The sequence below is a fragment of the Zeus faber genome (assembly GCF_960531495.2).
Source record: "Zeus faber genome assembly, chromosome: 20".
Taxonomy (NCBI): domain Eukaryota; kingdom Metazoa; phylum Chordata; class Actinopteri; order Zeiformes; family Zeidae; genus Zeus; species Zeus faber.
The window spans coordinates 25,730,576-25,801,220 of NC_137207.1; the positions used below are offsets into that span (position 1 = coordinate 25,730,576).

General features: G+C 46.2%; 4 protein-coding genes across 7 annotated transcripts; all 4 read left to right on the forward strand.

Moving 5' to 3' along the window:
- Positions 1-5,724: 5,724 nt before the first annotated feature.
- Positions 5,725-13,276, forward strand: fam171a2b (family with sequence similarity 171 member A2b; the record flags this gene model as incomplete). Its single annotated transcript, XM_080021320.1, has 8 exons — positions 5,725-5,827; positions 6,734-6,961; positions 7,688-7,780; positions 8,558-8,716; positions 9,970-10,152; positions 10,985-11,098; positions 11,221-11,350; positions 11,523-13,276. 8 exons carry the CDS (start codon positions 5,725-5,727, stop codon positions 13,042-13,044), a joined length of 2,532 nt encoding a protein of 843 aa, XP_079877446.1. The 3' UTR covers positions 13,045-13,276.
- Positions 13,277-16,853: 3,577 nt separating this feature from the next.
- On the forward strand, positions 16,854-37,599 carry grnb (granulin b). Its single transcript, XM_080021046.1, has 16 exons — positions 16,854-16,960; positions 17,524-17,625; positions 21,411-21,551; positions 23,196-23,306; positions 24,903-25,047; positions 26,125-26,228; positions 27,580-27,712; positions 28,346-28,437; positions 28,586-28,736; positions 28,921-29,045; positions 29,783-30,016; positions 30,182-30,418; positions 32,020-32,280; positions 32,756-32,989; positions 33,445-33,699; positions 35,360-37,599. Exons 2-16 carry the CDS (start codon positions 17,623-17,625, stop codon positions 35,504-35,506), a joined length of 2,373 nt encoding a protein of 790 aa, XP_079877172.1. The 5' UTR covers positions 16,854-16,960; positions 17,524-17,622; the 3' UTR covers positions 35,507-37,599.
- Positions 37,600-39,498: 1,899 nt separating this feature from the next.
- Positions 39,499-52,729, forward strand: map3k14b (mitogen-activated protein kinase kinase kinase 14b). Of its 4 annotated transcripts, none has more exons than XM_080021713.1 (15): positions 39,499-39,775; positions 41,746-42,011; positions 42,198-42,273; positions 43,634-44,393; positions 44,909-45,043; positions 46,491-46,620; positions 46,748-46,876; positions 48,438-48,542; positions 48,649-48,812; positions 49,083-49,233; positions 49,324-49,908; positions 50,431-50,537; positions 51,071-51,194; positions 51,272-51,372; positions 52,153-52,729. In XM_080021713.1, the coding sequence occupies exons 1-15, from the start codon at positions 39,576-39,578 to the stop codon at positions 52,315-52,317; spliced, it is 3,198 nt and encodes a 1,065-aa protein (XP_079877839.1). In that variant the 5' UTR covers positions 39,499-39,575; the 3' UTR covers positions 52,318-52,729. The 4 variants fall into 4 exon arrangements, with proteins under 4 accessions (XP_079877839.1, XP_079877840.1, XP_079877842.1 ...); XM_080021714.1 differs by having other exon boundaries at positions 51,272-51,339; XM_080021716.1 differs by having other exon boundaries at positions 43,634-44,294.
- A 2,928-nt stretch (positions 52,730-55,657) lies between these two features.
- arf2b (ARF GTPase 2b) lies at positions 55,658-66,630 on the forward strand. Its single transcript, XM_080021472.1, has 5 exons — positions 55,658-55,739; positions 56,796-56,949; positions 59,944-60,054; positions 63,625-63,749; positions 64,808-66,630. Exons 2-5 carry the CDS (start codon positions 56,802-56,804, stop codon positions 64,967-64,969), a joined length of 546 nt encoding a protein of 181 aa, XP_079877598.1. The 5' UTR covers positions 55,658-55,739; positions 56,796-56,801; the 3' UTR covers positions 64,970-66,630.
- Positions 66,631-70,645: the final 4,015 nt, after the last annotated feature.

A 70,645-nucleotide genomic window follows, 5' to 3' on the forward strand; every position in this document is an offset into this window, starting at 1 on the left:
CGTGTGCGTGCGTGTGCGTGTGTGTGTGTGCTCTTGCGTGCGTGTGTCGGTTTTAAATCTCACGTCACAATGAAAACACATTTTTTATTCCCCGCATCGTCGCTCTGAAACGCGCGTTGTCCTGCAAGCGGGACCGTCCGGCTGAGCGCACCACCGCGTCCCGGTTCGGTTTGCGTCCGAGCTGCTCATCACCACCATCACCACCATCACTACCATCACAATCACCACCATCACCACCATCACCACCATCACTACCATCACAATCACCACCATCACCACCATCACCACCATCACTACCATCACAATCACCACCATCACCACCATCACTACCATCGCAATCATCACCATCACCATCCCCATCACAACCATCCTCACCCTCATCACCACCATCACCCTCATCACCCACACCACCACCATCACCTTCATCCTCATGGGATGAAAGGATGCGGAGAAGAGAGGCTGCATGCGGGCCGGGGGGTTCGGGGGCCAGTCCCCGGACACCCACGTCTCCGGGTGTCTGGGTGCTTGTATATACGCTGTGTGCGGAGCGGAGCGGACCCGGGCCTGGTCCCCCCCCCACCCTTGACCGGCTGGTCTCCCTCCAGACCGCCCGGTTTCCTCCCTCCAGACCGCCCGGTTTCCTCCCTCCAGACCGCCTGGTCTCCCCCAGACTGCCCGGTCCCCTCCGACCGCCCGGTCCAGCAGCAGCACAAGGCCTCAGCGGCTCCACAGGCCTTGTAGATAGCAGGGAGAGGGTCCTACATGTATTTATTATTATTATTATTATTATTATTATTATTATTATTATACTAATAATGTTACTAATAATAATCATGGATAATAATAATAATAATAATAATAATAATAATAATAATAATAATGGATAGAAATAATAAATAACAATAATTATAATAATAATAATAACAAAGAATAATCAGAATGTGTTCATTTGACCACGTCCATCCTCAGATACAAAGACTTGGTCTTGGTTGTAGTTGCTGTATTGTTGTACAGTACAGACATCTTGACAGTCAAAAATCCAGAAAACTAAAAATACAAAAATTACCAAAATATGATAAGAAAATATAAATATAATATATAAAATAAATAAAAATATAAAAAGTTACACAATACAGTGATTCTATGCAGTGTGGTTGCTAATTTTGACTGTGGTATAAATATAGTGCATATACTACCATAATAATAATAATAATAATAATAATAAACGGAATGTGTTTATTGGGCAAGTTCCATCTTCATACACAAGGACCTTCTACTTGCTGCATTGACCAAAATATAGAGAATATACAACTCTATTCAACTCTTTATTCTGTGCTCTATTCAAAGGATCCATCAGAAGGCTATTGCAATGTTTTGTTTAGGGAAACAGGAAGTGTTTTGCTATTGTATGGTACAGACATCTTAACGTAGCTTAAGAGAAAAAAATATATATATACAAAAATATAGAGAGTATACAGAATGCGTTCTATTCAGAGGATCCATATAAGCGTATGGCTAGATAAGAGACAGTGTTGCCTGTGGGTAGAAATATAAATATAGTTTGGATATTTCTATGCAATAAATGTACTGCATATTCTATAATAATAATAATAATAATAATAATAATAATAATAATAATAATAATAATAATAATAATAATAATAATAATAATAATAATAAAGTAAAAATACTTATAATTGGATGATAATAATAATAATAATAATAAGAAGAAGAAGAAGAAGAAGAAGAAGAAGAAGAAGAAGAAGAAGAAGAAGAAGAAGAAGAAGAAGAAGAAGAAGAATCATAATATCAATCATAATATCAATCATAATATCAATAATAAGAATTATCATAGCAACAGTGCTTTAAGAACAGCACTGCACCCTATTTTTCCAGCAGGTTCCTTATCTCCATTGTCTCTTTCTGACTGCACATTTCAGGGAAGCACCTTCTATGGAACTAATGTCACTAATGTGATACATGAAAATGGACCTTTTGATGCTAAACATCCCAGAATTCGTTAGTGATCATCAGCCATATTAGAGCCATGAGGGATATTTAGCACAATTAACTATAAATGTCTATAAATGTAAATACATTTAAAATGACTATAAATGTCTAAAATAGTCTTAAATCTGAATTTAGGGGGTCTTCATTTCAAGACGACCTCCACGTGTTTATTTTTGTTAAAATTACTCCTTCTGCATCAGAGTCCACATTTCTGATGTTATAAACCCCAAGTCTACCACTGAACCTAACACGTAACAGTAATACTTTATTGAATAATAGTCTAAATAATTGGTCTTAAATGTGCTTAAAATGTGCCTTCAAAAGTATTGAATTAAACTTTGTGATACCTGCAGACTTCCTGTATTACTGGTCATTACTGGTAACTGAATGTTGAGTGGACTTTTAAGAATGAAATTTATGATTTATTTTAAGCACTTAAACGTCAACATTATTAGTATTATTATTGTAATTATTGTTATTATCAGGGGTCCAGCCTGAAGGGCGGGAACCTTATTGTTTTTGTAAATCTTCCTGGACATTATCACATGTCAAAGTGTCTGGCGCTCAGAAACGGTGGAACCCACGCACAAGAGTGATAGATACTTGTATTCGGGGCAGTCTGCACACACTGTGGTCCAAGTTTGATCCACATCGGTCTATTTTGTTTTTTTTTTTGAGGAGAAGTTGGTAAAAAACTGTGTTTTTGTCACCCATGTTGTGAGATTCCAAAAGCTCACACGAAAACTCTGCAGTCTACCGCTCGGTCACGGATAATCGTCACTGCGTCATCATTGCGGGAGGAGGGACATCATGGGTTCGCATCCTTCATTGTTGAAGGGGATGCGCAGCGGCTGCTCGTCCATTAGATACTGTATATGTAGAACCGAGACTCCGCCCTCATTGTCTTCGGGGACTTTAACAAAGGGAATTTAAGACACAAAATCCCAAAATACAAGCAATGCAGTTTATGAACTGTCCGAGTAGAGAGAACACCACTGTGCACACGTCCCGCCGGCTAACCTAGACGCCATGCATTGCTGCCTGCAGCTATATTATTATTATTGTTATTATTATTATGAAGCATTTAAACATCTAAATGACTGTAGACATCATTTATGTATTCATAACTATTTACAATTTATTTTTGTCAGAATTGACAGTTGTTTTTATTTCATTTTCATTAACATTTTTTATTTAATATTTTCATAATTTCAGGTTAATTTTTAGGTTTGAATGAATTTTTGTTCTCATAATTTTCTTCTTATTACGTGATCTATATCCATATATCTATGTTTAATATGACACAAGGGCACGTAGCCATCCAGCTGCAGACACTGTTGTTATGGGTGAACGTCTTTTTTTAGAACAACTTCACACGTTCACTCAGTCGCAGCATGAATTCGGTCTGAGTGGAGACAGAATGCAGCCCTGTGATTGGACGTCTCCTCGTCCATTCACAGGAGGCCTTTCAAGGAGCGGAGTGGAAGAAAATCCACTAAGAACAAGAGACACAAGGGACAAGGGAGCCGTTTATTGGGGCCATGAGGGGAAATGGCTTCTTCACGCTTCCACTTGAAACCCATTGCAGTCGAGTGTGAGGATGAATGGATGGATGGATGGATGGATGATGAATGGATGGAGGGATGGATGGATGATGAATGGATGGAGGGATGGATGAATGAATAACCGAATGAAGCGGGTCATTGAGGGCGAAAGGTGTGGCTCGAGGGCCCCGGGGAGGCCGCTCCCAGTACACAGTAACGCTAAGTAGGTTACTGTATTTTCCAGCAACCACTGATTGAAGTGTGAATCCGTAACATTATATTGTTGAAAAAATATCAGATATTTGACATTTATTTCATGTTAATTCAGCTGTCACTTTAAAACAAATAGTCATTCAATGTGTTCACGTTCTGTATGTGCTCCGCTATGTGCTGTTCTCCATTGTTGGTTGGCGTGGTCCGCCACTCCCGGGAAGAATGCACTGGTCGAGCAAGAGCCAGAGGTGATATTTATATTTAAGTGCACAATTTCTCGTTCAGTTTAAATGACTGATGTTCTAAATTGAGCGGTATAGATCACACTTTATGAATATTTAAATCGCAGTTTTACCCTCAAAAAGTAAAAAATATAAAAACGGGCGGCCATTAACGGGATTCGAGCCCATGGGGGCTCTCTGGCGGAAGCTGTACAGAGACGTTCAGCGGGTTAAGTCCTGACCTGCTGAGATATGAGACGAGGGGTCAGGAGACCAGAGTCACCAATACAACACCGCCCCCTACTGGATAAACATGAAGTGTCCACAGCGTCGCAATATTTACACCACCACCAGGTCCTGCCGATCCGCAACCTTTCGATGGATTCACACCAAACCTGGTGCGAATGTTCCCGTCGGTGGTCTGAACATGTTCCCTCAGTGTCATGAGGATTGGCTCAACCCAGCCCGAGTTGTAAGCCATTATGTGATTGGCTACGTATAATCACGTACACATAAAAACGGCATCGGCCACGGTAGCAAGTACCGACAACAGCCAAACTGCATATTTAGACTAATAATTATCTCTCAAGCAAGTTCACCAAGTTTCATGAAACTCCACCGATCACAGAGGGAGGTACACGTTTTTGGCATTTGTAGCGCCCCCTGCAATTCACTTCTCACGTCCTTTGGTACAAACCTCCCTCGACCTCATTTCCTCCTCCACTCTTGTGAGGATTGGATTGTTTATCCAATCTTAAATCTCTTGTCGTACTTTTGTGAAGCTAAGTCCCTTCGTGCCCTGCACCAGATTTGGTGCCAATATGTCAAAAAATGACAAAGCCCAAGCGAAAAATCTGTTTTTCAAACAATTCAAAAATGGCGGAAAATCTAATGAGGCGGAGCTTAGTTCTGTGATTGACTTTTTGCAGCTTTGTAGAGGCTCACTCCCCTGTCACCTCATCCCTCCTCCACCTCATCCCTCCATCACCTCATCCCTCCATCACCTTATTCTTCTGTCACCTCATCCCTCCATGTTATCCCTCCGTCACTCACCTCATCCCCCCTTTACCTCATCCCTCCATCACCTCATCCCTCCGTCACCTCATCCCTCCGTCACCTCATCCCTCCATCACCTCATCCCTCCGTCAGCTCATCCTTCCTTCACATCATCCTTCCGTCACTCACCTCATCGCTCCTTTACCTCTTCCCCCCGTCATCTCATCCCTCCGTCACTCACCTTATCCCTCTGTCACGTCATATATCCCTCCGTCACCTCATCCCTCTGTCACCTCATCCCTCCGTCATCTCATTCCTCCGTCACCTCATCTCATCATCACCTCATCCCTCCGTCATCTCATTCCTCCGTCACCTCATCTCATCATCACCTCATCCCTCCTTCATCTCATCCCTCCGTCACCTCATCCCTCCTTCACTCACCTCATCCCTCCATCCTCCACCCCCTGAGCTGCTTTGGTGGAGTCCCACCGTTGCCATGGAAACACCCCCAGCGTGACCCACATCCTGTTCCAAACAGAGAGAGCAGAGACAAAATGTTCTGCAGCTGAAAATAAACAAAACAGAAATAAAAAGAAAGATTTGGGGAGTTACCGGGATGACGGTCGGCATCAATCGTAGCATTTACTGATTTATTTCTTTACAGATTTACTTCTCCACTGATTTATTTACTTGCTGACGGTTTTAAGGCGCTGATTGTGAATGTGGCTGTTTCTCCTACCATGTGCCACCCAAATGGCGTGTTCACGGCCTCCGGCACAGAAGACGGGGGTTGTAGACGCCAGTTCATTGTAGCGTGGAGGCTGCAGAATCAGCCGGGGGCAGGTGGAACATGTCGTGACGGGGCTCCCATCCTGAGTGTCTGAGGCCGGGGTTTTAACCTGCTGCTCCTGAGCCCAACCCAGTCACCTAGATCCTGGTCAGGTGTGGCTGCTCAAACCCCACCTTCCCCACCACCGCAGTGAAGATTTAGGGTTTTGTTTTTTTTAATCGTCATAAACACAACCAAACGGCATGGAAGCAGATGTTACAGGTTATGGAACTGTGATTCATGCATACAAATACACGTATGTATAGACACAAAATACTTAAAAAATATATTATTTCTTGAAAAAAAATGTCAAAATAGTAATACAAATGTTGATACAAATTGTAAAATATAGATAGAAATATAGTAATAAAATTATATTAATGTAGTATAAAAATAGTAATGAAAAATAATCATAAAATAGTCATAACATAGCAATAAAAAGAGTATAAAAATAGTCATAAAAAAAGTATTAAAATTGTAAAACAAAATACTGGAAAAAATAATAAATTACAAAGAATATATAATACTTGTATTACTAGTATAAACAGTGTGAGTCCAATGCAATCACTGTGCTAATACCTTAAGAGGGCGAGAGGAGTTAAAAAATCATAAATCTGATGCTTGAGTGAAAATAAATCTGAATATATTTGAAAAAGATACTGATGTGAGGGTCAATACAGTTACCATATCTTTCCTCTCCTCCTCTCTTCTCTCCATTCCCCTCCCTCCTCCCCTTCTCACCTCCTCTCCATTGTTCTCCTCTCCTTATAATCTTTCCTCTCATTTCCTATCCTTTCCCTTCCTCTCTTCCATCTCCCCCTCCTCCGCTTTCCTCCTCTCATCTCCCTCCTCTTCCCTCCTTTGGTCTCTCGTCTTCTCCTCCTCCCCACCTTACCCCACCATCCTTTCCTCCCTTCCAGACGTCCAAATTCGCGTGCAGGTTTTCGACAACAGCGACCTCTCCCCGCTGGCGGGAGCCCAGGTGGTCGTCCACGGCAACCAGAGTGTTTTGGCCTCCAGCACAGCAGGGGGCGACGGCGTGCTGAGGCTAAGCTTCCTGTACCGCCTGGGCTCGTGGGTCGTGGTCACAGCGTCCAAACCGGGCTACGTCACCAACTCCGTGCCCTGGCACTCCAGCCGCATCCCACGTGAGTTCAAAAAAGAGAGGAATTTTATTTTGAAGGTGTGGCTTTTACTTTGGAGGAGTGGCTTTTATTTTGAAGGGTTGACTTTTATTTATTTTGAAGGACTGACTTTTACTTTTAAGGAAGGGCTTTTATTTAGAATGGTTGCATTTTGTTTACTTGGAAGTCGTGACTATTGTTTTGAAGGCGCGGCTTTGTTTTGAAAGAGTGGCTTTTACTTTGAAGGAGTGGCTTTTATTTTGAAGGACTGGCTTTTATTTATTTTGAAGGAGTGACTTTAACATTTAAGGATTGGCCTTCATTTTGTAGGAGTGGATTTATTTTGAAGGATTGGCTTCAATTTATTTTAAAGGAGTGACTTTTACTTTGTAGGTTTGGGTTTAATTTTGTAGGAGTGGCCTTATTTTGAGGGAGTGGCTTTTACTTTGAATGGTTGGCTTTTATTTTGAAGGATAGGCTTTTGTTTTGAAGGAGGCGCTTTTACTTTGAAGGATTGGCTTTTACTTTGATGGATTAACAAATATAACTTATTCCTTTTGTTCCTTCTGTGAAGCTGAACTTCTCAACTACAATGTCATGATGCTGTAACTGTGTTGTTGTGATGTAAGAACACACACCTGGTTGGAGAAAAATAGATTTAATAATTATAATTCTAAAAATTATAATTCTAATAATCAGTTGATTCTATTTATTTGCGTATAATGTTTAAATATAATTCTCCTGTTGCAGTGTACGCCTCGGTCAGCCTGTACCTGCTGGTCCAGCGTCCAGGAACACTGATCCTGTACGATGACGTCCTGCAGCTTCTCTCTGGCTCTCCAGGTACCACTGTGTGTGTGTGTGTGTGTGTGTGTGTGTGTGTGTGTGTGTTCCTGTAAACACTGCACTATTTCTTGCATCGAATTACATGACATTTCACTGCATATATGTATGAAAGTATGTATATGTATGTGACAAATAAAAAATCTTGAATCTTGAATCTTGAATGTGGGAACTGAGAAGTAATGAACGTTTTAGGTCAATAGAGAATGAGCATTATTATTTTTTATCATATTTCTTTTTTCATTATGAATGAAAATGATATTTGAAAGAGTATTTAAAAATAAATATATATATAAAAATCAAAATATAAATAAAATTATATATATATGTGTGTTTGTGTGTGTGTGTGTGTGTGTTTGTGTGAGATGGGATGGTTTGAGCAGCCACATCTGACCCAATCACCTAGATCCACGTCAGGTGCGGCTGCTCAAACCATCCCATCTCACAGCACAATATGAAATATAGATATATCACATATGAACATTAAATATCTACTGTATATATCCAGTATATATTTCCATAAATATACTGTATATATATTCACAAGTCTTGTCTTTTTACCCCAAAAATAAGTATATACTCTATACATCTGTCGCTTTTTTTCGAGCCGCATTTGAAACCAAGATGTTGTTTTTAGGTTTTAATTTGAACCTGAAATCATAATAATATAATATATAATATAATTATTATTTGAACGTATCCCTGAAACCTTTCAACGCAGATTGTGAAGAGTTATCCACCTGCCTCCACTTCCTTCCACTGCTTGTTGTTCTCCAGGTGGGCGGAGCCAGCCGCTGGTGCAGCTCCAGAGGAAGTCCCTCCACCTGCCCAGCTCCTCCAACTACACCACCCTGTCCGCCATGCTGACGGTGGCACGCAGCCAGTACGAGGTCGGAGGATTCCCCTTCCTGCTGGGACACGAGACCAACAGCTCAGGTGGCGGGAAAAAGACTGAAAAATACTTACTTTTTCTAGTAGAAATACCATTACTTACATAACACTGTATATTTTACACCATATCCACACGTAAAGGTGTTGACACGATCAAGTACTGTCTTCAAAAACTACCCAGAATGTTCCTTTATGAAGTACATTTTTTCCTCCGGTTATAGCAACATTTGAAAAAGGCGCTTTTACTTATGTGAGAGCTAGCGGTCACCCTGGTGCTGGACAGCTTCAGCCGCTTCATTCAAATGCAAAACAAACACAATACGGCAACAGACCTCAATCCCGCTTCAGGCCCGACCCCCTTCGCGTCAGACGGTCGGACCCCCCGCCCAGTGGCCGCCGGGGGGGGACTGCGTCCGCCAAAAACCATGTGGGGCGGGGGGCGGGGGGGATGGGAGAGCTCGTTTTTCCCAGATCAGCCGCACGTTGAGCTCCATTCGTGTCGTGTTTGAAAAGTGTGAGGGAAGCATTTCGCACGACTCGCTGCTATAAAAGTCCATTTAGGGCTGTGGAATATGGTGACGTCCAACGCAAACGCTGAAACTTGTCTTGTTTGGACGTTCTAGAAGCAGCATCGTGATTACGTCACACTACTGTATGAGTAATTCATGATGAGGAAAAGTGACGTAGACGGGGAAGTACAGATTAAAAAAAAAACGAAAACATCTGCAGCGACAAAAAAACATGAAGAAAATTAATTGATTCAATTTTAGTCCGAATTTTATTGAAAAATTCATGTCAGTAAAAAAAAGATCAAAGGCCTTGATTACATTGGCAAGTTCATCATACATATATATTTTTGATTGCACTTTTTTTCCTATATAATTTTCCTATATTTTTATTTTCTGATGCTTCTTGTGTGTATGTATGTAATTTTAAATGAAAATGAACCTTCTACCCAAATAGTTCTGTTCTGCTTTGTAATGCCAATAAATAGGTACAAATAATAATAAAGTAATATGAATTAAAATGGAAAAAAGAAAATGTCAATATGCAATAAAGCCAAGAATCCAATATAAGATAGAAGAATTGTAAACATAGAATAAACATTAAAAAAAAACAATGAACAATACAAATTTGGCAATTTATAGATGAGATCTTATTGCACAATTATATATTTTATTTTAATCCACTGTTATAGTTCAATTAAATAAACAATGAAAGACTATTTAAATGGTCAATCGCATTGATTTTTTTATGCCAATTAAGTCTTGAAATAAGGTAAAACCTTGTGTGCCCAGGGGTGGAGACGGGAGGCTGGATGGAGCTGACGCCGCTCGCCGTGCTCAGCATCCAGCTCTTCGATAAGGATGGCGGCTCCATCCAGGTGTCCGACCCCATCCACATGTCGGTGCCGCTGCCTGCCGACACCCGCAACCGCATGGCAACAAGCATCCCCACCTGGATGTACCAGCCCAAGACAGGTAGGAGAGAGAGACAGATCAAACAGCAGGAAGATGGATGGATGGATGGATGGATGGGTGGATAGATAGACAGACAGATAGGTAGATAGATTGATAGACAGATGGACGGACGGACGGACAGATAGACAGACAGACAGACAGACAGACAGATAGATAGATAGATAGATGCAACAGGGTCACAGCAGCTCAAATCATAAAATAGGCAAAAAATAGTAATAAATAAAAGTAAATGAGATAAATAAATAAAGTAATGAGAATAAAAACAGAAAAACGAAAATGTCAATATGCGATAAAGCTGAGGATTACCAGAAGAATTGGAAATATTTGGTAAAGAACAAACATTAAAAGTAAACCAAGCTATAAACCTCAGTTGAACATTGAAAAATGTAATTGTCCTTTACAACAACCCGCCGATGGACAATAAGTGTAAACGTAGAATAAAGAAAAGCAATAAAATAAGCCAGAAATCAACAATAAGAAAGAAAAGCATGGCCAGATACACAAACGCAGAATTCACCTTGTCAACATCCGGCCACCTCACCGTGAACAACAAAACCAACCGAACAATAAACCAGAAGAAATAAACAAAGGGGGTCCTGGGTTCCAAGCCCCGCGGGGAGGGTCTGAGCAGGTTCCTCGGATGAAATAGGATGTGGTGTCTCTGCTGGAGGCAGCCAGAGTCTTCACCGGACGTTCTCCGGTGAAGACTCTCTGTGAATCGTTTGGCCGTGGACCCCCGGGAACCTCCCGGCGGACCCCGCATTGAGAATGTTTGGTTCGATTTCTGTGAGCTCTGTTGGATTTCATTTTTTTTTTTTTTTTTTTTTTCCAGGGTTGTGGGTGCGGAACGGGACGGGCTACATCAAAAAGGAAGGCGGCCAGTTCATCTGGAACGCGGTGGTTCCTCAGATGGGATACTGGCTCGCCGCGTTCCCTTCTTCTTCAGGTCGTTATGGAGACTCCGATAAACCCTGGATGAACCCCACATGCAGTATTCAAAAAATTCCCCTTCGAATGTGTTCCCCGGAGCATCCTATAATACTCTGGTCTCCGTGGTGTGTGTTGCAGGCCTGGGTCTTCTGGGTCACCCTGGTCTGAGGGACATCACCACCTACCACACTCTGTTCCTGCTCTCCATCCTGGGCTCGCTGGCCCTGCTGGTGCTCATCCTGCTCTGTGTGCTGCTCTACTACTGCAGGTGTGGCCGGCGGAGGCGCAGGTCTCACCTTTGAGCTTCTACCAGAATGCAGTAATTCAAAGATGATGTTTGATTTTTACTGATTGATTTAATTCAGTGGAACAGTGCTGTGGGGCCTTTGGCAGGTAAAAGGGTTTCAGTTTTAACCTTTTTGTCTTTCTTTGCCTTTCAGGCGCAAGTGCCTGAAACCGCGGCGGCAGCAAGGCAAGCCCCACGCCTCCAACCTGAGCAGCTCCAAGAGAGACCAGGGCACGTCCACCTCGCGCTTAAACCTGATCTGCGGCGGCCATGTTGAGTCCGGCCCCTCCAACGACATCAGCAAGTCGGAAATGTCCCCGTCGCAGGACTACCAGAGCTCCAGGGAGGACTTCGCCAAGCACGTTCCGGCTAACAAGCTGCGGCACTCCAAGGGGAAGAACGCCTCGGGCCCCCAGCGGGGCGAGAGCTTCCCCATGAAGGTGACCCGCGCCACGGAGACCAACAACCTGGACAACCCCCTCCTGCACGAGGACTACAGCCGCAGCTACAGCCCCATGGAGGACAAGGACTCGGAGTACCACCGACGTCACAACGCCAACGACAACCGGGGCTACGCTTCCGACCCCCCCTCCCCGCCGCGGTTCCAGGGCTACATGCCGAGCCAGGCCGACAAACCCCCGGAATATTCTGCCGCTGCGGCGGACAACCTGGCGCGTCCCACCTCCCTCAACACCCAGCCGGGCCAGATCATCTTCTGCAGCTCCATCGACCAGATGAAGGAGAACATGTACCGCAGCATGGTGCCCACGCTGGTCATCCCAGCCCACTACATGCGCCTATCTTCAGAGTTTGCCGGTAAAGACGGCAAGGACCAGAAGGAATCCGACAAAGACGGCTCCCAGAATGGAGGCAGCCAGCAGCACCACCTGCACCACCTGCACCACCACCACTCCCAGAAGCAGGGCTCCCAGCAGCAGATGCAGGGCGGCTCCAACGGCGACGACTCAGAGGAGCCCAGTTGGGCGTCCGACTCCTCGGGCGGCCCCGTGACCATCCCCGTGCTCTTCAACGACTCCACCATGGCCCAAATGAACGGAGAGCTCCAAGCGCTGACTGAGAAGAAGCTCCTGGAGCTGGGCGTGAAGCAGCACCCGCGGGCGTGGTTCATCTCCCTGGATGGGCGCAACAACGCTCACGTGCGCCACTCCTACATTGACGCCGGCAACGACCTGAGTGGCGGAGGCGGCGGGGGCCTGGGGTTCGTCGGCGGCGCCTGTAGCTCCATCCGAGACAACCTGGAGCCGCCGATGGAGGCGCAGGAACGCAAGGCGGCGGCGAACAGGAAGGGGAAGGACGAGCGCTGGGGGACGGGAGGGAGAAAGGGCCACGGCCTCGGCGGGGGCAGCGGGAAGACCTACTCCAAGCTGGCCTACCCCGACCACAGCGAGCCCAGCAGCAGCAGCGAGGGACGCCCGGTGTCGCCGGAGGAGAACTCCCTCACCCCCCTGCTGGACGAAGGGCCCTCGTCCCGCGGCTCCACCATCCCCAGGCGGGGGCGCAGTCGGGTCAACAGCAGCCGAAGCAGCAACAGCGAGAACCGCCGCGACTCCATGACCAGCCCCGAGGACGACCCCGACGACAAGGACGAGAACAAGAAGAGCCCCTGGCAGAAGATCGAGGACCGGCCGCTGATGGTCTTCCACCCTAAGAAGTGAGCCGCTCCGAGGCTGGTCCCGCCCTCACGCCGGAGCCCTCGCACCCCTCGCCCGCCGCCACGCCTCACCACGTCCTTCCCACGTCTTAGCGTTCCCAACTAGCACAATCACGTTTGACTGGATGACGTCGGAGTGTTTTTTCCGCTCCCAGTTCCCGGTGCGGCGGCCGTCCCGCTGTCTCACCGGTGATCTGGACAACAATCAACGTCGTCGTGGATCCTGTCCCTTCAAAGTCAACGTCAACAGAAAAAAAACGTAACGTCTGAGCCACTGCGCAATACCGACTTTGGAAAGAGCCATTTTGAGCAGCAGAGATAAAAGCACTTACCCGTACTAACGATTTAGCGACTGGACTGGACTGGAATTGATCTGGCGCTTGGAGCTGAAAGTCCATTTCGAGAGGGGAGCCACGGACGCTTCAGAAGAGGATTGAATTCCAAAAATGTCCGCCCCCTGCACTTTTTGGAGTTTGCAAAGTTCAATATTTATAAAAAAAAAAAAAAAAGAGAGAGAGAGGATCGCTCAAAAAAGCCCCACTCGCCACGTAGACAGATCATTGTTTCCTCCTTAACAAACTCAGTGTTTTGTATCGTGGGGTGTTTTTGTGCCGACTTTTAAGTTTCCAGGTAAAATCGTGCGTTTTTCCTCCTTCAGGGAGCTGCTGGATTCCCCTTCCTCCCTCCCATACTGTGTTTACTGTGTAAGGAAATGAATTACTGAGATAATAATAATAATAATAATAATTAAAAAAAAAAAAATAATAATAATAATAATTTTCGTTGATGGACACCCATCGTCAAACTCTTTCTGTCCAACTTTTCTCTCATAGTTTTCTATCGGTCCTCTACACGAATGCCAAGACGATGCATTTCTGCCTTCCTCCGGTCGTTGACCCCTGGTCCAGTGGACGTAGGCTCCCTGCGGTGTTGGAAGGTTGCATGCACTCGAATGTATGGGATACAGTAAGTAGAAGCCAAGCCCCCCTCCCCGGGACCCCGTGCAGGTCTGGGAGGTGCGACGGGGCGAACGAGGCGGCGCTAGAGGGAGGCCGGGACCCGGGGAGGTCGCCCGCGCACGGGGCCCGAACCGCTCCCTCTCCCGCAAGTGCCTTCTCCCCCACAGGGCCGAGTGCTCGGCATGAATATTCTTGTCAAACATTCAAAAAGTCCTGAGGTGGCGTGACCCAGTGTTTCTCAACCTTCTTCCTGCCACGACGCACACGCCCGCCGCCCTGTTTGCCGCTGGGAGCGTCACAAAACCTCTCAAACCCGCGGACGAGACTCGCAAAAGAAACGATCCGATCGTCGTGAACGACTTTGTCAAACGACTCGGGCGTCTGGAGTCGCTCCGGATCTTTGACTTCCAAACTGGAGGTTTTTACTGAAGTAAATTAGGATCCAAGGCAAAAAGGAGGCGCGGCCGCGTCTGGCACGGCTCATATCGAACGTGACGTGACTTACAAATATCAATCATTTTGACAGAACCGACCGATCCTGTTCACCGTTCACAGGAAGTCCCCCCCCCCCCCCCCCCTCGCCGCGCGTAACGCCGACCGAAACCCAAGGAAATGGGAGAGCCGACTCCTTTTTTTTTTTTTTTTAAACCGGGTGACTCGTCGTGAGGAGGATCCCCGGACGAGTTGAACCTTTCATCACCGCCAACACTTCTGAAGCGAGGGCGGGGCTGCGGTTCTGCCGGAACGGGTCAACGAGGCGCGGGTGGCGCGGGATTTGAAACATCTTGGCGGTTGAAAAACACTGGTGGGGCCCAAACGAAAGGTCGACACTGAGAAGCACACGCGCTCTGCGCCTGATACGACCTTGTATTGATCATTTCCTGTATCTATCCTCTTTTTAACTCGTACGCGGTTTGAACTCTGAACTTTATGAGATTTTATGTGTATATAGGCCTCCTGCTGTACCTGCATGTACTATGTAATATGTAGAATAGTGCGTTTTTAGCCGAAACTTTTGTTTTTCCCTGACACGAACCAGGATACTCGGCACAGAGCGACAGTGCGACCGGTCCGTGCACCGAGTTTTGTGTTTGCCAAACTGACGTTTGTTTCGGTCTGGAAACCCGGAATCTCCTGGAGCCGCCAAACCACGAAATTCACTTCCGGTCACAAATGTTTACACATGACGACGTAGTGACCAAGGCGCCAGGAAAACACAGGGCGGGATGCTTGACGCCACCTGGCCGCCGCGGGGCCGAGGCACCCGGCGTTTTTTGGACACCCCCCCCCCCGCTGCCGTACCCGATTCCTTGGCGACGGGGAAGAGGGCCGCGCCGGCCGTCCCCGCCCCCTTGCTGTTCACACGCCCGCGTGGGAGTGCTTGGTTCTCCGCCCCGCGGATCCCGCCCCCATGGGTTATGAACGCGCGACTTTAATTTGAGGTTTTTTTGGGGGGGATTTTTTTTCTCTTCTTTTTAGAAACAGCTCATCAACTCGACTCCGTTCGCATAGTTTTGCTTGTTGTCATTCATCGGTGTTGTCAACCTGCGCTGGAGCCATGACTCAACTCGTCCCACCGTTCAGTACAAAGTGGCTTTGCGTTCGGCGTCGTTTCTGCCCGGTTCCTGGTGGTTTTGGGAGGTTTTTAACTGTGGGCCCTGTTAAGCTGTTTGTAACCTGTAAATGGATTCTTTCTGTATTTGACACACGGTAGAAATAATAAAAGAACAAAAACATGTTTCCACTGTATTTTCAGTGTGTGTGGTTTATTGGGGTCTCAAACTGAAATGCCCCATTCACTCGTGAAATGCATTTTCACGAGTGAATTTCCTTGTAATCCTGTTAGAAATATCTCTCCTACAATCTATTTAAATCTATTTTATATTTTGAAAACACTGAGTACATTTATGTGGTGTAGTGAAGCATTGTGATTTAAAAAAATGAGAATAAAATAAGCGGGCCACATTACATTGTCTCGTGGGCCGGATGTGGCCCCCGGCCGGGCCTGTAGTTCTATATAGTGACATTAATGCTATTCTGCACAATCATCATTAATAATCATTAAACACTGAAATTGAACCACCACTGTGAAAACCACTGTGACGTGAACAAACAAGTAGAAAACAAATTGGGAATAAGATGTCAGTAAAGAAAGCGACAGGAAGGACTTTGTCAACTACATCCTTTATTGAATGTACGTCTTTCACAGTTGCACTGTTGCATATTGCATACAGTTGCATTATTAATATTGGAAATACTGTATATTACAGATCCCACTTATTGTTTCGTTCTTTTGAGCATTTCATTTTTCCGCTTTGTAAATGCATTTTGCTTGTTTGCTTTGCTTTTATTGTGACTATTCGGTGGCCTGTAAAGCACTTTGAGCTGCTTGTAGTGTATGAAAGGTGCTGTACAAATAAAGGTGATTATTATTATTATTATTATTATTATTATTATTATTATTATTATCTCTTCTTCTTCTTTCATTATAATATTGTTGTTATTATTATCATTATTATCATTATTATTATTATTATTATTATTATCTCTTCTTCTTTCATTATTATATTGTTATTATTATTATTATTATTATCATTATTATTATTATTAATACTATGTCATTTTGAAATACAAAATCAAATAACTTCACGGAATAAACACAATAAAATAAAATATAAAAAATGAAAAAAATAACAAACAACAAAGACGACAGAAACCGCTCCTCGTAAAAAGTGTCATATTACGTCTATTACGGTACGTCCGTGTCACGTGACGAAGGCCTCGCGCGAGCAGGGCGCGTCACGTGGACCCGGCCGCGTCACGTGATCCTGCGCCTTCTCGAGTCGTCGAGGAAACGGAGCCGCCGCGTCAGCGACACCGACCCCGGGACACCGACCCCGGGACACCGACCCCGGGACACCGACCCGCAGGCGGCCCGGTACCGAGAGGAACACACGCCAGGTGAGCGGGACGTCCCTCCGCCAGCCCCGGGAACCGTGCCGCCAAGACGCCGTGAGCGTTGAATGGAAGCAGCCGCGGTGCTGTCATCGGAGCTAGCCCAGTTAGCCTAGCATCCGGCTACGGCTTAACCTCCCCTGTAACGAAGCAGCGTTTCAACGTGTTCCTGTTTTTATTTAGACGTTTATTCCTGTTTTTATGTAAATGTGCGTCCCTGCTTTAATTTAAACTTTTATTGCTGTTTTTATTTAAACTTTTATTCCTGTTTTAGTTTGAACTTTTATTGCTGTTTTTATTTAAGCTTTTATTGCTGTTTTTGTGTAAACGTGCGTTCCTGTTTTTATTCAAACTTTTATTCCTGTTTTTATGTAAATGTGCGTTACAGTTTTTATTTAAACTTTTATTGCTGTTTTTATTTAAACTTTTATTCCTGTTTTTATTTAAACTTTTATTGTTGTTTTTGTGTAAACGTGCGTTCCTGATTTTATTCAAGCTTTTACTCCTGTTTTCATTCAAACGTGCGTTCCTGTTTTTATTTAAACTTTTATTGCTGTTTCTAATTCCAGGAGACGCGGGGAGCATGCACCGCGGCCGTGCGGCAGAAATCACATTGTAAACATTGAGCAACTCGCCCGACTAAGCCCCGTGTCAGACCTCCCAACGCTATGGTGAGTAGGGTTCAACCCTCAGTGCTCGGGTCTTCGGGACCCGCTTCCAATGTTTACCGAAAGAAGGCCGACGCGATGAATGGTCCCGTCCACCCGAGGCCCGTCGGGTCGGCTCGTTTTTTGTGGAGAGCCTGTAAGGGAGCGTTTTCATCAAACGCACGCCGTGCAGTCCCTGCTCGTGCCTATTGGACATGTGGCGTTCGAGGGCCGAAGGTGCGAGAGATGTAGGCGCGGGCAAGTAAAGGCGGTAAAAAAAATGGAAGAAAAAGGGGTTGCGGTGTACCTTCACCCTGTCTTCCTCCTGCGTGCGTGTGAGAGAGATAGAGCAGAGATACACCAGAAGGATTCTCGTTTATTTTCTTCCCATTATCAGAAATCGCTTCCCAGCATCTCTGTGGACCACACACATGCACATGCACTTAAGGTTTCAACATAGTTTTCAACATGGCACTGAGAACCGAGAGAGATACAGCAGAGAGACACACACACTTCCCCAGACAGTCCGTTTGGGTTGTTATTTATTTTATTTTCAATATCAGAAACGCTTCCCAGCATCTCTGTGGGCCACGCACACACAAGGTTTCAACATCGCACCGAGAACCTGTCTGTACCCGCATATCGCCACGCACTTTACCCTCTGTCGCGTGTGAAACTACAAAATGTCTCGCGGGAACCTGCACAATGTTATTACAAAACATTCTAAACACTGATTGCATTATTGCAGACTGGTTTTATATCACTATGATAACGACATTACTGTAGTCGCTGCTTGTCCCTCCAATTAAAAAAATAAAAATAAATAAAAAATAAAATAAAAATAAAAATCCTGCTTATTCTCACCTGTTCTGAATCAACATTCATCTACATAAATGAGGAATTTGTTCTCGTGAGGTTTGGTTTGTTTGTGGACAAACTGGCATAGAAAAGCTTAAGTCTGGGGAAAAATGGAGAATTGAAAAAGAAAGTTAAAAAAAAAGTGAAAATGAAAGTCAAATATATACAAACAAGATTCAAGATTCAAGATTTTTATTTGTCACATACATATACATACTTCTATACATATATGCAGTGAAATGTAATAACAAATACTCACATGTGATACTGTGCTCAGGATAAATTATTGTTATGTGTATATTCTGTAGGGCAGGGGTCAGGAACCTGTGGCTCTTTGGATGACGGTATATGGCTCGCAGACAATTCTGAGCTAAAAATTTTCATCACAATAAACAAGTTATAAATAATTATTCTGTATCATTTTAAAGTCAAACGGGAAAGATAAATTACAATTTTGAAAATAAAATTCAAAGTATAAATGTGGCGGACAAAGGGGCGTAGTCAAGCGCTGGCTGCGGACCACAGAAAGACTCCTGGGGCCTTTCACCGGGCGCCCTTCCCCTCCCGGGTCTCTGCTCAGGCTCCGCTTGTGGGAGTCTCTGCCACAGGTGAGGCTTTAGGGAGGGAGGCGGAGTCTTTCTGGCCGTGGCGAGAGTTTTATTGCCCATTTCAATACGCGGCACGCAGGCCGCAATTTTATATATATATATATATATATATATATATATATATATATATATATCACTGAGGATTATTATAATAATTGTGGATAATAATGATGTGGAATGGCCTTCCACTGCTGGGCTGCTTAAGAAAAAAATGTATGCCTTACTTTAAAAATGCACGCATTAAGATGCATTCAGTTTTATTAAATATTATATGGCTCACAAGGAAATACATTTAGAAATATTTGGCTTTTATGGCTCTCCCAGCCAAAAAGGTTCCCGACCCCTGCTGTAGGGTATAAATAAATATGAATTATATAAGTTATGAGTGTTTTATGGCAGTGTCTGTATCTATGAAGCGTCTGCAATCTTGCCTCTATCTGCTGGAATGTTTGCTGAGCTGCTTTCACAACCTTTATCCAAACCAGACATAAAAGAAGCAATACTTCCTGCTCCCTGAGACAGTTCAGACTACGTGATTCTGGCCTGATTTTCCGCTCGCCGAGCAGTTTTTCGAGATCTGCCGAGCAATGCCCCAGATCGGGGGGGGGAAATGACCGCGTGCTCCGGTGAGCCAGGTGCGCGGGTGCAGCGAGACGGGTCCTGATCTACACCTGATCTAAGGTCTCCAGTCGCCTTGCCTCCTCCTGCTCCCGTGATAAACAAGCTGTGCTGCGTGCACAAGCAGACGCTTTCACTTCTGTTGCGTGGGACTAAGTATTGATAACGCGCTTGGTGTTTTACGTTTTACTTTTTTAATTTGATAAATGTCTATCTTGATACACAAAAACAAACAATGTTTTTATTTTGGTTTTGTTTCTATAAAAAAAAAGCAAAATGACTGGGGCCAGTGGGCAAGTAATGCAATCGGTGTACGCATGAACACTGATTACCGTATCTTTCTCCCCACTAGCCCACTTTAATATAGCTATTATTTGGGCTGTATTAATCAATTTTATCCAAAGTTGACAATTGATATTCAGAATTTGGGGGGGGGGGGTATAAGCTCCGCCCCGCCTTTGCGCGTCTCCCTCTGGGAGAAACGCTTCCCCCATCGACACCCCCCTTCAACCGTCCGACTGAAATTAGGGTCTGTTGGGTTGGGGGCTGCTGTGTTGCTTCCAATGAAATGCCATTTCATGGGAGGAGAAAAAGAACCTCCGAGACGACAACGCCAATCGATTTGATTGTTGGGTGGCAATCGATTGGCAGCAAAAATGTCATGGCCGGCGCCGGCACTAGTGTAGTGTGCCTGTGGCATCAAGCCCCTTTCACACAAAGCTCCCGGTAAATTACTGGGGTAACCCTTCCGGCGCGACGAGTAGTTTCCACTCACGGAAATCATTTCCGTCTTGTGCCTTTTCAAATGCCAGGATAATGCTAGAATAGATGAGGCAAGGGACCGTCCAGCGGTAGTCACCCGGTGCACGGCCGGTGCCAGAGAGCGACAGAGCAGCGGCGCCCGGAGAGACGCAGGGACAAAGCTTGTTCACCTGCGTGCACAAACGGGATGTATGTGGACGCTGCAATAAATAAATGAGGCCATAAGTGAGTAAATATACGCCCGGCAGACCGGGCGGAGGTGTGCCTGGTGCCATAGCCCTAACCCGATGTTATTAAATCAGTGTGGTCGTTTTCAACCTGTCCTACGCCCTCTGCCTCCGGAGAAGGAATGTTCTTCACCCGTTCTACTTCTCCCTGTCCGCTCGCTTTATGTAGAATGATGTCACCGGAAGACACATCGAGTGTCTGGAGTGACAGTAAAACAATAACATTTAAGAATATAAAGACCTGTCTCCGCAGTGACTGGGCGTGTTTCAGTTTCTCGTCTTTGCAGCCGAGCTCCACGCTTCTGATCAGACTTGTCATTTTTTCCCTAATTTATATGTATGTTTTTTTCCCCCTCCAAATCAAATTTCTTTTTTCAATGTTTGTACGAAATACTCTTTGTGCTTTGCGATACCGTACTGGATTCGGCTACGTCCCCTATGCCACGTGCTTGTTCCGTCAATGTTACTACTTCCGTTCCCAACACTGCCGCCCCGGAATGATACTAGGTCTTGAGGTGGGTAATTGCCAGAACAGATTTCCCGGAATATCAATCACACTCACCCTCTCACACACACACTTTCTCTCACTCACACACACACACACACACACACTCACACACACTCACACACACACTCTCTTGCAGAGGAACCAAGATATAAAACTGTTTATTCACATAAATGTCAGCGTTCAGCGGTGCAGATGGTTTACCCCCTTCTCTCTCACCCCCGCCCCCAGTCCATGCCAGGGGGCGTGGTGCTGCTGGCTCTGTTGGGCCTGGGCTCGGCGCTGCTCTGTCCTGATGGAGGGCCGTGCGGGGAGGATACCTACTGCTGCAGTAAGCCGGAGGGCGGGTACGGATGCTGCCCCCTGCCCCACGTGAGTCTCAATCAATAGATCGATCAATCAATCAGTAAATCAATCAAGTCTGCTTGTCCTTGGCGGGGAATGTGTTGTGCAGTCAGGTGAAGGGCGACACAAACACAACTGCTACGCCGGGGAAACCAAATCAATGGAGTCGATGGACCAAAAAAATGCTTTCCTTCGTTAAACCTGAATGTTTTTTTTTTTTTTATGTTTCCCCAACTTGAGATGTGCGTCTTAAATTCTCTTTTTCGAGTTCAAAACAACTAAGAATCATCTAGATTTATTTTTCAGTGTACACTACAATACAATACGAGCCACCTTATTGTTCCAGGGGTGAGGGCTCAATATTTCGGATTATCATGGCACTAGTCCACAATTGGTCCCCGGGGAGGTATTGATCAGCAGCTTGTCCAATCAGGTCATTACAGCAAATGATCTTTTTTCGCAAAAATAAAACTCCAATCGGTTTGTACGGTAAAAGACGTGTCTTGCAGATTTCCCTTTCCTTCTTGAGAGCTTGGCAGTGTGTTATTAAAATTGGAGCGGCTGGTGTCAGTATGCACTGTAGATTTACAAGATTTTACATGAATTATAAATTCTAAATCTACTCCCCGTCATTAAATTAAACCCTGTCCCAACAACTATACGGAGGTTTATGAAAGTGCAGTGTTTTCTCTGCGTTTTGCCCCGTCAAACACCAAAACAGCCTTTAAGGAACTGGAAACCAAGCTTTGGGAAAACACCTTCCAGAGGGGTTTTTTTTTTTTTTTTTTTTTTTTTTTTTCTCTCTCTCTCTCTAAACTCTGTTTTCCGCATATTCGTGTGGAGGAAGTAAAATGGAGGCCGACGCCCAGTTTGTTTTCGTGTGGTCAGTTTAAAAGTCTCTGTCTTTAAGGAATGGTGTCCATGCACTGTTGTGTTTGAACATTATGAAGAAGTTCAGTACGCTGCTTGTTCTTCTGTGGTGTTTTACATCAAGCTCATGACGTGTTAAGGCCTTCTACCGGCCTGGAATGCTGACGTCAGCGTTTTCAGTGGTTGTTGCCTTCTCATGCGTATGGATTTTTTTTTTTAAGAGGGGAAATGTCCATATATACGTGGGGAAGAGGCCAAAATGTTGGTAATTCGAACATTGACGTGATGTGTGTTTCTGTCCATACAACCGTTTTATTTGTATTTTTATGTTTACAGACACACCAGCGTTTAGTGTGTGTGTGTGTGTGTGTGTGTGTGTGTGTGTGTGTGTGTGTGTGTGTGTGTGTGTGTGTGTGTGTGTGTGTGTGTGTGTGTGTGTGTGTGTGTGTGTGTGTGTGTGTGTGTGTGTCACAAAATTCCTCCCATAGGTGTCTAATAATGACAGTCAAATTAAATAATTAGCTCCTTGGTCTCCAGGAAGTTAATTATAAAGTCACTGTGTAGTTTAAAAAAAAAAAATAAAAATACATGGTTGTCATTTTTGGCAGACTAGACTATACATCAGCAAAATATACTTTTATTGACTATACTATGACTCGTTATGTTTCTCCATTTTTTTTTTTTCTCAAAGGATGACTTGAGTGTTTCTTTCCATTCCAAAGTAAAAGTCCTCCCTGTTGTGTACCATGACAGTAGGTTTTCTGTTTTCCCCGTTTAATCATTGTTTTGCGTCTCCGGCAGAAGCAGGAAGTGGAGGCGGTGACTTGTCCGGACCAGGAGTCAGAGTGTCCGGACGACACCACCTGCTGCCAGCTTCCTGACGGATCCTGGGGCTGCTGTCCCATGGCCAAGGTCTCACACACACACACACACACACACACAGACTCTGAGCTACACATTTCCATCTTCCATTAAGTGTGTGTGTGTGTGTGTGTGTGTGTGTGTGTGTGTGTGTGTGTGTGTGTGTGTGTGTGTGTGTGTGTGTGTGTGTGTGTGTGTGTGTGTGTGTGTGTAAAAATTAGTTAATGGCTAAGAATAAAGGTAATGGTACACTAATGAGATAATGACATGTATGTCCACGACGTGTAAATGACATGAATAGAATCTGTGAATGAACTGTGAAAATAAGTGTGTGGGGGGGGGGGTTGGAATAAGGGAATTATAATAAGACGATCAGATTAAATCAGTCGGGGGCATATTTAGTACAAAGTGCTCTAACTATTAGTTTTATAGATGAAGACAATAATAATTGGAAACATATCGTTCTGCGGAGTTGTGTGCTTCACACACACTGAGCATTTCAGTCTCAGTCATTAAAGTTATGGAAGGGTTGCTTGTAAACGCAAAGCTTTCTCTGTCTCCATGGCAACAGAGCACCAGATCCACGCAAAGGAATACAGAATCTATCAAAATAAATCCCTTTTAATCTTTTTAATGGGATGACTAAATGTAAATGTACACTGTCGGACTGAAAAGGCCTGAACCTGAACTCGTTTATGACCAAGATGGCTGAGCCGGTAGTCATGATTGTTGCTGAGGTCGGTGTTTCTGTGGGACCTTGGTGTGTTTTTCAACGTGTCTGTGTGTTTGGGGGAGGGCGTGGTTTTGGCTCCAAACCTCCGTGCATCATGCATTCATCACACTCTGAATGGATCCACTGTGCCGGAGCCACTTTGAAGCAGAGCTCACGTTTGACTTGCATGGCTTGCCCTCCGTCCCCAACGGCTCCAAATGAGGCATTAACATTTCTGTCCTGGAGTTAATTATTTTCTATTATTATTTTATTTCATATTTTTTTACCTTATCCAGTGTGGAGCAGATGTTGCATCAAGCCAACGACGGGACAGATAAGCTGGAATTTAAAAAATATTATTATTTTTGTTTGGCTGAGTACATTTACATTTAGTCATTTAGCAGACGCTTTTATCCAAAGCGACTTACAAGGGAGAATAACATTCAAGCTATGTATGTTGACACATGCACGGGATTTGATTTTGCTTACAGAACAGCAGTAAACAATGTGGAAAAAATAAAAAGTATAAACAGAAGTAAAGCAAAATGTAAGAAAAATCTTTCGTTAAAACTAGGTACATAAACATTCAAAAGGCGTCATTGAGGTAAACTGTGCAAATGTATTGGGATATAAATAGATATGGAATAGTTGAATAAATACAGTGGATGGCTGGAATGCAGGTCGTTGAGTGACGTTGGACACAGTTAACTGTTCAATAGACGATCAATTTGAGTTTATTGTGGAAGCCAAAATGTTGATCACAATTTACCGACTGTTATTTGTGCAGAACTCGGGCGCATCACAGAGAGAAAGTGCTTTACAGGCTTCTCCCCCCCATGTGATGTGTACACGTCGACGCCTTGTACCAAGTAATAACAGATCACATATTGAAAGAAGTATGATCTGACCGGTTGGACTGTTCACCCCCTTCACAGGCTGTTTGCTGTGCGGATAAACAGCACTGCTGCCCTGAAGGAACCACATGTGACCTGGCCCACTCGCAGTGTCTGTCGCCCCGGCTGGGCTCCGTTCCCGCGCTGCAGAAGGTCGCCGCCCGGAGGAGGAAGAGCAACAAGCCATGTGAGTCCATAAAAGATGAAACGAGATTCTGTTCCCCAACCGGGGTGCACACTAGGAGATAATAAATCTGATTTTCGGTCCGATCCCCTTTGGTGAATGGAGTGTGTTGGTGCGTGCTGCTGTTTGGGCAAACGGTTTGCCCTCCGCACGCTGCAGGAACAATGATATGTCGCTATGTGTGTGGTCTCCCACGATTTCAAAATCTGTTAAGATTGGAAAAATCTTGTTGTGTCGGCCAGGTGTTCAGACAGCAATGCACGGGGTCCAGGTTAGTAGTATTATTTACAAATAACATTTTTTAGAGTTCCCATGAAACGCAGCATCACTTCCTACCGACACCAATTACAAATTTCCGAGTTGACATGGAACACAGGGGGGACGTCCTGCCAACTGCTTCTTTATTGTCTTGGACTTTCGGCTTTTCTTTGGCGTCTGGAACACGAGAACTCACAGAAAAGTTGTTTAGATACTTTTCTTTTTTGTTCTTTGTTTTTTAAACTGACATGTAAAGTGGGTAAACTGTTTTAAAGGTTTAAGTGTTTTGGGTTCAACAGTCGATAGTCCAGAGAATTTAAAAACGCGAGATAATGCGGATGAAAGAAATAATGAATAAAATATAAAAAGTAAAGGGGGAAAAATGATGAGCCTCGCTTCTTGTAAACAAGGTTAAATAAATGTTTTCAGCTGTCTTTGAAACACAGTCCCTTTTAGGGTTTAGGTGCCTGAAGTGGACATGAAGCTAATCATTGTTCTTGTTAAATAACAGTCATTTTTACATCTGAAAATAAGGATTGATGTTTGAGAATATATATTTGTTTATTATTATGTTTTATTGTATTTATTTAAATTCTTAGAATATTTTTGCACTAACTTACGGCTTTAAATCCGACAACACGGCTGCCCACATAGAGACGTCTGTAAACCATGAACAGGTTTTAAGTGTTAATCGCGGAGTCCCGCCGTAGCCTCTGATTTCATATCTAACCGTCTGAAGAGTGTGTGACCTCTGACCTCATGTGACTGGTGATCCCTGGGTATCAAAACCACTTCCTGTTCCTGTAGCCGCCGCCGCCGTAGCTGTGTCGGCGGTGACGTGTCCTGGAGGTAAGAGCAGCTGTCCAGACGGAACCACGTGCTGCCTGCTGACCAGCGGGGACTACGGCTGCTGCCCCTACCCCCAGGTAGTCATCACAGCTTTCTGTTCCAGCTGCACCATCACACTTATCTGATCTCAGTTTGTAAAGTTGTCGACATCATCATGTCAGATCCATGCCATGAAATTCAATGTGGATTTTAGCTGATATATTTTAAATTAATATATTTTTCTTTTTTGCCGTACGCATCATGTTTTTCTTTGTTTCATATTTACAATTACATGCAGTCGTTGTGCGCCTTGTGTGTTGTTTTTATGTGCACAGTTAAAAACCGAAGCAGTGAAACCTTCAGAATGTCTGTAAAATATGTTTCTTCTCAGTAAGAACATTAAACATGAATTTAGGATTCGGGATTGAATTATGTTCAGTCAGTTAGTGGCTCTGATGTGAAGGTTGTGCATGTATTTTACACCGTTATGAGCTTATGCTGTGGTAGCGGCATGAGATACATTTAGCTGTTAATAACAATTAGTATTTATATGACATGAACTTAGACTGCAATTTCCCTCGGGATATGAAATTTATTTAATTTTTTATTTTATTTTATTTTATTTTTTCATTTAACCAGGTGAGTTTATGCATTTATTGTTTTAAGAGGGACCTGGTCAAGAAAGCAGCATGAAACAAGATAGGTCAAGGTTCACTGGGAGACAGGAAGCTCTGGTTAAAACCTAAAACAACTACAGCAAAACCAAGAGGGGACGTCGCCTGAAGGGTTTTAAAGTTGAACAAAGACACTTAAACTGTTTGGTTTTCAGCCCGAATTACATTGAAACAAACTGTCCATGAGAAATTAAATCCTATCCATCTGAAATGTCCTGGTGGGAAGCCCTCACTGACGTTGAGTGAAGCTGAGCAGCCTTTCCCACCCAGTGCCTTTCCTCAAGGACAAGACAACTGGTGCCTTTCAAAACAAACTCCTTTTATCGATGAACTGCACTCAATACAGTTTTCTTCCTCTTTATTTGTCATTCTAATGCTATGCTAAAACTATAATTAATTAATAATAATTTAACAACTTCCTCCACGTCTCTTGGGCCGCTATTCTCTCCTCCCTCGCGAAAATGTTATTGCTACTTTTCTTTTTAACCACATTAAAAGATTTCACAGGTTCTTGGCATGAACATATGATCCGGGGGAGGCTTCGTTATTTCAGTACTGGATTTATTTCACGGCGTCATTAGAAATGTGCTGTAAAAGTACATTCTTGGAGTAATCTGGTGCTGCAGCCGCACGCCATGTTGTCAGTACCTCATCACATGACGTCCACGTCTCCCATTTTGTGTCCTCCACGCACGCTAGTGATCAAAATGACAGTGTTTCTTTTTTAGCATGTGTATGTGTGTGTGACCTCCAAGTGACCTCTGCCTCTGTCCAGGCTGTGTGCTGCAGCGACCAGCTCCACTGTTGCCCCAGCAACACCACATGTGACCTGGAGCATGAGATGTGCCAGAGTGGCGGGGCCGGCGGCGTCTCGCTCGCCCTTAAGCTCCCCGCCCGCCCCAACGAGTGTGAGACTACTGACTCGCCTGCTCTGGAGTGTTTGTGAACAGAAGTGATTATTTGTTTGGTTTGCAGTGCTTATCAACTGGTCCAGCCTCAGGATTAAGGAAAACTCTGATCAGAAAATAGTCCAATAATAGTGGAGTTTTCGAGCTTAACACCCTTGAAAATTTGAACCATTCTAATTCTGTTTTAGTAATTACCACAAATTTAGCTTTAGCTTGGATGTGGATGCAGCAAGTGACCGTCTGAGATGTGTTTTTCATCTAATTTGAGTGGGCAGCGGCTGTGTGATGGTGGGAGACGTGATATGAGGTCATTATTTGAAGGCATTGAAATTGGTGACGGGGCACGATGCGCTCCGCTGTCCACTAGCGTTGGACCACAGGTTTGGATCATGACCCACCAGTTGAGAACCACTGCTCTAGAATCATCCCGCTTGGTTAAGCAGCCTTTTAACATGCTATTCCTCCTGCTGCATGAGAAAACTCACAAGAAGCTTCTTACTCCAATGTTGTTTTTTTCCTCTTTTAGCTACAGACCTGCACATAGGGGTGGAGGTTGGGCCGGAGGTTGGGTTTTAGGTGGGCAGCAGCAGTGTGTCCTGCCATCTAAATCCTCTGTGTGTGTTGTGCTGACAGTGATCTGCCCGGACCAGGCGTCCTCGTGTCCGGATGAAACCACCTGCTGCCAGACGGCCAACGGCACCTACGGCTGCTGCCCCATGCCCGACGTGAGTGAGACGGCTGTCGTCCTCTGCAGGCGGGTGGGGGTAGACCTGTACGGCCATGAGAAGCCTCCGGCGCCATGCGGTTCACTGTGTTCTCGGTTTATTGGTTGTTGTAAGTTTGTATTTATTAATAATAATGACCCTCTTACAGGCCGTGTGCTGCTCGGACCACATCCACTGCTGCCCCGCCGGCACCAACTGCGACCTGACGCACAGTGCCTGCGCCTCAGCTGCCGGAGAGACCGCCGAGAGCCCCGCCACCTCGCGGGCGCCGGGCGTCGCCACGGCAACGCTGCAAACAGGTCAGACGGGCAGCGACGCGGGGAGGGGGTGGCTTTGGAGGGTGAACGTGCTGCAGACTGTCAGGGCTCCCAGTTGAAGACAAAAGATCAAGATCGAGAGATTATTTGTCACATACATCTACATACGGTCATACGTGTATGCAGTGAAATGTCATGACAGGTGGTTGTTGTTGTTCTCTCACAGTGATGCGTCGCGCTGCGCCCCCTGCAGTCCACCTCGTGCCCTGCAACGACACCGCGGCCTGTGCAGATGGAAACACCTGCTGTAAATCCTCTCAGGGAGACTGGGTCTGCTGCCCGCTGCCCAAGGTACTCCGCCTGTCTTTCTCTCTCTCTGTCTGTCTATTATTATTATTATTGATCATTATTCTGAAGTTCATCCCAGGCCCACATTTACAGGTCCTTTCCGTCTTGGACTGAATTTGTTCTGTGAAATATTTTTGTGGAACACGTCGGAGGTGACTCGAAAAAGTTAATGGCCTCTCTCAGTTTTGTATAAAGTGCTAATATATTCATAATGAATGTATGAAAGAGGGTGGTTTGACAAGGCTTCCTCCATTGTCACCCCTTCAGAGGTCAACACGTGCAAAGCTGCTTTGCTATTTACCAATGATTCAACACCGTGTCAGAAGTTTAAAGAACTCACAGAGACTTTACTGCCTGAAGCAAAAACCCAATGATCATGTTGAGGTGGGAGAACAAGTTAATTTGGCCACAAACACGGATGTGGCCGGAGCCGCAGTGCAGTCTAGGGCTGATTTATTGGTACAATATTGATATTGTGATATGAGACTAGATATTGCTGGGATTTTGGTTATCGTGATGTAGTTAAATGTCTTCAGTTTTCTGAACTCCACAGACTGTTCTGGATGCTCCAATCAATGGTCAGTGATACCGACGATTGCTTCCAGAGTATTTCTTGTGAAAGTCATCCCCAAAATATTGCCAAATCATCGATTGAGGTTAAAAAAAATATCGTGGTATCGGATTTTAGTAAAAAACGGCCGGTGCTAGTGCATTCCCAATGACCTCTCCTGGTCCACCAGGCGGTCTGCTGTGAGGACCACCTGCACTGCTGCCCCCACGGCACCGTGTGCAACCTGGCCGCCTCCACCTGCGACGACTCGTCGGGCAACGCCGTCCTGCCGTGGATCGACAAGACGCCTGTGTTCGCCCTGAAGCCCGACAACGTGAAGTGCGACGAGTTGTTGTCGTGTCCCGGGAAGGAGACGTGCTGCAAGACACTCTCTGGAGACTGGGCCTGCTGCCCCCTGGAGGAGGTAGGTCAACCAGCGCTTTGTCTTCCAAGGGGTTCACAAGGGAAGTTTGTGAACCCTTGTGTAGTAAATGTAAAAACAGACCACGATTTTGCACCTGATGGTTTCTGCAGCGACCGTAAACATGAAACAGAATATGCATCGATCCTTCGGCCGTCTTTCCTCCAGGCTGTTTGCTGTGAGGACCACACCCACTGCTGCCCCCACGGCATGGTGTGCAACCTGCCGGCCGAGACCTGTGATGACCCGACGGGCTCGCAGCCCCCCAGGCGCTGGGTGGAGAAGATGGCCGCCGTGGGGGTGGCGGGCCACGACGAGAAGTGCGACCGGCAGACCATGTGCCCGAGCGGCTCCACCTGCTGCAGGCAGAGCTCCGGGCGCTGGGCCTGCTGCCCGCTGCCGCAGGTCAGTTAAAGTGGTAATCCTTGCATTCTGGGAAACTTGTCTGTCCCAAGTCCACACAAGTCACCACCGATGCGTCCTCCATAAAATGGGCGGAGCAAGTCCACATCCGGGCATTTGGACTGGACTTGGCTTGATGCGTACTTTGAATTGGAACAGTACTAAGCTGCGACTGATGACGTTTCACAAGAACACAAGTACAGACAAGAACGCAGATTGAGAAAGGGCCACCCACTCACGGGGCGGACCGAGCGCAGCAGAGTGATGATGTCATCAAGCGGCGGCTCTTACTCTTAAAGGGACAGTGCAGGGTTTTCTCAGTAATAATGCTTTTATTTTTATTTCATTTTTTTACTGTAAATTATTAGTTTGATAATGTTTTTGATTTTTAAAACAGAAATGAATATAATTTCGCATTTATCAGGATTTGGTGACATTTCTAACAAAAATAAATGAAATTATAGTTTGACCTGGATTACAAATGCAATGTTTTATAAAGCCGCTTCAGACAGAAGCTACTTAATTATTTAAAATAAGTGCAGATCTACTTAAGCATACAGACAATGCAGACAATAACATCAGTGTTAAATGGTCATTTTAAGTTAAACAATTTTCTGCCACATTTGTTATTATTTAATTGTTGTATTTTATCAGATGCAAAAAAAACAAAACATCCCTGCATTATCTATCGGCCATCGTCTGCCCTGCTCTCTAAATAGCGACATTGCCATCGTCTGTTGAAAAGCCCATACCGGTGGACCACACTGGTTTCTAATGGATTTCTGGATCTTGCATTGTCGTCCATCAACCACAGAGGATCTGATGGATTACCACTTAAAAAATATTAATTGACACTTTTGGACTCCGCTCTTTAAATAATATCCACACTATCTCAGCGTTGTCTACTCCTTCAACATGTGCACTCAGGGCAGAATTTATAATCCAGCATTGAAAGCCTGATGTCTGAACGGCTTAATTTGATTCATTGTAGACTGTTAGTGAATTCCATTTTAGTTCAGTGTGATTGACAATTATTGGTCAATGGCCCGATAGCAATTCTGAGACGACAATGTGCTCTCAACGCAATTTCCCTGAATACATAAATCACTGTTAAGAACAGAAAAATTGCAATCACTTTGTAGAGTTGGTAGCTTCTCCAGTCATGTTTCCTTCCTAATTTCATGGGTGTTTTGAGAAAATGTTAAAGATTAATTAAAAACTTTGCAATTAATAGAATTTTCTCATCGGTTGGGTTGAGGCAAATTAGTATTTTACATGAGTTTTGATGTTGCGTTTTTTCTTAAGGGCGATGTGTATTATTACACTTTTATGGTGTCATAAGAGGAACATGATGTTAAAGGGATACTCCAGTTTTTGGGAGATTTGCATTCCTACCTAGTCACTGCGCCTGGCGAATACTGTTAGCATGCAGCCCGTCGTTATCTGAGAGTTTCCTATTAATCACAATTATTTGTACGACAATTGTGCAGTCTTGTTTGGGCTTAAATTACTTAAAGAGGCTCAAACCTCAGACATCTTAAGGCCGGAAAACCTGAAGCTCTCATTGACTCGAAGCCTGTTTTGTTGCTGCGCTGCCCCCTCAGGCCGTGTGCTGTAATGACCACGAGCACTGCTGCCCCAAGGGCTACAAGTGCAACATTGCTGAGCAGACGTGTGACAAGCCCGACGGCCTCAGCCTCCCCTGGGTCGAGAAGACCCCGGCCCTGCCCCGGCCGACACCCCTTCGGGCCCGCGCCCCCCAGCCCACCAGGATCATGTGCGACGCCCACACCAGCTGCCCCAAGGACACCACCTGCTGCTACATGGAGAAGCAAGCCAAGTGGGGCTGCTGCCCCCTGCCCAAGGTGAGGGACTGGGACCCCGACGCTTATCTGTGTTATCAGACTTAATGCAGTCTTCGTCTTTTATTTTATTGGGATAGCCACACTGAGATTGAATCTCTCTGAATCTCAGATGATCCTGGCCAAGAAAAGCAGCACTCAAGTTAAAAAAAAAGATATGTGTAGGCATCAAAACATCCACAATGTGAAAACAATTAGAAACATGACTGTTCATATTGAGTTCTCTGTTTTATAATGTGAAATTGGAATTATAATTTTTTTTTCCATCATGTTAAGGGCAAGTAAGGGTTAATCAATATTTCTTTGACATAAATTAATCACACGTGAGCGATTTCATTTCTTGAAAATAGGCGTGAGGCCACACAAATCTCACCGAAGGACTGGAGGTTTTGGGGCAGAATGGGGGGGCCCCCCGTGTCCCCTGGCGGCTCCTCCACCGCTGTGTCCCAGAAGGGTTAACTCTGTCTCCACCTCCCAGGCGGTGTGCTGCGCTGACGGAGACCACTGCTGTCCTCACGGCTACAGCTGCAACGCCCAGCGCTCCTCGTGCTTCAGGGGGCGCCACATCGTGCCCTGGTCCACCAAGCTCAGCGCCTTGACGCCGCTCGGCATGCTGGGAGACGTCAAGTGCGACAACACCAGCAGCTGTGCCTCCGGGACGACCTGCTGCAAGCTGACCACGGGGGAGTGGGGGTGCTGCCCCCTGGTCAAGGTGAGGGTTGGGTGTGGTAGCGGGCAACTTTGGGTGGAGATCGTGAGTTTGGGGTTGTTGTGACATTTTGGGTGATGTAAATACATCTGCGTTTACATGCTTGGGTGGAGATGGGTCAAGGGCTCTTAAACACCTCCCCACTGCCTCCTTGGCTCTGACAATATATTGATATAATTATAAAATATGATTGATATTATTTGAGCATAACCTCCATCTTTTTTCATTCTTCAATTTTAAAAATGTACATTCCTAAAAAGAAAAACTGTGGGAGCAGAAGCTGAAAATAGACGGCAACATTATCCTTTAATTATTTGTAATATTTGGGGTAAAATAACGTTTCAGCTTTGACTCTGATACAACACGGTGGTTGCCGTGTTGCCTGCTGGGGGCCCCCTGGAACCCCTTGAAGGAGCCCACGTCGACCCCCATATCGACCCTGTGTCCCCCATCCTCAGGCCGTCTGCTGTGAGGACCACGAGCACTGCTGCCCTCAGACCTACACCTGCAACATGCAGACTGGAACCTGCGAGAAGAAGTCCAGCGACACCGCCCCCATGAGCGTAGTGGTGCGGTCGGTGCAGACGCTGTCCAGCGTGGTCAGGGTGGAGGAGGACGTAGCGTGCGACGGCACGGGGGTGTTTCGCTGCCCCGAGCGGGAGACATGCTGCAGGAGCTCAGCCACCCAGTGGGCGTGTTGCCCCTCCCCCAAGGTGAGACCCGCATCCCCTCACTGCAGGGGATTCTGGGTGAAGTTGGAGTTAAGGAGGTTTCCCCATTGCAAGGGTTTCTGGGTAAATATGGGCTATAGAGATGTTTGTTGCAAGGGTTTCTGGGTAAATACTGTATGAGCTATAGAGATGTTTGTTTCAAGGGTTTCTGGGTAAATGTGAGTACCTGCTGCAGTGCGTACCTCTACAGCTCACATTTACCCAGAATCCCTTGCAAGGGATTATGGGTAAAGTTGGGAGTCAGAGGTTTCGCATTGCAGGGGTTTTTGGGTAAATGTGAGCTATAGAGGTACGTCTTGCAAAGGGTTCTGGGTAAATGTGTGTTTTATTTTTTACTTGCATTACAAATTAGCTGCGGTGAGTAGGCTGTGCAGATTGTTCCGCGAGCTTATTCAATCTCCACGACCCTGTTCCGACTCGGTACTTCTCCGGTGGAGTGAAGGCGAAGATTTGGGCGCTTGATCGCACGTTGACCTGATTTGATCAGCGCTAAACGCCGTCATTTCTGCCTCTCACGGAAAGGAATGTGCCGCGCGTGAGCGTCACATGCTCTCGCCGACACGGTGGGCAGCTGCAGCCCGTAGTCTGAATCATTCTGCGTGGTTTAGCTGTGGTCCCGTCTGGAGGTTTGTGTGTTTCTCATTTGCTCTTTGTGCCATATGAATGTGTAACATACCATAATGACCAAGCCCCACCAAAGGCTTCGAGATCTGCACTCGCATTTACTCAGCAGACAGTTCGAGGATCCACACTTGACTTTTCCCTGGTGGTGTCGTAAGAGCAGCTGCCTCCTTCCCGGTCACTTGTTATTGTTATTGTTTTACTGTTTCTGGCAGCGACGTGGGGAAATGAGCGAATGTCAACGAATAACTTGAATGACCTCAAGACAGTTTGGTGGAAACTGCTTTTGTCCCAGAGCGGTGGTTAAACACCAGCGACGGTATCACGATGACACCGACTCACAGAGTAACGACAAATAGGAAAAAATTTCAGCGAGTCCTGACTCCTAACCAGGGATGCACTGATACTAGCTCCTTACTCATCCTGCCAATCGAATCTGAAAACTCAGCTGAAGCTCCTCACTGTGATTAAGTGAAGTCCAGTCGCGTGTTTGATTTGGAAAACATTGAATCTGCTTTCCAGCGACAAAACAAACAGGAAACCCACCTTGTTGTCAATCTGTACAATATCTCATTGTGGGAACATGTGTTTTATCTGCCTTTTCAGGGTGTAAGTCGCTCTTTTGCACGACAACAAACTACATGTTTTGGTTACATCTGCTTAACAGTAAACAGGAAGTCATCGACTGGAAACAGGAAGTACCGGTAATAGACTGGAAGTGGGAAGCGGGGGGCCGGCGGGGGGAAGCGGGGGGGCCGGAAACGGGAAGTGGGGGCTGGAAGCGGGGGGCCGTAGGTGGGATGTGGGGGGCGGGAAGCGGGGGCCAGAGGCGGGGAGCCAGAGGCGGGATGTGGGGGATGGGAAGTGGGGGGCCGGAGACAGGATGTGGGGGATGGGAAGCGGGGGGCCTGAGGCGGGATGTGGGGGGCTGGAGGCGGGAAGTGGAGGCGGGGAGTGGGGGTCTATCAGTCAGACTGAGATGGGAGCCTCCCTGAACGGCATCTTGGATTCCTCCTTCCAGGCCGTGTGCTGCGCTGACTCCCAGCACTGCTGTCCTGCCGGCTCTCAGTGTGATCCAGGAGAGGGAGGCTGCACCGGCGCCGTCTCCCCCGCCTGGGACTCCTTCCTCCTGGGCAGAGACAGAGGCCGGACCCCTCCCGGACTCTAACGCCGCCAGGTTCCCACTATGCGCCACACACCGCCACACCACACTACACCACACCACTCCACACCACACAGCGTGGATGGACTCCTCCCGTCTTCATACGGAGCCTTTTCCAGTTTTCTGCTTTTTTGGGTGACGGCGGAACGGACTCAAACTCGCTGCAAAACGTGAACAAATGAATCAATGTCATGCGTCGTCTTCAAAGTGAAACCTTTTTTTTCCTAAATCCTCCTCGTGTGGCTCTCAGCGATGACAGGATCCGAGTCAATTGTCTGGGTTTAAAAGTTTCCTTTTGGTGTGAAAATGGAGTTTTGGTCACTTCGCCAGCTCATACGTTTGACGGCGGGGCACAGTCCTGATGACTCGTCACCTTTTTTCATTATTTTTTTTTAATTTGGGGGTTTTTGAAAATTGCAACGATATAAGAAGCCTTCCCTGAAATGATCTCCTGGTCCTGCTGATACAAATGTTTTTATTTTGTGAAAAAGTTCTTATTTTACTTTTTTTTTTTTTCTTCTATTTTCTTTTTAATTACTTTTGAGAAGGTTCCACATTTTTTTCAAAATTCCACATTTTTCAAAACCCATGAAATATTACAAAATCTCATTTAAAAAGTTGTTCCCGCAAGGAAAAGGACATTTTTATTTTGAATTTGGATTTGTTCTCCTTTTGACGGAGATTTGGGTTTTTCCGCCTTGAGCGAACTTTCCGAACGGGCCCCGGTCCACGGGAGCCGACGTCCGTTTCTCTCTCTATCTCCAACCTCTGAATGTACTTCTGCCGTCCCGTCCCGGACTCGAACCGCCTCCGGGGTTGTACGTGTTTGTTTCAGCTTTTGTTGTTTTTTGACTCCTGTCCGGTGGAAAAAGGCGGATGTTTAGAAATCACATCTGCGCGAGAAGAGACGGAGAAGGTGGTGGAGCTGAGAGTGCAACGCTGATGCTGTGGCTCGCTTTTAATTTCAATCAAAACAAAATTGTGTTTTTGTGTTATTATTATTATTATTATTATTATTATTATTATTTTTGTGGATTGAATTGGAATTGAATTAAAGATGATCAGTTAGTTTTTTATTTTTGAAGTGATTTTGCTGGGTTTGAAGGGCGTAACACATACAGGTTTCCTACATATACAGTTATAAATATACAGTTGAAGCTACGTGGCATAAGTACAACGGCAAACATTTTATTTCACAGTACAAGTATTCACTCAGTACTCACTCTTATTGGTCACAATCATAGCGACATCACTTTATTTTTATTTTTTTACGTTTCTTTGAGATCCAGTGTCAATGATTTGTAGTATTTGAAGTGATTGATTTTTTTTCCCCCCTTTTTTCAAAAACTAAAATCGGAAGCGACACCAGATCCGGTGGAAGGAGAACAGAGGCTCCGCGAGCATAAAAAAAACAACCTCGTGCCTTTTGTGAACTCCGCTGAAGGTTTGACCGACGCAGTCAGCGGTGTTTCCTGGGGTGGACGTCCCGCTTCCTAAAAACCAAAACCTCGAGGGAGGCCCTGTGCTCCCGCTGAGGGATGGGAAATGAAGTGTGTTTGTGGGTCCGTTTGAGGGTCGTTCTTCTGAAGACTCCACGTGCCACTTCCATGTTGAATGAATTATTTTGCGGTGAAATTTGGCCTCAATTCTGCAAAGTCGAGGTTTTCCTGTTTCTGTCTCCCCCTAGTGGTCGCTCCTGTAAAGAGCTGACGTTTAAAATGCAACGATTGAATCCACTGAATTTTTATTTTTTATTCGATTTTTTTCCTGGACCATAATTGACAAATGAAGTAATATTTAACAATAAAGAAACAACTCAATTAAAAGCTGTTGTATTTGATCGTGGTTAGTGATTGGAGAGGGACAAACTTGATATTAGAAATCAGTAAAACGAAAAAAACTGAGATCCTGTTTTGTTTCTTTGCTTTCTGTCCGCACCAGAATTTGGGGGGGGGGGGGGGGGATAAAATGAATCTCCTGTCGAGATTCAGTTTGTGTCTCTTTTCAGATGAAAGCTGAAATTTGTTGATTTTTGTTTTTGGCTTCCTCTCGAGAAGGAGGCGGGTGAGTTATGGATCAAATAAAGTTGTACAAAATGTCTTGTGAGTGTTTAACGTGATGATTTAATGCCCCCCCCCCCCCCCCCCGCTCCCTCACCCTCTTTTGTGCCGGCTCCCCTTTCACCGTTGCCATGCCGACCAGCAGTAAACAGTGTTGCCATGCAGGGCGGGGGTCGTGTCCCACTTCTCAGCTCTGCCGCTGGGGCCATGGAAACAGTGGAGACGCTCCCTGCGCCCCCTGGTGGCCGAGCGGTGCGAGTGCCAAGCCCCAGGACCAGGCAGGGCTTTAAGGGGTTTTTAAATAGATAAAGCAGCAACAATGTTTACAAATAATGTGAAAAATAGTATTTCAAAATAAATTCGTATTTGAAAAAGTAAAAACATGTATTTAACACTTCTAAATAAAAACAATATTAAATAGTAATAAAAGTGGTATGGGGGGGTGATAAAAACATGAAAAATACATCAATCGCCCTAACCCGGGTGAAGGGAATATATTAACCAAGGTGCTGGGAACGTACATCCAGAGGTAAAAGGACAACGGCAGAGTCTTTCTCTTAAAAAAAATAAAATAAAAAGATCAGCTTTTAACGAGGAGATGAGGTGAAGAGAACTTAAAACACATGAGTTGGTTCTAATAATACTCTTCGTGCAGCACGCCCTCCTCAGCGGGTTGCAAAGGCCTTTACTGTGCGTCACTAAACAAACTACAACCAACACACTTTATAACCCATTTTGAAACATTTGATTTTAAGGAAAGACCTCAAGACCACCCCCCCCCCCCCCCAACCTGTGATCTCTAGTGACCCCCTATTGGGTCTGGAACCACATGTTGGGAACCACCGGTGAAGCGTCTTGATTGTTTTAATCCATGTGTTACTGGAAACCGCTTCTAAAATAGTTTTTGTTGCCGGTGACGTGAGGAAGTCGAACTATAAAATCATTTCACCGGGGGGGCCCGCCCCTCCTCCCAGGACCTCCGCGGGGTCCGCCGGCCCCACGTTGAGCACCACAGGGCGCCATTGTCGGACTTCGAGGAAGCGGCTCCGTGTGGAAGTGACCCGGGGCGGCGGAGACCGGCGACCGGCTCCGCAGGTTTGGAACCCTCTCCCCCAAACCAAAACAAAACCCCATTGAGGCTTCATGGGCCCTCGGACGCCCCGGCCCCACTCACATGTTGCCAGGGAGCGAGCGGGAGCCTCCTCCTCCACCTCCTCCACCACCACCTCCTCCTCCTCCACCCCAACACACGCTGGCGTCCCGCCAACCCCCAGTGGAATGTGTGGATTCCATTCATCTGGGTTGTGCGTGGGCGTGGAGAGGAAGTCAAGCCGACACGCGGCTGCAGCTCCAGTGATGCCTCGGGCTGTTTCATCATTTTATTTATTTTATTCAGTTCTAATTTAGCGCGATTTTGACTTGAATGTTGGGAATCCTGCTCTAGTCTGGTACGATAAGATGTCACTCGTCCTATCTGCTGGAGGGTTCAGCACGGACCATTCCATTCTGTTCTATTCTCAGTTCTATTCATGGCGACTCTGCTTCGATGGGTGGAATTTTATTGAAATTTTAGTTTGTTGGAGTAAAACTGTTTTTTTCCTCATAATTAAGGCGCTTGTCATTTTCTGCTTTTAATCAAACACCTGAGAAGATCATTTTATGCATCAAATGTACATGATGCCCGTTCAACTTCACACCCAGCGGCAGTTAAACAGCTTGTAAATGACACTTTTATTACTTTCATTAATAAAAAAATAATAATGTTTTTCTCAATTTAAATTATTTTTATTACCGTGTGACTCAGAAACCAATAAGTTATATATATATATATATATATATATATATATATATATATATATATATATATATGTACAACAAATGAATCAGTATTTGAAGTTGACTCCGATCCCAGTATTATTATTATTTTAATGAGTTCATCTGCATCCATCCCATAATGTCACCGGGGTCACATACAGTATCTGGGGTGGGGTGTGGGGGGGGGGGGGGGTGTTGCTATGTGGGAGTGTGTGCGCGTGGGTGGGATCGAACGGAGCCTTCATAACCGTCACCGGGCCGCTCGCGGCAGCAAGAGGGTTTGGGGACCTGACGGCGAGAAGGACCGGGAGAACTGTCCGGATCTTCCTACCTGGTCCTGGAAAACCCAGCACCTTGAAGACCCTGGGCCTGGACCTGGGAACGCCTGGTCGTCACTCTGGTAATGTCAAAAAACAGCCGAGGGTCTTTCTGTCAGTGGAGAGTTTGCTCAATATTGTTGAGAGAGGGTAGGTGCAGGGAACGGGGTTTTGGGAGGGTTTGGAAGGTTTTTTTTGGGGGGGGGTTGTTTTGGAGGGTTTTGAGGGTCTGTTTTCCGGGGATTGAATGGTGGACCAGGACCTTGAGGTGTGATAATGTCTGTACTAGTCCATGGTCTGTTCTTGCTGTCTGGTCCACGTACGGGGAACAGGGTTTTGGAGAGGTTTGGGGAGGTTTGGGGAGGGTCTCTTTTCCAGGGATTAAATGGTAATTGGACCTTGGGGTGTGTTGATGCCTGTAGTCCGTGGTCTGGAGGTCCCAGCGTAAGAAACTTCCTGGAGCTGGTGGTCGATCAGGATGAGAAGTTGTGACTTCGTTGTTTGAAGGTTATTGAACTAGTTCCCTGAAATAACAAAGTAAATAATAATAATAATCTTTACTTGTACCGTGGCCTTCATGCACAGCGTGCAACGCAAAGTGCTTTGCGTCAGTAGAAGATGAGCGAAAAGTAAGAATGAAAAGGAACAAGATGCGTGTGATGACAACAGTTGGGTGCAGTTAGAAGTGCAGCTTGTGAGTAAACAGATGCACATCGATCTGGATTTAGAAACCGATGAAGACCGCCGCGGCGGCGTCAGATCTCCAACGTCGTGCGGACCCTCAGGAAGGCCGTCCCGGTGCCGGTCCCGGTGCCGGTCCCGGTGCCGCCCTCCCCTCCCCGCAGGTTTCTGTGATACCTTCAGCCCGGACGCCCCCGTTGAACCCCGCCCGGTTGCCAAGGAGCTGCTGTGGCCGTGTTGTGGGGGCTGTCGACGTGGAGGTGGTCCGAGGAAGAGGGACCTCGACAGCTGTTTGGACCAGTGGAAGGCATGCGGCTCGGGCGCGGGCCTGCTATTTATAACCCGCCTCGCCGAGATCGCCGGCGGTGTCCGTTCATTCACACCCGGCCGCGGTGGATGCCAGCGCATTAGGACCAAAGCTGCTGTTTACGCACGGTGAAAAACGCACGCCGGGCCGCGCCGCTTTCCATCTCGGAAGACAACACCGAAGCGGGTTCTATTTAGAGGGCCGAGGATTTATTGATGAGGCGGGGCCCGGCCTCGGGGTGAGTGCCGGCACCGCTCCGCTCTCCCCCCGGAGCGACAACCCCCGCGGTCGGTCTCCGTCCGAGCGCCTCCATGGCGTTGCTGAGATGGAAGACGCCAAGGGCTCTTCTCCTCTCCGGTGTCTGCGGAGCAGGCGAGGGAGGTAAAGATGGCCGTCTGGTCCGGCAGCCGGAGGAGGGACCCCTTCCATCACTCGGCTCCCACTGGGGGAGATCGTCAAAGTGCCCTTGAGCCAGACACCTCGGTTCTCCCCGGGGGTTTGGGGAGATGGACGAGATGCTTCCATGAATGAACGGTGGAGTCCTTTGAACGGTCGCAGTGGTTAGCAACGAACACTCAACCCTACTTCAAGGATCAATAAGCACTTGAGGTCCGAGCAGGGACCGGCACCAGATTTTGGAGGTGGTTGCCATATTGGCAGCCATGCATCAGCCTTTTGGTTGCCCAGATTGCCAAGACAAAATTGTTGTTTGGCCATTTTGGATTTGAGTAAATCCATGGTGACTCTTATTTTCAGATTTCGAAAAGTAGTCGACAACCAGACCTCACAAGATGGTTGCCAATGGCCCAAATCCGGCTGCCTCGGGGCAACTGAGCAACCTTTGTTGTTGAGCCCTTACCAGTGTCTCTTTCCAGTTCACACAACACTTTGCTGGTAGGATTTCAATGGTTTTGTTTTTGTTTTTTTCATTTCTGCACGTTGCATGTTACAGACGACCCCCTCTGACTATGATAAACTCTCCAGTTATGACATAAGATGAGACTTGATTCATTCCCAGAGGGAAGTTCATCTTATGGGACTAAGGTTCATCTGTATCCCCTTTAGCTCCTCCACAACAGAACCATCCATGGCCATCCCCAGGATGTTCAACACCGAAGCGCCCTTCGTGGTGGTGGCCGGAGGCTCTGGTCTGCCCTCCCTGACCAAGGAGGACGTCCAGGACCGGGAGGAGGACAAGGGCTCGCTGGCCCAGGCTGCCGGGCCCCACCTGAGCCGGGTCACGGAGCTCGGCACCGCCAAGCACATGGGGGCCGAGGGACCGGATCCCTGCGAGGAGAACCTCTACGTGTCCATCATCGCCCAGGCTGAGGGTAAGACCTGGGGCGGGGTGGACTGTGTCTGTGATGGGGTGCCGGTGGAGGTGGTTGGTGAGACCGGATGTTCACGACGTATGTTGAGATGTGTTCATTTGAGAGTCAGGCTGAAACATGAGATGAAATTATTACGTAGGTCGATGTGCTCCACCCTTTAACCTGGAGAGGGACTCTGGGTTTCAGGTGAAGGATCTCAGGAGTTCAGCCCGACCACCACTGGACGCTCCTTCCCCAGACCTCAGCTGCTCCGAAGACACAGGTCGGTCCATCCCTACATACTTTATATTTATGTACTTTATACCGATGTCTGGCTTTGAATACGCGAAACTACTGCGTGGGTCCGATGACCGTGAACCGGCTTCACCTGCGAGGAACGTGGGTTTCCCACCGCAGGAACCAGGACCCTGCTTCTTGGTTCCCGGTGCTCAGGAACTTGTTCCCTTTTCCCCTCAGGAGGAAGTTGGTTGTTCCTTCTTCCTGAAATGCTTCCTGCAGTGGAAACACAGTGTGCTCAGAAAGGAGCCCACATTAAAAGAACAGGAAAGGAAACTTTTAAAAGCAAATTAAGTCACTAAGAAAACATTTCTCACCATGTGTGGCCTGTTTTTCTTCTCCCTACGTATAGGTATCGCTTGATGTACAACTTGTTTTCCCCGCAGGAGGCAAGGCCAGTATTCCCAAAACATGTTCTCTTGCCACTCAGAGGTCTCTCAAACAGCAGAGAAGGTTTTCCAGCTCAGAGTTTCCTCGTAAAACGCGTTCGAGCTGCTGAGACCGACTTTGACGGAGTTGAAGGGGGAGAACGGGGCTGGGCCGACCTCGTTGCTCCGGACGAGCAAGCTGACTTACTACGCCCACGGTGATGGGCTGATAGGGGTGGGGCTCATGGTGGAAATCCTGTGGAAAGAGGGATCATGTTTCGAATAAAGATTTATAAAATAAAAAAGTGGTTTAAGTGTAACCGACGACACACGAAACCAAGAATAATAAACCGACTGGTGGAGTCAGTGTTCAGCAGCCGCTTCCGTGTCTGCACTGACGGAGGACTGAGGTGTCCCCAGCACAGACCGTGCTGCATCGCTGCACGTTCCCTGTGGCCAGGCGGCGTGGAGGTGTCTTCTTTCACCAGAACACCCTGCTGGTCCTCCAGGGGATCGGCAGCAGACCTTTTCACATTGTTTGTGATTTGGTGTCGGCCGCCCCTCGCTGTTCACAGGTTTGGGAGCAGGTTTTAGCGCTAAAACACTTTGTGAAATACTCCAAACATTTCGGAATCCTCAAATGAGGACTGACACACCCATTTTTTTTTTTTTTTAAGCGTTTCTCCTAAATCAGCGAGTTGGGAGCTGCCTTTACCCGTTACATGTCTTGTGAACAAGGGCCCTGAATTCTTACAAAGACTTTTTTTATCACTTTTTTTTTTTTGGTATTGATGAGCCCCAAAGGTGTTTAATCACCTTTGATTGAAAATAAAAATATATCTTCTCATCGAGATATTCAGAATCAGCTCTGATGTGTTTGAGTCAGTCCGGTTCCAAAAAAACACATTTTGATATGTTCAGTGTGACGTCCTCCATCTCCGTCAATCCAACAAAATATTTCTGCATCCGTCCTTTAAGCCTCAGGCTACGGGTCAACAACGCCGCCCTCGGAAGTGACACGGAGGAGGACGAGGACCCGGAGGAGGCCACCCAGCTCCCGCTCCACCGCCTCCTCCGCCGGAGACAGTGCAAGAAACCCGGGCGGAGGGAGCGGAGGTGGAGGAGGGACGGCGACGTGGAGGAGCCGCCCATCATCCAAGGCCTGTGGGTGCAGGAGATCGACTGGCTCAGGTCCACGGACCAGGACCAGGACCCGGACCAGGACGTGGACCTCATCCCTCCTCCGCCCCAGTTCGAGGACTACGGGGACGAGCGGAGCGTCCCCCAACCACCGGAGGGCGGAGGACCTCCCTCTGGAGACCAAAACGGAGACAGAACGACAGGGTCTTCTCGCGTGGACCGTCCGTCGGGTGGATCCGACCCGGTCTTCCCCCGCGGAAGCGAGCTGGACTCTCCCACCTGGGACCCGATGGAGGTCTCCGGGTTCGACTCCTCCACGCTGGACCTCGGGTCCGCCTCCAGCTGGAGGGACGGCTCCGACTCCAGCAGCAGCTTCACGGAGGGTTCTGACCTGGACGAGAGTCGTCCGCTCTCTGACCCCTCATGGTCTTTAGGGCCAGAAAACCTCCCGGGCCCCTGTGATGTTCCCGACTCGGCCCTGGAGGGACTGAGGGGCAAGGTGAGCCAGGTGCCCAGGAACGTGGTGTCTCCTTTCTTCCAGAAGCTCCTCAAACAGACTGTGAACGTCCAGAGCAACGAAGGGATTCTGCTTCACAGCGTAAGAGCATCACGCCCGAGAAGCTTCAAGTACTAATACGCTGACACAGAATTGCACTAGAAGGAAGTGAAAGTACCACATGACATTTGTACTTGAGTAAAAGAATGAATTCCATGCTCATAAATGTAGTTAAAGTGTAAAAAGTTAAAGTAGTCGTAATATCCAGGGCCCTGATCGAAGACTATAATAGCAGAATACTTCATAAACTACTGAACTTTTTTTACTGCTGGTGATGCTCATGGAGACAATAATATAAAATAATATAAGAAATTATAAATATATATACACACACACACACACAGTTTATTTTGTAATAATATATTAAAAATGTATTACAAAACCAAATTTGCATCATCATTTGACTGTGGACCCCTGGAATTCTTTAACGGCCCCCTAGGGAGCCGCAGACCCCAGTTTGGGAAGCCCTGGCCCAACTCTCAGGTTAAGGTTTATGATTTAAAGTTATAGTCATTGATGTTGTTTTCTAATGAGTCATCTCCCCGTGTCCCCTCCAGCGCCTCCATCCCAGCAGGTCCAGGTACAGGGAGGGAGAGGAGTACCACGTCCTCCATCACATCCAGAACGGTTCCTATGGCGACGTCTTCTGCATCCGAGACAGCACCACCGGCTTTGAGTGTGCGGCCAAACGGGTACGCAAAGTACAATCCAGAACATATATACTCTGAGAAACATGCACTATAATAACCAGCACAATGTACCATCTGAGGCTTTTCAAACCGTGTTCAAATGATGGATTATGTAGATGACAAGATACAACATTCAACCAGTGACAGGTGAAGTGAATAACATGGATCATCTGGTTCCAATGACAGCTGTACCTAAATATATATATATATAATGTATATATATATAATGTATATATATATAATGTATATTGTGTAATATATATAGTGTTATATCAGTCAGTTGTTGAGGTTGATGTGTTGTAGCAGCGTAAGGATCTGAGCCACTTTGACAAGGAGCACATTGTGATGCTGGACGACTGGGTCAGAGCATCTCCACAAGCACAGGTCTTGTGGCTGTTCCCGCTCTGCAGTGGTTACTACCAAAAGTGTCCAAGGAAGGACGACCGGTGAACAGGCGACAGGGTCACGGGGCCCAAGGCTCATTGATGCACGTGGGGAGTGAAGTCTAGTCCGTCTGGTTCGATGCCACAGAAGAACTACTGCAGCACAAAGTGTTGAAACAGTGAATGGTGCTGTGATAGAAAGGTGTAGAACACACAGTGCATGGCAGCTTGCTGCGTATGGGAGCTCACAGTGTCCACGCTGACCCCTGTCCACCATCGATCCATGGGGGCCCCACCTCCAACTTGCAGGACTTAAAGGATCTGCTGCTAACGTCTTGGTGCCAGATACCACAGGACACCTTCAGAGTCTGGTGGAGTCCATGCCTCCACCTCACAGCTGTTTTGGCGACACGAGGGGGAGCTACACGATATTAGTGTTATTAGTGCTAGTTTTATTGTTGTGGCTGATCGCTGTATATACCATATATACCGTATATGTTTCTCTCAATCATTCACATTCAGGTGTTGATATTCCAGGTTCAGATGGTAATTGTCCGCTTCAGGATTTTAAGCAAATGATGTAGACTTTCTTGTTCACACGTAGCACGTTCCTGCATTTGAGGAGGCTGCAGTTTCAGGACCACAGCACTGCATTTCTTGGACCCTCATTTTTCACAACAGCACCACCTAGCGAACTAATGTTTAAAAGATTTATTCCATCCAAATATCACTTGCTGTCTAACGACTTACTGTTTTAGGTTTTAGGTTAGAGATGGTCAGGGTGTCGTGCATCTTGTCCATGTACCCTAGAAATTAGGTTGGTCCTCGGGCTGCGGTCCTGAAAATGCAGCCTCCTCTCCTGCAGGAACATGCTACTCATTTGTCACCAGCCCCAAGGTCCAGGGAGGAGTGGAACCAGTATGATCAGTGCACGGCTGGAGCATAAACCTGGAGAATTGACTTTTTCTTTCTGGACCTGGAACCATCCACCTCATTTGAATTATTTTCTTTTTGTCTATTTGTATTTTTGAATATATACTGTATATCTCTTACCTCATCCCCTCCAGATCCTCCTGAGCCACTTCTCCAGCGAGGAGGTGTGCACGTGGAGCGCTCTGGACTCGCCCCGGGTCGTGGAGCTCTTCGGGGCCGTGATAGAAGGTCCCAGCATCACTCTGTTCATGGACCTGAAACCAGGTGGGAAACAAAGCTTCTGCAAAACCAGCCAGTCGCGGCGTCATGTCTGTCAAAGAACAGACACACAAAAAACAACGTAACCCAACCGAACCCCCGTGTATAATGGAGTTCCTCCGCCTGTCCTCAGGGTGTCTGGCTCAGCTCCTCCGACAGAGAGGGAGTTTACCCCAAGACCTGGCGCTGCACTACCTGCACCAGGTTCTGGGGGCGCTGGAGCACCTGCACCAGCGCCACGTGCTGCACCTCGACGTCAAAGGTTCATTTATTATTCCTAAATATCTCTTGTTTCCAGTTTTGTTATTGTTGTTGTTGTTGTTGTTGTTGTTGTTGTTGTTGTTGTTGTTGTTGTTGTTGTTTCTTGGTTAGAGTGGAAATCCTTCAGATCATCCCCAGAATTCCATTCCAAACTGCAACTTTTTAATTTATTTTTCTTCCCGGCATCCGCATTTAACCCCGTGGCGGGCCCCGCCACCAACAATGGAAACAGCATATTGAGGAGCGCATGCCAAACATAAATGCATTGGAATGTCTGTTTCTTATGAAGTGACAGCTAGAAACAAATCAAATATGGGATTTGTTTTCACAAAATAATCCTCGGCATCACCACTGTAAACAGTTTATTCTCAAGCTGTTGTCACTGTTTTTAAATGTTTTTATTCATCAAGACAGTGAAACTCAGGCTCTAACTCCACTGCGATGCACAGAGTTCCAGTTATAGTCTATAAAATAATGAGGGTACCCCCTAAATAAACGTATTTTTAATGCAAATGTTATAAATAAGGCCAGTTTACGAGGTGCATTGGAATACTTTATACTTTTTTTAGAATTTAGTTTTTCAGCTTGGGAAGGAATTTTCCGTTCTTGGTTCTCATCGCTCTGTAGGTTCTGTAATAACGTTCAGATTGAAATTTTACGATCATTTCTTGGGTGTCTCAATCGTTGTCAATGACCTGATTTTTGTTTTGGCTAAATGTGATGTATTGAAGTGGTCGCTGGTGCACAGCGCTATGCTCAGCCCTCCCTTCAGCAACAAAAGCTGAACAAACACGTTCAGGTGGAGCTGGATTCATTTTTGTCCGAATCCACCAGACCGAACCGGCCTGGCTCCAGCCGGCGTCTAATCCCAAAATAAACCCTGTAATCCTCCCTGAGACCGGGAGGATTGAACGGGTGGGGTTCCCTCCGTCCAGAAACCTCCACCTCCATAGCAACAGTTTCACTAAACCAACAGCCACTGCACTGATCTGCAGAACTGTAGGAGATGGTTTTAGAAACATGAAACACCGTGAAGCACTTCCAGGGCTGCAGGTGGGAGATGCTGCGCCCTCTGGTGTTCACAAGCACAAACTACCACCTCCTGTCTTGGTCCATCGCTATTATTGTATTTTGGAATTGAATCTAATTCGTGACATGAATTTAAACGACAAGGTTCACACCACGAACCCGTTCCAGAGGCTTCAAATCATTCCAGTGTTATTCCCGTGACCTTAAAGGGAGGAGTCCAGAACAGTTTGGGCTCCGAGGTGTTACGTCAACAGCATCGAATTAATTCCATCATCACTTCAACTGATGATCAGTTAATTCACGGTTTATACAGTTAGATTGAAATGTAAACGATATGAGCGTACGTGTGCAGGTATGTCATGACAGACCGTTGCCGTTCTGGTCGTTTGCACAGTTTGAGACACCACCGAGAGAAGAAACCCTGATTGGCTTTCGTAGTTGAGTATTGAATGTTGATTCTTTATTCCTCGGTCCGGCCCCCTGACCGCCTTGTTTGCCCGTTGTTTCGTTTTTCCCCGTCGGTTCCGTCGCAGTCGACAACGTTCTCCTCTCCGCCGACGGCCGGGACGCCTTCCTCTGCGACTTCGGCCTTTCCGAGACGTCGGACCTCGACGGGCGGAGCGCCGGATCCTTCACGGGTACGTTCGCTCTCCCCTGTTTTGTCGGCCTTTCCTCCACGTTTCCCGCTCCAAATTGGCGTCAATTTGAAGTTGCCGTTTGTGATCCTCCCCCTCTGCGTCCCAGGCTCGGGCTTCCCGGGCACGGAGACCCACATGGCGCCCGAGGTGGCGAGGGGCGAGCGGCGCTGCTGCAAGTCCGACGTGTGGAGCAGCTGCTGCATGCTGCTGCACATGCTGAACGGCTGCCAGCCCTGGACCCGCTTCTACACCCACCCGCTGTGCCTCAAGGTCAGGGTCCATCTGATGGTCACCGCTGGTCATCATTGGTCATTACTGGTGCTCATTGGTCCTTGCTGGTCATTACCGATCACCACTGGTCATAACTAGTCAGCACTGGTCATCACTGGTCATTATTTATCATAACTAATTCTCAGTGTCGTCATTGGTCACCACTGGCCATCACTGGTTGTCACAGGTCGTTATTGATAATCAATGGTCACCAGTGGTCACCACTGGTCATTACTGGTCCTCCCTTTAAGAAAAGCATTCTCGTTGCAGATCGTCAGTGAGCCACCTCCTCTGTGGGAGGTTCCTTCCACCTGTAACCACTTCACTGCCGAGGTGTTCAGAGCTGGACTCCAGAAGGAGCCTGGACGGAGAGCTTCAGCCCGGGAGCTGAGGAGGAAGACCACCAAGGCCCTGCGAGCAGGTTCTAATGAAATATTATGAGATAAGAGATGATGTAAGACGAGGGCGAGATGGACGTGTGCGAACTGACCGTTCACCTCTGGCTCCGCAGTCGGAGGCCTAAGCTTCACCGCTCCCGACCGCGGCCGTGAGAACCGGAACCGGAACCGGAGCGGGATCCGTCGTGGAGACCCCAGATCCATCTCCTCTTCGTCTCGCTCTGGGACCCCCTCCGCCCCGGCCGGACCGGGCCCTGCCGTCCCCCGACCCGCCATGCACTGGGTCAGCCCCTGGAGAACCAGGGCGGCCACCGAGGACAGCAGCGACTCGGAGGAAAGGATCTCGGACCTGGACTCTGAGGAGGAGACGGGAGGAGGCGTAGACTCCCAGCCCAAATCCCTGCGAGACGATTGGACAGCGCACACCAAGGACTGGGAGAGCGGGTCGGAGTCGGAGGTGGACATCTACATGGGGGAGGGCGACGAAGGCTCTCAGGCGAAGGGAGCGCCGCCGAAGACCGAAGCGGACTACGAGGGGGACTGGGAGGAGGACCGGGAGGAAGACGAGCGGGAGTCTTCCTCGTCCGCAGACTGTTTCCCCTTCGCCCTCTGGGAGCGGTTCCCTCTTCTGAGGAAGGGGCGGCCGGGCAGCGGGCGCTCGTGGGGTTCGGAACCGGAGCTGGTCCTGCTCAGAGGAGGTGAGTCGGTGCCCCGACGGGAGCCGGGAACCGGGAACTTCTCACGCGGGAGGGTCTCTTTGTCTGCACTCTGAAAATAACAATGTAGAAGGGGAATTACTTTTTGATACATTTTCGGCCAGAGATGAGTTCTGCCAGACAACTCGACGGCGCCACTCGCTTCCGCGCCCTTACATGGGCCGGCCCATTTAAGCAGCCGGTCCCCGTTCCCCGCCTGCTTTGCGTCGCTGTGCTCCCTCCACCTCCCCTGCCCCCACCTGTTGGGCTCTACCCTCTCATCCAATGGGGCGGTTCGACCTCATCGCTCCTACATTCCCGACTCACTGAGTCCCCGTGTTTGCCGTTCACCTCGCAGGGAGCGACGGGCGTCGGCCCAAACGTAAACCGCGCCAAACAAATGAAGGTCGTCTCCAAGTCCATCCATGAGTTGTCTGTCAGAACCGCGTTTCTCAAACTGCAGGTGACATCCGGCGGGGAGGGTGGGCGGTGTGTTTTTTTTAAAAGCGTTGTGTTTGTGTCCAGGTGTTCCCACGGACACCTCCGCCCTCAGCCTCTCCCCGGAGCCCAGGGACCACCCTCCGTCCTGCTTCAGCGGCTCGGACGCTTCCCTGCCGGAGGCCTCCGACAAGGTGGGCGCGGCGCTGCTCGCACCACCCTGTGTGACCACGTTAGACGCCGGGACGCGGGACCTATTTCCCCTCACTAAAATGTTAACGTCCATCGTTTGCGACCGCTCGCCGGACGCTCTAGCGCCGAGCGACGTGCCACTCTGCTGCGTCGTCTCGTCGTCCTTCAGCGCGGTCCGAGGGGCCCCAAGGTGAAAAGTCCCTTGAAGGAAACGGGAAACTCGCGTTAGAATGGCGTGTCTGTGTATTGGGTTGACATGTTTGAAGCGTCAGTAATGTCCTCTTTCGTTCAGCCCTTTCCAAGGCGTCCGTAAAACCCTCAAACTTCGCGGGGCAGAAAGCGAAGCCGTGCACCTTCCCGTTTCTAGTCTCTTACCTCGGCACGGGTGAACCAAAGAATCAAACGTACGTTTGTGACCCTCTTTTGAAAAGGAGATTCAACATTTTGTTCCCAGGCTTGAACGTTTGCCCGCTGAGCTCCCGATGAGGCCTCGAATGTTTGAGGAAAATGAGACGGATGTTTTGTCCGTTTTCAGGATTCGGATCGCTGGTCGGATGACGTCAGCTCCGGGGTCTTCTCTTCCTACAGCAGCCAGACGGACGGACACCTGGAGTGGCTGGTCTCGGCCAATCAGCAGCCGGCCTCGCACTGCTTCCAAGGTGAACAAACCCACTGAAAGGAACAGCTTGACGACAAAATAATAATGATAACTAATACTGACGGTCAGTGTCTCCAGGCGTCGACATCTGGATCGAGAACTGCCAGGGGGAGAGCCTGAGGATTCGGGAGCGAAGGCGCGTCCAGGTGGGACACGTGGCGGTGGGCGTGAGCGAGCAGGTGAGGAAGGGGGGAAAAAAACAAACAAACAAAAAAAAAAACCTGCGATCGGGAAGATTTTCAGCTCTTTTGATTTACGTTTTTTTTCTCACCTACTTCTGACGTTGGCTCGAAACTGGAATGTGAAGGGAGACGCTGCATCATTCAAACAGGGGGATGTAAAGACCTCCATTTCTTTAGTTTGTTTATTTCTCAGAGGATTAAAGCCTTATGATGTGGTTGTTTTTTTATTTATTTGGGCTTTTTGAGCTGTTTAACTTGTTTCTGTGGCTCTCTGCCACACTGTCATTGCCAGACGTTGTGGACATAACGACTTAAGAACCAAAATTTCTCACTATTTCTTCTGATTCGGTTACTTCAACAACTATAAACATGTTGGGCCACTTGTATTTAGTCTTACATTACATGAGTCAAATAATAGAAAATTATAACAGAATCAATAAAAAATGTAATTGATAAGCAGAATCGATGCCTAACACTGCATCCAACAAACGCCATTCATTCTTATGGATTTTATGTTGTATGCGATAAGCCCCGCCTCTCTGCGGTGAGCCCCGCCTCTCTGCGGTGAGCCCCGCCTCTCTGCGGTGAGCCCCGCCTCTCTGCGGTGAGCCCCGCCTCTCGAACGTAACAGGAAAACAGCTGGACGCCAAACCTTCAGTTCGTCCCATGGCCACCGGGGGGCAGGACCCCACCGTCTGTTGCGTTTGTTGCATTGGGTGTAAAACTGGCTTTAGCACCGGTCCAAGGTCCTGGAGGTTAAATGGGTGTGTCCCCCAGATCCCGCTGAAGGCCTTCAGCCTGGAGACCCTGGACCTGCAGCGGGTCCCGGCCCAGCAGGAGGTCCACGAGTCGGGCCTGTGGCTGCGCTGCGTCCCGGCCCCCGAGCACTGCCAGCGCTGGAGCTGGAGGGTGAACCAGGGCCAGCTGGAGATCAGGGAATAATGGTCTGTCTCTTTTTCTGTCTGTCTGTCTCTCTCTGACTACCTGCCCCTCTCCGTCTGCCCGTCTCTCTGACTCTGTCTTGTTGCGGTATTTACATGACTAGTATTTGAAATACATTATTTGAACGAAGTTTGACTTGTTTTATATTTTATATTTGACCAGAGTTGAAAAACTAGATGTACGGCTGTAGTATTTACGTATTTAACATGAAATGAAGAATGACAGAAGATGAATGGAGCGACGAGGTGATTTTTTTAATTTTTTTTTTTTTTAAGAATGTCATCCAGGGTAAAATAACACTGAGATTTCCTGAAGTGTTGAGTGCACCTGTGAGCGTTTTGACGGGCGTGTCCGCGGCGTGTCGTCCTGACGGGCGTGTCGTCCTGACGGGCGTGTCGTCCTGACGGGCGTGTTGTCCTGACGGGCGTGTCGTCCTGACGGGCGTGTCCGCGGCGTGTCGTCCTGACGGGCGTGTCCGCGGCGTGTCGTCCTGACGGGCGTGTCGTCCTGACGGGCGTGTCCGCGGCGTGTCGTCCTGACGGGCGTGTCGTCCTGACGGGCGTGTCCGCGGCGTGTCGTCCTGACGGGCGTGTCGTCCTGACGGGCGTGTCGTCCTGACGGGCGTGTCGTCCTGACGGGCGTGTCGTCCTGACGGGCGTGTCGTCCTGACGGGCGTGTCGTCCTGACTGGCGTGTCCGCGGTGTGTCGTCCTGACGGGCGTGTCCGCGGCGTGTTGTCCTGACGGGCGTGCCGTCCTGACGGGCGTGTCGTCCTGACGGGCGTGTCGTCCTGACGGGCGTGTCGTCCTGACGGGCGTGTCCGCGGCGTGTTGTCCTGACGGGCGTGTCGTCCTGACGGGCGTGTCGTCCTGACGGGCCTGTCGTCCTGACGGGCGTGTCCGCGGCGTGTTGTCCTGACGGGCGTGTCCGCGGCGTGTTGTCCTGACGGGCGTGTCGTCCTGACGGGCGTGTCCGTGGCGTGTCGTCCTGACGGGCGCGTCGTCCTGACGGGCGTGTCCGCGGCGTGTCGTCCTGACCGGCGTGTCGTCCTGACGGGCGTGTCGTCCTGACGGGCGTGTCGTCCTGACGGGCGTGTCGTCCTGACGGGCGTGTCCGCGGCGTGTCGTCCTAACGGGCGTGTCCGCGGCGTGTTCTCATTTTGGGTGTGGTTCTGAAAGCGTTTTGTGTTTGTGATCTTGCTCCACCTGCTGTGCGGGGGCGGTGATCATGTATTTCACGTACTTGAGGTGGATATCAGTCAAAGGCTTCTCGGAGGCTTCGCTCGGTTGTGAATGAAGTGGCTCAGATTTGTGTTGAATCATCTGTCACGATGGACGCCGCTTGACTTCCTCCTTCTCGTGCGTCGCAGCAGCTTTTGGGGTGTGACCGCAGTGTCCGGGCGGCATGGTACGTTCGGTATCGTGAGAGAAAGCACTTTTTATTTGGGTTGTTTTGTTTTTTTTACCCGCACTGCGCGGTGTCGTGGCATTCGGTTCCCTTTTCGGGAAGGGTCTTGGGACAGATAATGCAAATGAAATGGAGAAAAATCACTTGTTTTGTGCTTAGTTTCATTTCATACTTTATTTATTTATTTATTTATTTTTGTGTGTTGGTGTTGTTGCTTGTAAGAAAATACCAAAGATGATGATAACTACTGCTGCTTTAAAAACATTGATGCCAAAATGATGGTTTTGTTTATGTTATTTTGTACGTGGAAAATAAAATGTACATGTATTTTAACTAAATACATTTCTTTACACCAGTTATTTGTAGTTGATTTTGATACATCTAATGGGTGTGTGTGCGTCCAATTTGTACCTCAACATATTTCTCTGTATGTAATTCATTTCTGCTGCATTTTGGTTGTGTGTGTTTGTAATAAAATATTAAAGCAACACGTCGGTGCTGAAGTGATTTTTGATCTACTCTTGTTAAATACACTTTTAAACAATCACCGTGAGGCCCAAACATTTCCATGAAAGGAAACGTGGCTGCTTAAAGAGCTTCAATAAACTTTAATAATTCTTCAACCAAAGCATTGTGCCTTCCATTCCACTTCCTTCCGTTGTGTTTGGGAGGCACTTTAATTTGGGGAAATAGCACAGACGCGAGCTGTGTTGTGTGGCGTTTGTGGAACAGGGTCTCCGTCCAAGAACAGTTTAGAGACAAAAACAGGAAGAGTGAAATAGAGCTGGAAAACCAAATCTTGATTTGCAGGTACAGGTCATGAGGTCGATGCCATGGTCATTTGTAAGGAGGCTCACAGCAGCAGCTCATTCATGACTGTTTTTACACCTTGGTTGACCAAAAGTACCAGAATGTGGTTTTCTGCATCAAGAAACAGCCCAAGCTCGTGATCACAGTTTATTTATCAATACATGTATTTATATATGCACAGTTTATATATCAATACAGGTAAATATATATGCACAGTGTATATTTCAATACATGTAAATATGCTGCACAGTGTGGGAGGACAAGGCAGCTGACAACTTTTGTGTTTCTTGATATGTCGTCTGTTTTTTTTTTACTCAGTTTTTGACATCATTACAATTATTATTATGTGTGTATCTATCCATCCCTCCATCTGTCTGTCTTATCTATCTTATCTTATCTGTCTGTCTGTCTGTCTGTCCCTCCATCCCTCCATCTATCCATCCATCAATCTAGAACTTTGAAATATTTTTTTCATTTTATTTTCTGTTTTACAATGTAATGTTTTTGTTTGGCATCACCGATCCAGAAACAGACAAATTAGTTACTATTCTGATTATTATTATTATTACTAGTAGTTGTAGTATTATTATAATTATTATTATTGGTAGTAGTAGTATAAGTATTATTAATATTATTACAGGTATAGTTATTGTTATTATTATTAGTAGTAGTATTAGTATTATCATTGTTATTATAAGTCGTAGGTGTAGTAGTATTATCATTATTATTATTATTAGCAGTAGTAGTATTAATAGTAGTAATAGGAGTAGTAGTGGTTTTATTATTAGTAGTAGTATTAGTATTAAAATTATTAGGTAGTAGTAGTAGTAGAAGTATCATTATTATCATCATTATTAGTAGTAGTAGTAGTACTATTGTTATTAATATTATTAGTAGTATTAGTAGTAGTATTATCGTCATTATTATTATTACTGTATCATTATTGTTAGTTACTTGTAACGGGATTACTTTCACCATGTAGTAACTTCTCTGCGGTTCGCTGACTCCACGCCTTCTCTGCTCTCTGATTGGACAGCGAGGTGAACGGGGGCGTGTCCCTTGGAACATAACAGGCGATCTGATTGGCCGGGACTTGATAGTGGGCGGCGCCCAGACACCGGCGTCTCCCCGGCTGCGCAAAACGCCATTTTGAAGTGACGGTGTAAAGAGCAGAGAAAGATCCAGAAAGAAGGTTTTCTTACCGAGGTAACGGGCCGCGAAGCCGCCGCGAAGCCCGAGTCCACAACCGGGGGACCGTTGTAACGGGGAATCAAAACGCGCCGCGAAACGTTCCGCCCGTTCGTCGTGTATTGTCGAAATGACGTCACCATTTCCTCCTTTAGCACGGCGGCTAGCGGCACCTTAGCACGGCTGCTAGCACCGCTACGGCACCGACAGCCCGACTCGGTGGGGCCGCCGAAAACAACCCGACTACCGCGAATTAATCCGTTCACTTTCCTCGGGCTTTTTGTTTTATATTCCGTTGGCGGAGGCGGGTTTGTGCGCCCACGGTCGGAGGGAGAGGACGCGGCAGCCGACCAGGCTAGGCTAGGCTAGGCTAGCTGCGGGGCATCCGCCCTAACCAGCGCTAAGCTGCGCTAAGCTGCGGCAGCCGGCGAAACACCAGGCACCCTCAATTAATGTGGAAGTAATTCACACAATACTCATTATTGTCTGGGTTTTTAATTCGACAAACTAGTCGTTCGTGGCGGGCCGCTCTGGGATTTAGGTCCGTCTGTGCTAAGGTCGAGCTCCGGTCGGCTAGGTGGCTAACCGATAACGGCTAGCTGTTAGCTCCGTGTGACAGCTCCTCAGCTGGAGTCTGAATTAAAATCAGATCATATGGGACAAAAAAGTAGTTTATTCATCCCCTGGGCTGCGACAGAACCACAATGGCGACTTTAATTTGAGTGTAGACACAAAATTAACAAAATATATGCATATACAATTGAAATAAGTAATAGACAGCCCAATAATACAAGGTAGGTTTACAATTAATAAAAATGTACGATGGTAAATAATGATAACAATGACGTCAGTGTATTTCTTATGGAGGTGTATTTTAATTAATAACAATGATAACAGCCGGCTGCCTATGAGATTTTCGTCAAAATGCCTTTTTTTATTTTTTATTCAGCTATCACTAGTGAAAAGCAACCCACCACAGAGACTCTTTATAAAAGTGAATTTGTCTAGACAAACATGAGAAGTGGATCCCTGTCAGGTTCCTTTAATTCCTCCTGTTCTCCCTCCTCCCGCCAGGTCACCATGGGGAATATGTTTGCGACCTTATTCAAGGGCCTGTTTGGCAAGAAGGAGATGAGGATTCTCATGGTGGGACTGGACGCTGCCGGCAAAACCACCATCCTGTACAAACTGAAGCTGGGGGAGATCGTCACCACCATCCCCACCATCGGTGAGCGCTCCGGGGCCCGGTTCACTGACACTCACGGCTGGGCACTTTATTAGGTACAACTGTACAGTCCAATATACCAGTTCAGCCATAAATATTGTTTTGTTGCCTATAATGTTCAGGCTTTAAACGCTGGCGTAGAAGAGGTTAAGTGGTGGTGGTGTTGTACTGAGCTGCATTATATTCAGGGGTGTTTCTAATATTCTGTCCCCCTAATGTATGTCAATAGGAGGACAAAAAAATTTTAGAAACACCTCAATATAGTGTATTTCAGTACAACACCACATTTAACTTTGACCTCAGTCATATCCATGATTGAATTTACACATTTTCGACTTTGTCAACAACTGAAACGGCAAACGTCACAAAAGTGGAATTCATGGCAGAGCTGGTGTATTGGATTACTTTGGATTGTCCAGGTGTACCTAATGAAGTGCACACTGAGTGTATATTGACATTGTGATATGAGATTAGATATCGTCTGGGATTTAGGTTTAGGTAATAGTGTGATATAGTTCAATGTTACATATGAGGCTGCGATACACTTAAGTAATGCCGTGTTCTGAACCACAGACAGTTCTAGATGTTCTAATCAATGGGCGAAATATCCCCATTAATAATGGTAGTTTCTCAAACAATCCTCGAGAGTAACAGTTGCCCTCAGCAGCCAGATCGAGTCAGTTGGCAACCATTTTGTGTCCTCTGTTTGTCCCATTTGGCAACATAAGAAATGGAAAGCAAAACGTGCACCCCAAAACTAATAAATGTGTTGCATTAGGGATATTTAAATATTGCTGTTAGAGTTGGAACAAAAACGCTTCACGTGTGCAGGGGCACCCGTGGGTGGCACCAGAGCATGGTTAGAACAGTCAGGGATGCAAACAACTCGCTTTTCCACCAAAGTCGCTTTTTTTTTTCCCACGTCAATTTGGGTGATTTATGTGGATCGTCCACACTGATCTGAAGGTTTTTTTTGGGGTTTTTTTTGGTGATGGGGTGGGTGACCCATTTTGGCATTGTTTATTTTTTATACATCTGAGAGAATGACGCCATCCGTGATGGATTAACTATTGGGCTCGTTCTCTGATATTCAAACTAAGACGCGGACACGGCTCCAAAGCGATGCTGTGTTCATGGGCTCGGAAAACTGTAATGCCTGTCGGAAGTGATGCATTAATGGGTAACCGGAAAACCGTCGGCTATCACATCTATGAAGTATATTTCAGACTAACGAAAAGAAACTGAAATGATATTCTGTACTTACAAAACTAAATAAAATAAAAACATACAGGATTTTTTTGTTGTTTCTATTCAGTTTGGTCAAATTTCTCAACATTACTCAACCGTTACTATACAATAACCGGTTCTTATCTTTGTTGACAGACAGCATTAATAATGAGCTTGGCTCAGACCTCATCTGGTGGAGAGATACTTTTAAATAGAAAGATGCAAATTAGAATTTACCATTGTTAACAATGAGGGGGCAAACAGGACTGTTGATTCTTATTGTCTGTGTGTGAGCATATACATGTGGTATAAGAGAGACAGACAGGCTCAGTGTTACCAGAGGAGTTGGTGTTATCACTGCTCTTGTCTGTTTCTTCTCTGAACATTCAAATTCTGTCAAGTATCAGATAAAACACTAACTACAATAGATTTTGTTTGGTTACTGTAATAAAGCTTTCAAACATTATTTATTCATTATTTTGTTTTCATTGTTAAGCTGAGGTATAACTGCATAACATCTTAATTACTCAAAATACAAGGTGACTAAAAATGGCAACCATATTTTCAGTTTCGCCAACCAAAAGCTGATTGCCAGCCTTTTAAAGGCCACTTTTAAAAGTTGGTGTTGAGCCCTGTTCTCAAATATTTCCCATGAAAGCGTCAATAGTCGTCCTCTAAACATTGCCAAATTATCTAGGTTTTTTGAGGTGTACTGATACATCATTATTTGATTTTTGTCAATATTGCCAAGCCTTCCCCTTCTATAGTTATTGTAGTTTTCACAAATGTTTTGTTTTGAACTCTTGGTTTTGAAGTGCACACATTTCTTATTCTTATTGTTTTTTTAGGCTGAACAGACCGTATCAGTTTGGGACCTGGAGAGCTGGAATTTTCTGGCCGAGTGTCTGCGGGTCCTTGAAAAAGTCATGGAATGTTTCAAATTCAGTTTTACAAATATTATGCCTCAATACTCGTAATTTCCACAAACTCCTTAGACAAAGAAATCGATGGGTGAATCTGACAAAATATTTAAGTGTTTCTGTATCTGTCAACATTTCTGATAAAGACGCAATGATTTGATTAAAATGAATTAAGACTTTGATACACATTTGTCTTTAAAAAGGTCTGAAAGGATTCGCTTTAACTCAGATACCTGCTGACACCCCGAAGACGAGGACCAGCTTGTTCTGGTTGATATTGATTTGATAGACGATGACTTGGGGTTTTGTATTTGATACTTAGTTTATGTACATTTAAAGTAAAATAGATACAACCTCCAGGACGCTATAAAGATGGATCGATATTTTATTGCCTCTTCTGCTGACATCGACAATGTATAGTTGTACTTCTGTACAAATTCGTAAGATTATACGTTTTTTCTCCTGTCAGCACAAAAATACCACAACAAGGCTTCATATCACCTGCACTTATCAATTATCATTTCCAATTCAGACCCATAATATTTTAAATGTATTTACGGTTTCAAACCAGAATCTGTTTATTCGGCTAAGTAAACAAAATGTACCAAGAAAATTTGGGGGAGGGGGGCAAACATGTCATGCTGCACCGCGCGCTCCTCCTTCCAGCTCTGCACGTTCGCTGCCAAGTCACTCGGCTTGGATCCTGGCCCGACGCCCCGCAACCCAACAAATGATGGATACTGTTTATTATTTTGTCTTCAAAAACAGGCGTCATCCTTTTGATAAAAATGTGATGTCACTCTGCGGTCGTCAGCGGTTTCACTCTCTTCTCCTCTTGTCTTACATCCAGGTTTTAACGTTGAGACGGTAGAATACAAGAACATCAGCTTCACGGTGTGGGACGTGGGCGGTCAGGACAAGATCCGGCCGCTGTGGCGTCACTACTTCCAGAACACTCAAGGTGAGAAGCGCTCGCCGCTCCGCTGCACGTTTCACGGGTCGGCTGCCATTGTTGCCTGTTAGGGGGGCCACACCGGAGCGCCAAGTCCACGTGCCGCATAACTTCTGGTGACTCATCGTCCCCCACTGTGGAGGTTCTCAGTGATGTAATAGTGTAACCGTACACTAACTTCATCTGGAGTCGCATTCTCATTTCCCCCAGGGGTTCTTACGGAGGGATTTCAAAATAAGAGCTCAGTATTCTAACAGGAGAATCTCTGGAAGATGGAAAAATGGGTTGTCGATCAGGGGTTGTTTTTGGAAGCAGCTATCGGTGTTAGAGCAGCCTGGGTTTGACTAAATAGCACTTGGCACATCATGAAATAATAAGTATAAAAAAACAACTTTATTTTAATAACCTTTAATGTGTGTGTGTGAGTGATCAATGTCGCAATATGAGATTAGATATTGTCTGGTATGTTGGTTTTCGTTATATTGCAATACTGTTAAATGTTGTCTGAGTATTACAGTAAGTAATGCAGTTTTCACTTCATTTAGAGTCTGTTTCTCAACTCGCCTTGGGGCTTTTACAGAGGGATTTCAAAATAAGAGCTCAATATTATAATGGGAGAATCTCTGGGAATGCTTTGGCAGCAACTATCTGAGAGCAGCCTGGTATTGATCAAATACCACTTGACATATTACAAGAGAATTAAACTTTTTTATATAGACTTTATTGAGATTTTTCCATTTCATGGAATAGGCAGACATCACAAGTACATCTCCAGTTCTGACTCCCATCCATGGTTAACACATATACATCAGGAATAGCAAAAACAACAATAAACAATAGCCAAAGCACAAAACACTGTACACACTCAAGGGCTGCATGGTTAATGGCGTCTCGTGCGAACACAGCGGCTCGGCGCTCTCTCAACGACTACCACAGACACAATTTGGAAACACCAAGAATTTTTCATCTGTTTATTAATATTTATAACATTCGACAATCAAGTGGTACTTGCACCAGCGTCTCTTTTTAAACGTGCTGCTACCACTGCTGCTGTTTTCTGCTACCGCTGTTATTTATTTGTGGCATTTGAACTACATTGTTAGAAGCCATGCAAAATGTCATTGTACCTGAGTGTAATGACAATAAAAAAACCCATTTATTCATTAACCGTAAATATAATCTCGATCTGGGCTGATACGGCTGTCATCTCGTTTCTGTTTGACTACCATTCTGATGGATTGACTTTGCGTCAGATGGAGGTCAGTAGCATTAAATTCAAGTCACGCTGAATTCTCACGTTGACTTGTTTGCTTCGGAAAAATCCCAGTTGTGATATCAATCAAATATATAAAAATAAATTATTGTGTCTGTTATAAGAATTTATACAAGTAATGAACTGGAGCCCCAACTTTAATCACCGGACCAACTGCTCCACCTGACGTGGTGCCGCCATGTCCAAATCCTCCATGGACAAACAGCCTCCACGCAATTAACAAATAGAAAAACAACTTTTATATCAATCCACGCTTTTTATTGAAGTCATTTAGTGTGATATTCACAAGGAAACATCTACACCTGCTCCTCTCCTCACAACTGCAGCAGATGTGCGTGGTAGAGTCTGCTCCTCGCTTTTCCATGTAGCTACGTAACATCCGGCTCTAGTTAAAGACAGAGGTCGGCAAATTATCTAGAACATTTATAAAAAGAATTTAACTGCCACAAAAGGGGGAATACTTTCTACTTTACTTTTACTTTCAGTACATTTTTTTTTTTTTTTGTACTTCATGAAATTGTTTTTTAGAGATGGAAGTTACTTGAGAAAAGGTTTTGTTTTTTTCCATTAAAGCAGTTTTGCACAAATGTTATTCAAATACCTCCTTACTTTGTGAATTATGTCACAGTAATACAGTTACGAGTACAGCAGTAGCTGCCATGCAGTTGCCATCCAAGTTGTTTACCGCTTCAGCAGCACTTGTATTGAAATTTTAAGAAAAACAAACATACCATTACTGTCCGTGGCTCAAAACTGTGATATACATTTAAGGTCATACCGCTCAGCCAGCATTTAAGTTTATCACTCTGGTGAAAGACGACCTATTATGCTCCTTTTCACCAAGTTAATATAGGTCTCTGAGGTCGCCAAAACCTGTTTTCTTTCTGGAAATACAACTCATGTTATCCATTGTAATCTTTGGAACATACTTTACTCCATTGTCTGCAGTTTCTTCAAGGTCACTTGGTATTAAATCCTCTTTCTTTTAAATGATTTGTGCTGTTGGGCCCTGCAGAGCTGTTCCCATGGTTAGCTCTTAGCGTCAATGCTAGCGGGTCCAGTAGTTACTCAGCTGGAGGGCGGTTCTTATTCTTCAGAATCCCTGAGTGACGTAGATCGAGGCGGCCAAGCTGAATGGTGTGTTTTATGACATTTTTTCTGAAACAGACAGCTCACAGCAACACGACTGGGATGCCCCAAATGTATGTGCACGAGCACTGGGAAAGTGAGTTTTGGATAATTGGTCCCCTTTAAGTGTTCTAAAATAAGAGCGAAAAGGGGATTTATACATGTTACAAGAGACTTAAGTCGAAGTCAAACACGGTCTGTTCAAGAAAAAGTGCAATAAATGTTTTTCTTGGATAAATAAGAATGGTGTGAGAGACTATTGATGTCAATTCTGAAGGAGAAAAAAGGTGATTGAGGTTTAAGAATGATGCAGCGCTAACACCAACACATGACTGTAGTGAAAGGAAAATACTTTACTACAGTCAAGTACTTTACAGGACAAGCTCCTTCCTTCTCTATCTTGATCGTATGGATGACCTCCTCATGAGTGTAAAATGTACACAGTGATGACATTGCTTCATGCCATAAGAGTGTCTGTAGTATTTTACTCTTGAGATCTCTGCTTCTTACTTGTTTTGCTAAATGCATTTAACCAGATGTGACTGGGGCTGGGAACTGTTGGGATGTCGTTTTGGACGGATGTTTTATATTAGTGAGATTATAGTTGGTGAAGATCTATGGTAAACATGTGTATGAAAACAATAATCATAATAAAATAGAGAGATAAATTAACTATTCATGATAGATAACTAGGGGCGGTTTCTTTTTGAAAATGTTGATCATTTCACATGGTTCCTGAAGGAGCTAATTTAGAAAACATTTGATCGAAAGTCGACCCTCGTTAACCGATCATTAACTGTTATCCCACCATATTAAAATTTTAGGGCCCTGTCCCCTGAATTTTTTTTTTATTGCGTTTATTTTTAAAATTGGACTTTACAAATACTAAATATAAATAAGGGGCGTGACAAATCAAATATAGCTAACCTTTATTATTTTCTTGAAATTGGCATCAAAATGATTATTGTAATGAAGTAGCTCTTTATCAAGGTTTAATATTCAGGCCATCATAACATCATCACTCCTGTATGTTTAACTGGAGAATAGCTGCTCCTTGACATGTAATGACTGATAATAACGTTATGGCACGTGATAACATGTTATCACATGCCATAACTGTATGACATGTGATAACTGTAATAACTATGACAATGTGTGATGACATGTGACATGTGCAGGGCTTATCTTCGTTGTGGACAGCAACGACAGGGAGCGAGTGAACGAGGCCAGAGAGGAGCTGTCACGGATGCTCGCTGAGGACGAGCTCAGAGACGCCGTGCTGCTCGTCTTCGCAAACAAACAGGTGAGATTAATATGATGTTTTATTATGGGATGTTTTCAAACGAAAAAAAGCTGGAGATTCGCTGAAGACGGGGTAAACGGATTTTATTTTGCCTTTCCATTGTTTTTCTAAACAAGGTCCCAACGGTTTGAATCAAAACCAAATGCAGAACTCCTCATCCAACAAAATGTCTTAAATTAAGTTTTACTGATATTAGGTATTAAATATAATATTTAATGGAGTCATTAAATATAATATTTAATGGAGTCATTGAACAGTCTTTAATCTGAGTTCAGCCCGTTTTAATGCATAAACATTTTGTCTGATTTTATTTATCCATATATTTTGTTCAAATTGTTGGTTTTTCAGCATCGGTCATTTTCTAACGTTCTAAAGCCAAAATCCTTATCCTTACCTGAAATACTTGACTCATTAGAGTCTTGAGTTCCATAGGAATGAGCGGCCAGGAGGAAGATGGAACTGTGATTCCTGCAGACGCCTGAGCAGTTTTATAAAGAGCAGCTGTGATTGTCTCTCGTTGATCTCCTCAAACAAGGTCGTTTAGAACGACCATTGCTCGTTCGCTGGTGAGATGTGGGAGTCGACCATCCGCCGGCCCGGCTGGATTTCCTCTTCGCATCCCAGAATGCCTTGAGGCAGATTGAGTACAAAACAACCTGTAAATCCGCGACCAGCCGCTTTAAGAGCAGATCACGCTTGAGTTTAGGATTTTAGTAGAAAGATGACGTTGTTATTGTTTCATGACAGGATGAAACATGACTCAATCCAACTACATCTGACACCACCACTAGCTACAGGTTGAGTGCATATATATTGACAACGTATTCAATATTTATATTAAAAAAAATCCAAATCCAAAAAATCTTTTTTAATCAAAAATAATGGTAACTTTTTTTTAAGGTATCTTCCTGCAATTCTGTTGTGGTCCTCAAGGGGGCGTGGTTAGACGTGTGAGACGTGTTTGGTGAGATGGCGTGATGCCATGAAAGCAGTTTGTCGCGGCAGCAGAACCATCCGAGTGACGTGATGTCCCCCCTCCTCCCCCTCCTCCCCCCCAGGACCTCCCCAACGCCATGAACGCAGCAGAGATCACAGACAAGCTGGGGCTGCACGCCCTGCGCCAGCGCAGCTGGTACATCCAGGCCACCTGCGCCACCAGCGGGGACGGGCTCTACGAGGGTCTGGACTGGCTCTCCAACCAGCTCAAGAACCAGAAATGATCCATTCCACCACATCTGACTCTCGCTCGTCCTCTCTTTTTGGCTTTGTTTTGGTTTGTTCCTTTGTTATTTTTCTGTTTTAACACAGTGGCAGCACTGGATCTCCCCCTCCATCCATTCCTTCCTCCTCCCTGCTTCCTGCTGTCGTCTGTTCTCACAGGGCTTCAAACCTGTGTGTGTGTGTGTGTGTGTGTGTGTGTGTGTGTGTGTGTGTGTGTGTGTGTGTGTGTGTGTGTGTGTGTGTGTGTGTGTGTGTGTGTGTGTGTGTGTGTGTGTGTGTGTGTGTGTGTGTGTGTGTGTGTGTGTGTCGGCTGGGATTGGGAGTGACCCTGGCGTGCCTTTTACACACACACCTGTGGAAACCGTGGTCGTCTGGCTGTACAAGCCCCGCCCCCATCAACCCCAACCAGCCAAGCCCCGCCCCCCCCCCCCCCCTCAAAAAAATAAAAATAAAATCCTCCTCACTCTTGCACGCCCTTCTCCCTCTCCACCCTCCCCCCACGTGACGGATGCATGGTTTTCATAAGCAGCGGCGGGGAGGGTGGCGCAGCTCCCCGAATATCTCCGTTAAAACTAAGCCCACACACACACACACACACACACACACAGCTGGTATGACTGAACGCTAGGTCGCTCATTTTAACCCGTTTAGTTTTGAGCCCCCACCCCCAGATTTAAATAAATAGAATAAAGAATGAATAGACTGCATCGTAACCTGTATCAGGTTGAAGCGAATAATTAAACAATCTGACCCCACCCCTACCCCCACCCAATGGTTCTCCAAACACTACCCCCCACCCCCCCCATAAACCCATGAAGCACAACGAAGCAAAACAATCCTATGCTAGTTCTTCTACTCCAAAACCTTACAATTCGGTTTGAAATCCAAGTAAAGTAAGCTCAGGCTGGTGTTACTGGTGTTTTCTGGTGTTAGTGGTGTTATTTGGTTTTATTGGCCGATCCAAATTTCTCAAAAAAAAAAAACAGGAAGCGGGTCAGCGCCGTGGACTGAAACGGGGCGTGTCGGGCATTTCACAAGCGTGACGGTTGTTGAAACGTGTGAGAGCTTGGGGCGTTACTCCTCTGAAGAAATGTTACACCTGTTTTGTTCGTTTGTTTTTTTTTGTTTTATTTTTCTGTACTTTATTATTATTATTTTTTTAGTTCTTAGCGTTTCTACTTGTTCCGCGCCTGCGAAACCAAATGCATCCGAGCAGTTTGACAAATCGTGCGTGTGGACGTAGTGTGTCGTCGAAGGCCCAAAACCCGCTGGTGTTTTTGTTTTGAAAATGTTTTCTTTTCGGTTTTGGTTTATGTGGATAACAAAATGACTGATGGCCGTGCACGGGGCTCAAAGAAGTGAATACATAAAGATTTTAAAAGCCTTGACGTCCCCGTCGGGAAGAGTGAAGGCGGCGGACGACAAGGAAACACGAAGGCTCTTAAACTTAACATTTCAGTCGTATGAAGGAAGCCCGGCTCGGGGCGTCGGGGGGGCTTTTTAGGACGGAGCGAGGAGCCGACCGGGGGCCCCGGGTCGACCTGAGTACCGGACCCGCTCCCGCTTCCGGGCTGGTGTCGATGGACCCGGTCGCGGGGGGGCCGGGACGGGGACGGATGTGGAGGTCACCGGCCGCCTGCTCCAGCGGTGTGGGTGGTGGAGGGGAGGTTGGGTGGGGGTGGGCTTTGAGTACGGGCGGGGTGGGGGGGCGGGGGTGTATGGGGGTGAAAGCTGGCACTTCTGTCAAGAATGATTGTAAATCTGTAAGTTTTCCCCCCGCGAAACTGTTTGAGTGGGGGTTTCCTGAACACATTAATAAACATGATTTGATCCAAGTCGGTTGTCGGGTCGAGATGCTTCGTGAGCTTTGTTGTTTTTAATGCATTTATTTTTTATTTTTTATTTTTTTGAATCTAAACCCCATTCTCTCCAGATCGTCGATTGGCAGCAGAACACTTAAAATTGACCCGGTGTTGAGTTTTCAACCTGCGGCAGCCGTGCATGACCGCCGGCTGAAGCTGCTCTCTCCATGTGTCAGTCGTTCTGGCTTGACCCCCGCTCATCGAAATTGGAGCTTCATGGTTTAACGTGAAACCTCCCACTGTGGAGGTGATCCACGCCGGAGGCTTTGTTTGGAGTCTCGTCATAACCACCAACGGTTTGGACCCGTGTGGCAGAGATAATCAGTACGGTTGAATAAAACCTCAAAACGCATCAAACCTCCAAAGTAACTACACATCTACACCCGTGTCTCCCAAGGACGTTTGGCTGCATTTCAAATCCCAGGTACAATGAAGTCGTTTTTTGGGTTTTTTTTCCCCGCTCCGCCCTGCGTGAGCAGAAAGAAATGGAGCCACTCATGCGTTCAGGGTTTAACTGAAGGTTTCATTGTGGTTGGAGGCTGATGCTGGTCCAGCTGGTGCGAGCGGCGGCGCCAGCTGCGCCACACTGGTACTGCAGCTGGGTGGAGGCAGCAGAGGAGCCACCGTACCCACAGTGATTTAGGAATATCTGTTAAATATCATTACGGCTCCTTGGTAAGATCAGAAAAGGTCGTTTTAATTAAAGATTAAAAAATTATGTAAATGTGAAAATGTACATTTATCAATATCACATTTGGTTTAATGAGTAGAATTAATATCAAGTAAGTAAACAGAACAGAAAATCCCCTCCGTTCTCACCCCCTCGTTTCAAGCCTGGTGTGGACCCAACACATGTTCTCGCGATACTTCTCGCGACTGCCAGCGCAGCGTCACTCCCTGTCGCTCCTCCCCCGCTCACCTGCCGCTCCTTCCCCGCCCCTGTGTCGCTCCTCCCCCGCCCCTGTGCCGCTCCTCCCCCGCTCACCTGCCGCTCCTCCCCCGCTCCCCTGCCGCTCCTTCCCCGCTCACCTGCCGCTCCTTCCCCGCCCCTGTGCCGCTCCTCCCCTGCACACCTACCGCTCCTTCCCCGCTCACCTGCCGCTCCTTCCCCGCCCCTGCTTCCGCGCCACCCCTCCCCCTCTCGCCCGCAACTCCGCACCTGTGCCGCTCCTCCCCCCCAGCAACACCTGCCGCTCCGTCCCCGCTCCCGTGCCGCTCCGCCCCCGCAGGAGCAGATTTGGAGCAGATTCTGAGCGTGCGGTTGAAACAAAGTCCAGCTGAGACCATGCGGCCAGAGCGACGCTGCTCTGTTTGGAATAACACCGAGTCTGAGTCCGGACATTTATTCCAACTTCCCAGGTGAGTTCATTCTGCTTCACACGCTGTGGGTGACGTGGGAGGAGGTTGAACAGGTGCAGGCGAGATAAGGAAGCACAGAGTAGCTTATACTATAATAAATATATGATACTATATCATACAGCTATATTACTACTATATGCATAAATACAGATATTGTTCAATGTGTGGAGTCTGGTGTACTTTCCGTTTAGGCAGTTTTTACCCACAGTGCACTTGGGCATTTCCCTAAATCTCTATATGAGGAGGCAGGGTTTATAACAAGTCAAATGGTCATTTATGCAGAATAAACATTATATAACTAACATCTGCTTAATACAGAATAAAATATATGTAATGAAATGTATTGGAAAATAATGTATATAAGGTAAATATGATAATGGATCCAAAATAAATCCCCTCAGAAATTCAATGTTCGATTCTGTCTGATAAGCTGAAATTAAAATACAAATTTATCAAAACGTATATTTATAAAACGTATATTTATAAATATATGCACGGTGTGTGTGTGTGTGTGTGTGTGTGTGTATATATATATATATATATATATATATATATATATATATATATATATATATATATATATACTGTATATGTTCTTCCGTCCTCAGGGACAAAAATACAGAATTATCACCAAGAGACTGTCGTTTTACTCAATGATCAGTCAGTACATTTTGGCACGTACATGGATGACAGGGGTTTCCCAAACTGGGGTCCGCAGGTCCCTCTGGGTGCTGTGTGGTTATTGCAGGTTGTCAGCAGCAGAATATATATTTTTAATTTTTTCTATTTAATTGTTTGCAGTTTTAATATATATTTTAAAAATGAACATAAAAATACAATAAAACTTAAAATAACACAAAAGTTAGGTTATAAAAAAGTAAATAGAAAACAAATGGTGGTAAATGAATTGTGTGGAATGAGAATTTTTTTATTTGAGTTTTTTGCAGTTTCTATCAGCGCTGCCTCAATGTTTATTATCAAACATGAAGGTGGAAGGTGTGTGTTTGGGAATCTCCCTCCCGCTGGGTTCCGCTGCTTCCTGTTTGTCGCTGAACGCCGTGACCTGCTCGGCTCGGCTCGGCGCACTTTGCTCCTCGTCTCCAACCGCAGCTTGTACCCGCCGACCCGAAAACACGTTTGTTGATCTGCCCTCCAGGCGCGGGTGGATGACTGTTCCAAAACGGCGCACGGAGCACGACCACGCCCTCCGGGTTTACGCACAATTACCCACAAAGGAAAAGAAACACCAAACAAAGTTAAAATCTGGAAATGAAGGCGTGGCCTGCGTCGGTGTCTGGTGCCGATACTGACGTCATTCGCTCATCGGACATGGGACTGACGTTGCAAAACCTAATTGGGTTCCATAGCTTGCGCTGGACCATGAACCCGACATTTTATTTAGCGAATTTAGTGTAATGGTCGACGCCTTTTCCTGACCAACGTTTCAAAGGCACAAGCGCGTGACTTTGATTGAAAGCCCAAAATAAGCGGGAAGGGAGAGGGAGGGTGAGGTGGAAAAACCACCAAATGTACCGAAAAAACACCCAATTCCCAAATCCATCCACATTGGTTTTGAGTTGACAATGTAAGTGGTGTTTAAAAGAGTGAGTGAAGCCTTCCTTCCCGTTTGTGTCGAAAGAAGAGCCGGAAAAAGAGCCCTCCAGGCCTTGGAGCCACCCAGCGCAGCGACCCCTGGTGGTCCGCAGGGGTCAGGGGTCACGGCAGCCACGCCATCTGCCCTGCTGATGCTGCAGGCATTCTGCGGGGATTCTGAAACAAGAGCCCGTTGGTTTCAGTTCCAATTTCGTGTGTGTGTGTGTGTGTGTGTGTGTGTGTGTGTGTGTGTGTGTGTCTTCCTGGATGCTGTTGGCTTGCCGCTCTGTATTATAATGGCTGCTTTCCGTCTGAAACAGTGATTTCAGATCATCTGAGTAAAAAGAGGTTTCCTGCCACTGTCACTTTATGCATTCTATTTATTCAATTTTTTTCTTTATGCATTCTATTTATTCTATGTTTTTACATTATGCATTCTATTTTTTTACATTATGCATTCTATTTATTCTATTTTTTAACTATGCATTCTATTTATTCTATTTCTTTTACTTTATGCGTTCTATTTATTCTATTTTTTTCTTTATGCATTCTATGTATTCAGTTTTTTTAACTTTATGCATTCTATTTATTGTATTTTTAAACTATGCATTCTATTTATTCTATTTTCCACTTATTGATTTCTATGTCCTTTTATATGTCCCATTTATGTGTTTCTTTTGCACTTTATCTTAATGCTTCAGTGTTTGATGGAAAGCACTTTGAATTGCCTTGTTGTTGAAATGTGTTATTTAAATAAACCTGCCTCCATATCGACAGCTTTAGCTAATTCACTGTGGCTGCCTCTCACTTCTTTCGCGTGGCGGACCCCGCCACGCAAAAAAACTGGAAACGTATAGACGA

Bases quoted from the DNA above. Each gene is read 5' to 3' on its own strand.
- grnb (XM_080021046.1), top strand. The intron at 21,552-23,195 runs GTGAGTCTCAAT...CGTCTCCGGCAG, and splicing joins GATGCTGCCCCCTGCCCCAC to AAGCAGGAAGTGGAGGCGGT. The intron at 28,737-28,920 runs GTCAGACGGGCA...GTTCTCTCACAG, and splicing joins CACGGCAACGCTGCAAACAG to TGATGCGTCGCGCTGCGCCC.
- map3k14b (XM_080021713.1), top strand. From the start codon at position 39,576: ATGTGGGAGTGTGTGCGCGTGGGTGGGATCGAACGGAGCCTTCATAAC. The intron at 49,909-50,430 runs GTGAGTCGGTGC...GTTTGTGTCCAG, and splicing joins GCTGGTCCTGCTCAGAGGAG to GTGTTCCCACGGACACCTCC. The intron at 51,373-52,152 runs GTGAGGAAGGGG...TGTGTCCCCCAG, and splicing joins CGGTGGGCGTGAGCGAGCAG to ATCCCGCTGAAGGCCTTCAG.
- arf2b (XM_080021472.1), top strand. From the start codon at position 56,802: ATGGGGAATATGTTTGCGACCTTATTCAAGGGCCTGTTTGGCAAGAAG. The intron at 60,055-63,624 runs GTGAGAAGCGCT...TGACATGTGCAG, and splicing joins CTACTTCCAGAACACTCAAG to GGCTTATCTTCGTTGTGGAC. The intron at 63,750-64,807 runs GTGAGATTAATA...CCTCCCCCCCAG, and splicing joins TCGTCTTCGCAAACAAACAG to GACCTCCCCAACGCCATGAA.